The 70,658-nt window shown below is 42.9% G+C and overlaps 3 protein-coding genes and 1 non-coding gene across 6 annotated transcripts in view; 3 read left to right on the top strand and 1 right to left on the bottom strand.

Moving 5' to 3' along the window:
- Positions 1 to 24,638, bottom strand: part of RHPN2 (rhophilin Rho GTPase binding protein 2) — a 29,736-nt gene extending 5,098 nt beyond the window's left edge. The window contains exons 1-11 of the mRNA XM_071567730.1: positions 24,471 to 24,638; positions 14,871 to 14,986; positions 11,479 to 11,607; positions 8,909 to 8,984; positions 7,839 to 7,916; positions 6,719 to 6,843; positions 5,640 to 5,806; positions 3,232 to 3,419; positions 1,809 to 1,965; positions 632 to 751; positions 342 to 536 (exon numbers count right to left, since the gene is read on the bottom strand). Coding sequence (XP_071423831.1) covers positions 342 to 536; positions 632 to 751; positions 1,809 to 1,965; positions 3,232 to 3,419; positions 5,640 to 5,806; positions 6,719 to 6,843; positions 7,839 to 7,916; positions 8,909 to 8,984; positions 11,479 to 11,607; positions 14,871 to 14,986; positions 24,471 to 24,539 — 1,420 coding nt within the window. The 5' untranslated portion in view covers positions 24,540 to 24,638. The remainder of the gene's footprint in view (positions 1 to 341; positions 537 to 631; positions 752 to 1,808; positions 1,966 to 3,231; positions 3,420 to 5,639; positions 5,807 to 6,718; positions 6,844 to 7,838; positions 7,917 to 8,908; positions 8,985 to 11,478; positions 11,608 to 14,870; positions 14,987 to 24,470) is intronic.
- A 7,967-nt stretch (positions 24,639 to 32,605) lies between these two features.
- GPATCH1 (G-patch domain containing 1) lies at positions 32,606 to 48,468 on the top strand. 3 transcript variants are annotated; one of them, XM_071567641.1, is made up of 20 exons: positions 32,606 to 32,694; positions 33,903 to 34,037; positions 34,970 to 35,055; positions 35,466 to 35,626; positions 35,972 to 36,069; positions 36,190 to 36,248; positions 36,575 to 36,820; positions 37,599 to 37,746; positions 38,320 to 38,399; positions 39,397 to 39,601; positions 40,207 to 40,491; positions 42,200 to 42,381; positions 43,201 to 43,328; positions 43,596 to 43,729; positions 44,049 to 44,215; positions 44,868 to 45,075; positions 45,657 to 45,767; positions 46,244 to 46,368; positions 46,862 to 47,007; positions 48,163 to 48,468. In XM_071567641.1, the coding sequence occupies exons 1-20, from the start codon at positions 32,622 to 32,624 to the stop codon at positions 48,182 to 48,184; spliced, it is 2,799 nt and encodes a 932-aa protein (XP_071423742.1). In that variant the 5' UTR covers positions 32,606 to 32,621; the 3' UTR covers positions 48,185 to 48,468. The 3 variants fall into 3 exon arrangements, with proteins under 3 accessions (XP_071423742.1, XP_071423741.1, XP_071423743.1); XM_071567640.1 differs by having other exon boundaries at positions 44,865 to 45,075; XM_071567642.1 differs by lacking the exon at positions 48,163 to 48,468 and having other exon boundaries at positions 44,865 to 45,075; positions 46,862 to 47,011.
- Positions 48,469 to 48,559: 91 nt separating this feature from the next.
- Positions 48,560 to 65,579, top strand: WDR88 (WD repeat domain 88). The gene is given in 8 exon segments (XM_071567871.1): positions 48,560 to 48,908; positions 55,194 to 55,292; positions 55,773 to 55,916; positions 57,281 to 57,367; positions 57,370 to 57,441; positions 62,058 to 62,114; positions 62,762 to 62,864; positions 65,441 to 65,579. Coding segments are annotated over 8 exon segments (873 nt in total). The 5' UTR covers positions 48,560 to 48,736.
- A 2,173-nt stretch (positions 65,580 to 67,752) lies between these two features.
- TRNAT-AGU (transfer RNA threonine (anticodon AGU)) lies at positions 67,753 to 67,826 on the top strand. Its single transcript has one exon. It is a non-coding gene; the product is annotated as a tRNA-Thr (tRNA).
- The last annotated feature ends 2,832 nt before the right edge of the window (positions 67,827 to 70,658 follow it).

Genomic DNA, 70,658 nt, shown 5'->3' with positions numbered 1-70,658 from the left:
AAAACAGCTACTAGTTTTCCCCCATATGATTTTAACTTTTAAAGCTCCCCCATTTTTTCTAGTTCTCAGGTCACCAAAAAAAGCTGAATTCAAACTAACCACCACTGTTACCTGCCCCAGAAAACAGTGTTGTCTGAGACAAACACTGCAAAGCAACTGCAACAAAATGCATCTGTGACTGAGGAAACATGTAAAGGATCTGAACTCTACAAAGGTACAGTATATACTTATATGTTATTTATGGATGCATGTTATATCCATATATACACATTGAAGGCATGTCCCATGAAAGCATATCCACGTGTCTCAGATATCCTTTATTTCTGGCTGTGTACACTTACGAAGGACATCTGGAGCCTGGATTAGACTTAAAAAGTCATCTTCTGTCTCTTGCTGGGCATATTTGAGAAGTGACCGCTTATGGGCAGCTGTCAGAACCTCCTGGAGAACATCGATGTTCCGAAGCTTTTTGCAGAGCCCGCAGACCCTCAGAGCCTCCTCGTGGTAAACGATGGCTTTGCGTAAATGTGCCTTCCCTGGAACGTTGGAAACCATTGGCTGTCACCCTCAGACAACAAGTGCAGGGCAATGTTTGAAGGGTGGGGGGTCACTGTGTGAAACTGGCAGTTACCTAATTGTTTCCTCCGAAGTTTGTCCCTTAGAACAGCAAGAGCCATCAGTCCTTCGGGCATGTGGTCATAGAGCCGGGACAAGGCTTTCTCCTGCTGGTCCTCGTCATCCCCGGGCTGCACTGCAACAGAGGGGACAGAACATCAACTACTGCACATCTCTTGGGCCCCTGTTCCTTCAGCTGTACTGTTGTGGAGTTACTGCTACATTCTCTCCAAATGCAATAAAATACTTGTGTACATATTGAGAGGAATTTTAGGAACTTTATCAGTTTCATCATGTGCAATATGTAAATAGAATCATAGAATTGATTGGGTTGGAAAAGACCTCCAAGATCATCCAGTCCAATCCTTGGTCCATCTCCAGTCCCTTTACCAGATCATGGCACTCAGTGACACATCCAATCTCAGTTTAAAAACATCCAGGGATGGGGAATCCACCCCCTCTCTGGGCAGCCCATTCCAATGCCTGAGCACTCTCGATGCAAAAAATTTTTTTATGATCAACTTCAATTTCCCCTGGCAGAGCTTGAGCCCATCATGCCCCCTTGTCCTATTGCTGAGTGCCTGGGAGAAGAGACCAACCCCCACCTGGCCAGAACTTCCCTTCAGGCAGTTCCAGACAGTGCTGAGGTCACCTCTGAGCCTCCTCTTCTCCAGGCTGAACACCCCCAGCTCCCTCAGCCTCTCCCCACAGCACTTGTGCTCCAGTCCCTTCTCCAGCCTCGTTGCTCTTCTCTGGCCCCGCTCCAGCCCCTCAATCTCTTTCCTGACCTGAGGGGCCCAGAACTGAACACAACACTCAAGGTGTGGCCTCACCAATGCAGAGTCCAGGGGAAGGATCACTGCCCTGGGCCTGCTGGCCACGCTAGTTTTGGTACATATAGTCCTTATATGCCAGAATGTGGATAAAAAATGAACTATTTAGTAGCATATAATGGTTGTAATTTTTCTTTTGTTTCTGCAAAAGTTGGTTTATTGAAGTTTCTCCTTGTTCTGTAAAAGACAAATGCACGGCCTCATATTTGAGTGGGAAAATTTAACATATGTACACAATTTAACATATGTTGAAACACCAAAGTTGCTGGCTCCTTGTCTTATTCACAAAACCAAACTAAATCTGTTGGGGTGAGTATTATGGCTACTTATATGAACATATAAATAAAATATGATTCTTACATTCATGGTCACACAGAATGGTGGCAATGAAGTAATGTGCCAGAGCCTTGTAATGGTCTGACTTTATTTGTGCCAGCTTAGACCAGGAGTAGGGAATGTTCTCTTTCACTGGTTCCTGATTCATTGCAGTGTTAACCAGCGTGTAAACCTCTCCCACCTGAAATAAAGCACAGGATGAAGTATGAGAATTTAACATTAGCTTTAGGTGCACAAGTAAGAGGTATCATATTCAGCCTTAAGATAATTTCATGTACAATCACATCATGAGGGGAAAAATTGGGTTGGAAAGGATTAGAAATAAATTTTGAAAAAATACGAAATTTCATCTCTGATTTTTCCCTTACAAGAAGGTAAATGTCTTTTGTACACAAACAGATGGACTGAGTTAGTAAACTTATATGGGTTCAGAGTTAAATAAAACCACCATATAATAAACAGGTTTTAATTTATAAATATATCTGATTGAGTTAATTCAGTTGAGGAAAAGGATGAAGCATATTACTTATACAGTAGGTTTGTGCTTCACTTTAAAACTGTAGAGTCATACCCAGCCTTAAGTTTGTGTGGTCCAGTTAAAACTGGGATACTATACTTTATACAGAGGAAATAAAGTAGTTTTTCAAGCAGTGAATAGATCAAACTACTTCAACTGACAGAATCAAAACACCTTTTCCCTGCAGCTGATGAATCCTACAGGTTAGTCAGGGTGGCTTTCCAGGGTTGGTATGAAAGGCTTTGCCCATTTATCTGGTATGGAACCAGTTATGTATCTGCTGCTCTGAAATGACTTAGAAAGCACAGGAATATCTTGGTGGCATACACATTTTTGGCATGAACCTCAGCCAAGTATGAACAGCTGCATTCTTGGGACACGACCTGCCTCCCCATTTTCTGGCAGTCCCAAGACAGCTCTGCGGGTACCAATCTGACTCTGTTCATCCTGGTCCTTCCCTCAGTTACAATTTAGTTATTCTTTTGGACTTGAGCTTTTTAGGTTTGCACACCCTCCAGCTGCAGGGAAACAAGACAGGCTGTGTTCGATATTTAACAGGGGACCACATGGACAATGCTGGTGGATGAAATTGGTACTGTCTGAAAGGGCAACATCAACAGCTTGTAAAAAAACCTTCAGCAAGTGTACAGCCTGAGTGTTTCAGCACGTTTCTGTTAAACTCTAAAAACTATGAATTAAAAATCAGTAACAGTTCTAAAACAATATTTAGATTGCAGCTCCTCATGTTTTAATCTTCTGAAAGGTTGTGGTTCTCACCGTGGCTTTGCAAGCTGTCCCTTGTTACTTTTGTTTTTCAATAATGATTGTTAACATTTAAATTTAATAAATTGTGTTAATATTACTAGAAGCTGTATCTAGTAACACAGCACTGTAAACAGTTATTTTTAGGACTAAAGCTCCATATTTTACCTTGGCAACTTCCTGTGTCATTTTTACTAGAGTGAAAAACTCGTTGCGTATTCCAGAAAGACCAATCTGCTCAAAAACACACTCTCGAGCCTGTGCAAGCATCATTTTCACCAGCACATTCAGCATAGCTGGGCTCATGTCATAACTTGGTGTGTGAGTAAAAGTCTCCTTTAAGTAGCTTAAGACTCCTGAAAGTACAAAATGGTTTTATTAGCATTACAAAGAGAGAACAAGGGAACTTAATTCTAGCATGTACCATAATAATTAGGATTGAAAGCGTATTTTCTAGTACTGCATTACAGCAGTCTGAAGGGATTCTTGGTATAGATGAAATTAAACTGACCCACAGGTTCTGCTTTGCATTTCCATCAATTATCTCCAGGCACAGTTCTCACAATTCAGAGAAGCAACAGAAACTGGAAGTTTTGGGGCACTGCCCTCAGATTTGCTTGAAACAATTCTTGTGATGGACTGTAAAACTGTGCTGAAGTGAATGGGACTTGTATATGGGAGTGGCAGGCTAGGGCTTGTACAGGGGACAGGAAAGAATTCTGCATAGCTGTTATAAAGAGGTGACAGCAGAACCTCTGGCTGGAAGGAAAAAACACAAATAAAAAAAGTATATATACAAATATAAAAATCTCCTTTTCAGAGGCTGCTAAGTGCATTGTGTGTCCAACTGAAAGCTCCAGTCCATGCCTGCAAGTAAACTAGAACTTTTATTTATTTATATTCAGTAGACTGAAAATAAGATTCTTCTCTAGACATTTGGTTCCACCAAAAGATTAGTAATATCTATCATTTATCAAATTAAAAACAAACACTAACTGTAGTGCAAATATTGAGTAACAGTTTCACAGATGGAAGCATAACCTTCAGTGTGCATGTCATCCAACTGGTTTTGTGAGTTCTATTGCCTTGCTAATTGCTGATAATTCTGCAAAAGTCTAACAATAAGACCTCTGCCTTTTAAGTGTCCCAGTTTCTGTAACTTTACTTCTTGCCACTACACTCAGTTCTGGCTGTGTTGTGTTGTATTTTCCTACTAACAGTTTTTGTGATTTTTAATTTTCCATGTTACAGTTTAGCTTAATTTTTAATAAGCCCTTACACAAATTTGAATTATGGCCATCTCTGCCTTTTTACACTGAAAAAACTAAGCCCAAACTTGCCAGGTGCATGCCAAGTACTGATGGAGTGCCCTACTGAAAGGAACTGAAAATACCAGGGGGGGAAAATATACAAGCTTTTTGTTCTCAACATCCTTCTGCTTATGCAGAGAGCTTTGCTGAGGACAAACTCTGTGCAATGTGTTCCACTGGGACACAGTTAATCCATGCCCTGAATTGTGTCTCTGCCAACAGCCCCAAGTGTCACAGAGCCATGCACAGGTACAGTGAACATGTTGCTCTGGGGCCCTGCAAAGGTGCTGGGGGAGCAAACAAGGCCTTTCCAGTTTGAAATTCGTTCTGTTCTGCAAACATCTTGAAGTGAAAAGCAGTGGGGTGGGGCTTAATATTTGCAGAATGGAAGGAACAGCAGTAAAATTGAGAAAATTCTCAGTTACTGAAATTTCTTTTAGATGAAATACAAAGGTTGAAAAAGAATTTATTTAAAATATGCATGAAGAAATACTGCACATTTTTTTGATAACGGTGTATTCAAAAGAGGGGGTTCATGATAACTCAATTCTGTGGTGCACAGTTGGTAGGTGATAAAGCCACCCATAGCCACACTGTTAGTGCAGAAATAAATCCTACAGTACTTACATAGGACACATCTAACCATTATGTGTAGCACAAATGATACTTAAAAAATAAATTAGAAAATCTATCAAAAAACCTGCAACAACCAAAAGTTTGTATAACATGCTAGTTCAAGGGATATGATTCCCTTTTTTAGAATTTCTATTTTTCTTTGTTTGGGACACAGATTGATTACTTTGATCCTGTTTGCCTTTAGAATCTATGGAAAACAGGTAGCCAACTTTCAGAGAACTGCAACTTCCACCAGAGAACACAGCAAGATTGGTTTTTAAGACCCCCATATGGAAAACTAGGTTTTAAGGATTTTTATGAAACCTTTAAACTGTCTCTTGTACAGATTCAACACCAACGTGCTGGTGAAACAAGGAAGAGTGAAGCAGTTAATGCCAGTGCTGTAGCTGGACCTTTGAACTGCAGTTCACTAATCACTAACCAGCATTCACCATTTTATCTACATGTTCAGGCTGCAACTACAGGTTGTGAGTTAAAGCTTGACCTGAGCTCCTCACTAGGCTTCTTGAATTTCTCTATTCCTCCTTTTTTGAGTAATGAAGCCAGTAGGAAATGCAGCAATCTGCAGGACATCAGAATGAGATCAGGAACACTGGCATAAAGACCTTCCCAGTATTTCAAAGTGTGTACCTGCAGCTTTCTGAAAAGCATCAACGGCATTTTCAAGTCCAGCCTGTGTCTGACGATTGCATCTCGTTCCAATCTGGGTGTAGAGAGCTCCAATGTTGAATAAAATACTGGCTTTTTCAAGCAACAGATTTTGCTGACACACTGGGACACCCGTGAAGGAATCATACCTTGGGAGACAAATATTAGAAGTGTTAAGATTAGCAGAGTCCATTGAAACAACAGATATTTTCACTCTGTTTTTCTGAGCAAGCAGTGGAATTCTTAGGAACTGTTCTGCTACAGTGAAAACGAACAGAAACACCATTGTGTACTGTGAGAACAATCCACATGCTGCAAGCCAGAGAAGAGCTGTGTTTGAGACTGTCTTCAGCAGGTTTACCTCCATAAGGTTGTTTTATAGGCACTTCTAAGTTAGATGTCACATCACAGAGGCCCAGAGTACATGGAGGAAGCACCCACATGTGCTGCTTTGTTCTCCTACTCAGATGTTGCCAAAGATCAACTATTGGCAGGGGCAGATTCTCCACTGCTTGTGTTTAAGGTTTCTATTTGCAGTTATGACTAGAAATCTAACAGTTCCTCTTGCCTACATGGTAGTCATCTTTTTTTCCATCATAAACATTTTGATTTCAGAGTAAAATTTTGCTCACAGATGTAGTAAATAATTCCCTGTAACAAATTAAGTTACTCCTCTCTCTCTTCTGGCCCAAATGGTCATCTTAACAAATGGAAGGAGGAGAATTAAGGTCTGACTCATTCCTCATCTTTCTGTGTGAGAAAGTTCAGGAAATATCTGTAGCTGTCCAAAGTTATTATTTTCTGTCTTTTTCCCTTGTGATAACTGGTAGCCCAAATCATAATCTAGTCAATGGTTTCACTCTAAGCATGAAAGGGATGTTTTATATTCAGGTTTACTCTTAATTCTTAAAAAAACCAAACCTGACAACACACAGATCAGGGAGTCGGGGGAGAGACACACTGATGTGCTTCAAATTAAACAAAAGACAGTTAATGATTAACAGTGTCATGAGAAAAAAAAATAAAAAAGGACTAAAGAGAAACATGAAGTCCACACTTACCATGTAAATAAAACTCCCATGTGCCTGGTGGGTGGGAAGAATCTGTTTTCTACATAACCAAGTTGCAGGAAATAACTTATCAACATCTCAATGCCAGCTTCGTCTCGGCTGGGAGTGCGACAGGCCTGGGAACACAAGGGATTAAAATTCAGGATGTGCTGTTGAGCCACAGGAGGAACACTGAAACACCAAGGAGAAAGCGCAGCTTCCTCTGGACTTCTGCACATCATAGACTTGATTGGGTTGGAAAAGACCTCCGAGATCATCAAGTCCAACCCTTGGTCCAACTCCAGTCCCTTTACCAGATCATGGCACTCAGTGCCACGGCTAATCTGCATTTAAAAACCTCCAGGGATGGGGAATCCATGCCCTCTCTGGGCAGCCCATTCCAATGCCTGAGCACTCTCTCTGCAAAGAAGTTTTTTCTGCTCTCCAACTTCAATTTCCCCTGGCAGAGCTTGAGCCCATCGTGCCCCCTTGTCCTATTGCTGAGTGCCTGGGAGAAGAGACCAACCCCCACTTGGCCAGAACTTCCCTTCAGAAATGTGTGGAATCTGAGAACAATAAGCTTAGGGCCATATGGATGCATTCCAAATATGAGGTTTTCGGCTGCAGAGAAGTAGCACATAACCTTTAAGAAAGCAAACAGGATCTGTTTGGCAAGTGTCAGAGTTAATTAAATAAAGATTGTGGGTATTTTATGAAAGCTACAGAGAGCACCTATGTTTTTAGCATAATACAGGAAACAATCAATAGTTAGAACTACCCACCATTCTACTACAATATTTTGCCAGATTAATTCACTTCAACACTCTTCCTGCTAAATTTAAAATACTTTAAAGTAACAAAAAGTAGGTAAGACAAATCTTCTATTTACAAGATTTAACAAGTTTCGTCAGTAGCTCAATCACTCTGCATAGCTTCATTATTTTCTGCACTTTTTCTTTACTCAGGCTGTAAAGCTCTTGGCCAATGGAGATTTGTGCCCCATGTCTCAGAAATGAAGTCAGTAAGAATATGATAATCTCTAAGTAACAGTGGCATATTCTGTTTTCATACAAATGTTATTATTTGCCACTGTAGATTAAAAGACTTCACAGTGTGCCATACGTGAACTTACCTGTCTCAGATCCATGAGATCTGCTATTTCATCTTCATACTCAGAGCTGTCTTCACTATAATGTTCCAGAATAAAGTCCTAAAAAAAAAAAAAGTAAAAAATTGGAATATCTAAAATTAACTTGAGCTATTTTTTCTGAAGTTGCAACCAGTACAAAATTGATTCAATTGTGAACAGAGCCTGCTCCCTTCCAGTTCACAGTACAGTAACACAGAGCAACAAGACTCCAAGAAGGCAATAGAATTAATGATTTGATTAGATATCTGAGACAAGAAATTTCACTCTGATGTAAAGAAACAGCTGTTACATCAACTCCAGTAGGTTTTAAACCACCACCACTTTGAAAGGGGCAAACAAAACCTGTTACCTAAAATGACAAGGGAATCAAATAACCATAAAAATTTGTTAACAGAAAGAGACTGTCAAATTCTTGTCAGCTATTTTAGGGCAATTCCATTTAAAGTAACAAAGCTGCAATGGCATGAAGTGGGACCAGAATCTGACCAGATTTTAACCCTCAGAAGTCAAAACAGAGACAAATGTTACAGTGACATCAGATGGTTTACTGGGAGATAAAATCTACATTGCACCATACACAGCAGAGCAGAAAATACAGAACTTGGCTCAAAGAGCCAGCAAAGTATGTCAGCAACAAACAGCAGTGTTAATGCTGCAGCTCTGCTTCCAGCTCAGCCAGCCTGGCTAGTGCAAGTTGGTGTATCACTGCATTATGCTGAGTAAAACCTTTGTTACTACTGCCTTTTGCACTTCAATCAGTAATCAATGCTCTTATTAACACCAAAAACTATAGAAGAAATTTTTATTCTCTTTGGTTTAACTCTACTGTCTCCAAAATAGAATTTCTTATAACATTTTCTGGCTCCTTGTCCTAGTCACAAAGGAGCAATGACTCACATAATTGGTAGTTAATTTTTAACATGTTGTGATCTTGGTTTTAGGGCAAAACAAAAAATAATTTGTACATAAATTAATTCTGGTTCTTTAAAGAAATCTGAAATGGAAGTTATTTCTGTTAGCTATTCATTCTGAAAAGTGTATGTGGAATTTACCTTGAGGGGGAGTGTAAAGTCCACTTCTTTGGTTTCCTTCAAGCCAAGAGGTACCAAGGGAATACTGAAAGTCTCTCTGTGGAAAAAAAAAAGCAAAAACATTCAGAAATATTTGTTGTCTGTTTAAATTAATTTTGTTTTATTTGATGACAGAAGTTTGTACAGTGATGTGTGTTCAGTGAAAAGTACATACTTTATAACAGTTCCTTCCTGCCCAAGAAGATCTGTGACTTCTCCAGAAGAGAGTGAACAAAGCTACTTACCTGCACTTTTTTTTTTTCATTTAAGCCTATTTTTCCTTCAAGGAATGAAAAGGAGACTCTAAAAATCTGGCTTGCTGCAATTTAGCTCCACTGCTGGGAGATCTATCACAGCAAGAGCTCTGGTGATTATCAGTAGATATAATCAGTATTTTACATGCTGCCAATGGTTTCCTATGTCGAAGTGATGCCTGTGCCTAATGCAGGGAAAAACAGGGCCAAAGTATAGCAGCTTTTGCACTGAAAGGTCTGGGAATAAGAAATCTGAGAGCTCCTTAGTTGCCAGACAATGCCAAGTGTTAACCTCTAGAATATCAAAGGGCAATAAGGATGAGAACTGTGACTCAGAGATCAGAACTTCCAGATACATGTTCTTTAAGTAGGTTTAACAGATCTGTATCAAGCAATTATAAGGTTTATCTAATATCTTTGTGTTTCCTGAAAACAATGTTTGACTGTCTAATAATTGTTTAGAGTGTTCCACTACCAACTACAAAATCCCACAGTCATGTATGGCCTTATCAGCTTTTTTACTGGTGAAAATTCCATCTTGGGAAGGTGGGAGTAGGAACGGAGCTTCCTCAGCAGAGGAAGATGCTTCATGATCCAGAAAGTGGCTCTGCTGACTTGAAAAGGATTTCCAGGATACAGAGCCAAACCCCCACTGCAGGTAGTGGAGCTGACCTGAGTTCTGCTGAGGCTTTTACAAGAAACCTCAACACTTTTACCACAGATTATGATAAAACTTTCTCCAAAAGGAACTGAGACATGCCACAGAAATCCTACTTTACTATTTAGTGAATTCTGGTACCACCCACAGTCCCTGCAGACACCAGCATTTGTCATTCAAAGGAAATGAATTTGTATTCTTTTCACAGCTAAGGTGTCACACCCATGGAGAAACGTCATGGAAGCACTGAACAGTCAGGGAGGTGATCCTGGATTTCCAGAACCAAGGAGAAATAGCGTCAGGCTCCTCAGTGCAGCTGTGTGCAAGCCCTGGGAAGGGCAGCCCTGCAAACTGGACTAACACAATGCAGGGTAACCCAGTAACCCGTGGGTGGGACCTCATGGTAACAACCATAAGCACAGTGGAGTCAGGGAGCAACTATTAATAACTGTTTGCTCTTAAAGACTGGAGAACAGATAAGTGAATTATTTTAGCTTTTGAAATAAAAAGCATTTTGAGCTTAGAGTGAACAGAAGCAGAGAGGTAAAATACCTTCAAAACAGACTGGGGAAGCAGGATCAGGAGAGAATAGCAAGCATATTGCTGTCCAGCCTCAAGGCTCCTGCCTGCCTTGGGGCCTGACCTGCTGCTCACCCTCCACTGAGAATCCAAGTATTTTTAATATTCCTTAGCTAGAAGAAGAAATAGTACTTGTGGAGTCCTGCTCTCATTTCCACAGCCATAACTGTCATAGTGCTCTGTGTGCTCAGACGTATCTATGAAGACCAGTAAAATCTTGAACCAAAAAAAAAAATCTCAAAAAAAAACCCCAAACCAAAATATTTTTGCAACCAGCAGTTGTCAAAGTTCTCCATAGGTGTAGAGATCCTTTTTGAGAAAAATTAAACATAGATATTTTGTACAAAGTCAGCATTCAGTTGAAAGTTACCCCACTGGAAATGTGCTTAGTCCCTCAACATTAAGAATTCCTTGTAGTCCACCTGGAATTTATTGCCTGAGAACAGTGACAAGAGAGACCCAGACCCACAGCCTGCAGGCAATGAATACTCTGACTTTGAAGTTTTACCTTTGAGGAATCCATTGCAATTTAAAAATTAGTGGAATCTTGGAAAAATCCAACTTCATCCACTTAAAATTTCTCTGCTTTAGCTGCCCAATTTGGGAATTTCTGTCCCTGGAGGGCACACCTTAACGATTGCCTGGTCTGCTCTGAACAACAAATCAGTGTTGTGCTTCTGTTCTCCTGCTAAAGAGAGGACTGCTGTATGCACCACGTTTGAGAAGAGATGTTATTATAGCACTGGGTTGGTTCCCTCCAGAATGTCCTGAGCCAATTAGCCATTCCAGTCCTGGGAATTCTGCCAAGTGCCACGTGTCCCCAGTGCAGCCCCCAGAGCCTTCAATTCTTGCAATACCTTCCTTGGCAAAGGAACTCCATATGCAAGGGTTAGTGGCACACACCTTTCCCAAGTGAAAGGCAAATATGCAGACCAACCCTTAGTCAACAAATCTACCATCAAATATGTTCTCCTCCTATCAAGCTGTCCAACATTCACCTAGAAACAATTTTGTTTCCAAGGGAAAACAGAAGACCTGTTAATAATTGGCTTTATACTTACTCTGCATTTTGATAAACTTCTACTGAGATATTAAGTCCTTCCAATTCCTCCTTTAAGATCTGCAGGTCTGAGTTTACAAAGCTCAGTTCCAGTAGTACCTGCTCTCGTACTTTGTTGTTGGTGGTTGCTCTGCAGAAAGAGACACATAATTCTTTTCATTGCAGGGAAAAAGGTTTTCTACAAGCTTGGTTGACCCCTTGCCAGCATTCTCAACATTTCTAAGATTTTTCTATCTCTTTAAGAGATGATACAAGACCTCACATTTCAGAATTTATTAGTATTTTCTGTCAAGGGAGTGCCTGGGATAGTTTCCAGATAACAGCACACGGCCACGGAAGGTTTGCTAATGCTCCATTTTTTGTGTGTGATTCAGGGTCAGGCTTATTTTCAGATAAATTAATGAAGAAAACTAAAGCATCTTAAACAGAATCACAGTCCTATTTTCAGATTATGTGACTTTTATTCCTAGGAGGGTGGTGGCGGGAAGAGTCAGGAGGCACTTTTTTAAAAGATAATTCCCCCGCTTTATAAATTGAATCAAGATCTGTTGAGATTTCTGATCTTAAGAATAAAAGAAAGCAACTTTCCTATGAAACAGTTACTACAGAAAGATCTACTGGCAGAAAGATATTTCTTTTTATTTTCAGACAACTTCTTCTATAATTTGATTTTGTTGGATGTAAATATGATTTTGTTTCTTGTTTCTTTTGTCATTTATGTATTTAAATGACAACATTTTTAGCTGTAGCAGAGTGGATGTTAATATGTAGCCCCCCTGAGCACTTCTGTGTGATTTTTTGTGCATTCATATCAATTTCTAATCTGATCCTTCATACAAGGAATTTATTAGAATATTACTCTTTCCAAGAGACTTAAACCATCTGCATCTGTATCTATAACCACAGAGTTTGAGATTAAGTCTCTTTCCAAGAGACTTAAACAATCTGCATCTGTATCTATAACCACAGGTTTGAGATTAAGTCTCTTTCCAAGAGACTTAAACCATCTGCATCTGTATCTATAACCACAGGTTTGAGATTAAGTCTCTTTCCAAGAGACTTAAACCATCTGCATCTGTATCTATAACCACAGAGTTTGAGATTAAAAGTCTTGATCTGTATCCACGCTCAAGATGTTATACCCTTAGAGTCCAAATCTTGGACTGTAACAAACCTATTTTAAATTTGCAGCATTCCGCATTTATCTGTATTCAAGACAAAAGTCACCTTCATAAATATTTATGAACAACCATCTGATGGATCTAGACTCTACTTGGAACAGTCCTCCAGTTTGATGGAGCACCTTGGTGAAGAACCAGTTATTCCAAGGCTAAACGTTTCTATTTCATATTATACAGGAGTTATCTGTGAATTTTCTATGCTGTACTTCACTGAATACCTTGGATTGCTTCAATTAAACAATGTTAACATTTGTTGCTGCCATAAGCCAAACTTGGCACAAACATAGGGTGGAGTGGACCTTCCTTGATGAAGGCACCACCAGAGATAAATGGGCAAGCCTTGATGCTCCAGGCACAGTAATTGTGGCATATTAATGCTCTGCTCTGGCTTACCATTCTCCCCAGGAGGGATTCTAATATCTTTTTCAGAAAGCTCAATGGTCTACCCAGGTCAGCTCTGCTGGTTCTCTTACTGGGAACATCCATGTCAATTTAGAGTTAATTCAGTTACCTTTTCATGCTTTTTGCACTGCAGACAAACTTTGTAATGACACCCACCAAAGACAGCTACAGGGGCATTGTGGTGTCGTTGAGATCCACATAACTCTACTCTGAATTCAATTTTAACCCAGAGGGTGACTTTCAGAAATTCTAAACACTAAAGTCTTTGTACTATTTGGATCACTTGCTTCAATTCTAACATTTATTTTCAGCAAAGAGTAAAGAAACCTGCATTTCCAGCTTCTTCTCAAGTCCTGCTGCAGAAGGCTCCCCGTGGACAGCAATTGGGTTTTGTTTCTTTTAGAACTTGAAGAAACTCAAGCAGAATCTGAAAACTGTTTATGTTTTTCCTTAGCAGACTGTAAATACTATCTGGTGGTCAGGTTACTTCTGAAATTCCTTCTTTCAAAGAACTAGCGAGTCCAACAAGTGTAAATTCATTTTAAATTTCTAAAAACTTAAGAAATAAGTCTGATCCTCTTTTCTTAAGCAGGCTTAGTTCCCTCTCTTGTAAAGAGTAACTTCAATATTTCAGCAATTAATATTGGCATCAGAAGCTGAACTTTAGGACATCTTTATGTTGAATGTCACCAATACCACATTAGATATTACTCATCTCTTTAGCCCTTACAAAACACTCCTCTCCTGAGCTGACAAAAACATCTACTGAGAGAACAGGGTTGCCTTTCAAAAGCAGGGATAATAATTTTGCTAAGCACACAAAAGGTGGCAAAAGACTCTTAAGTCTTACCCCTGAAGTCAATTACCAGAAAACAAAGCAAAATTAAGTCAGTCACAGAGGATAAAACTACCGAAATTTTCAACCTGTCACCTTTCTTACAAGAGGAGACATAAAGGCAGGTGACAGGCAAAGGACAAGTTTAAGAAAACTGAATTTATCCAAACACTTTCACTTCTTTAAGTACACTTACTAGATTTTGTTCTTGAAACCCCATTGGTTCTCCAGTTGCAGAAAAACAGACACTACAGGAGATTCTTGCAGATGAGAACTGGGAAAATGCTCAGTTCTGTGTAACAGAGGGATGGACTGACTGTTGCAAAGCTACAGGACTGTTTGCTAAGCCTTAGGGCAGGGTCAACATAAAGCTATTCCTGTGGGGACAGCCACTTAAGAAAACATGTCCTTAAAAAATAAAATTGGTGGACAAAATATAATAGATGAAGAGCAAAATCTCTTCCAGTTACCCCAAACTTCAGGAGAATTTGGTGGCAACTGTAACCCAGCTCAAATCATGTGTGTGCTACCCTGCTACTCCTGCATCAGTGGGCAACTGATGGTCCTTTCCACTGCAGAGCAAAGAGCGAGAGAATCTTGGAAAAAGCAACAGCATAGTGGCAATTCCTTTGTTTGATCCGAGCTGTAAAAGGACTCATTCCAATATTCAGCACGGTTCACTTGCCATCATCACTAGCAATAAAGCTGAACAAAGAGAATGACCTGAGACAGTCTAACATGCAGCTGTTTGCAACAACAAAGCAGCCCTGAAAGTGAATTTGAGAGCAGGTAATGACTCTGTAGAGCTCCGGCTGGAAAAAACCTCAGGGACATTCACAAAGCATCCAACACTAATTGATGCAGCACTTTAGGCAGACTGGGGAAAAGCAACAGCTAAGAGAGTTAAACAAAATTAATTAAAAGAAAATTTAAAAATTGTTCCTTGGAGGAGAATTAGGAAGCCACGACACGTACCTTAGAAGATTTTCAGCGCCAGCTCTCATTCTCACTGCTCTTAAGATCTGTTGGTTTAGGACAGCTCTTTGATTTTGCAGTTTGCTTCGTCCAGTCTCGGCAAGGGGATTGCATCCCTAGAATTAAGAAAACAAGTTGTTTGTTTCTGTTGGAAGGCACTTAAGAGAGAGTAACAGTGAATTTAAAGGAATGTTAATGGCAGGCTCTGTATGAATACAAATTAACTACATTTACATCAATGAGGAATGACTGACAGTGCTTCTTATCTCAAACTTGGTCATTAAAAGCAAAAGAGACACCATGATCACAGTATTTAACATTAAAACCCAGACAGAAAGTATTTGTTTAAAGCTTAAGTACACGTGTGTGACAGTCTGTTCTCCCCTGAAAATATTTTCAAGGTATTTTGCAAATACAACGCAATTTGAAAGAATGTTATTAAGTTTCTACAGATTTCATAAAAACAGTATCTGGCAACGCAGCAACTCCCACCAAAACTTCTGCTTAACCCTTGCAAAACATCAGAGTTCCACACTGGGGTATGTGCAGCCCTGAAACACAACTCTGCCGAAGCCAGGCTTTGGTGGCATCACTGCTCACAGCTTCCAGAACCTCTCAAAGCATCTCTGCTCCTTCCTTCTGGTGCTCAGACCTTGGGTACCTCTCCTTCCCTACGTTCCTCCCTTTACATCTCAAACTTTTAAAAGTACAGCTTGACAGGATAAGATGATGATTTTACCTTCAGACACTCATCAGATCAAGCCCTTGAAAAGTAAAGTGTGAAATCCCCAATATGTGCATCCCCTCCCCAAGCACAAGACTCTGTTGGAGCAGGGCTGAGCCATTGTGTTCTGGTGAGCACTGATAAGGTAAAACTGTTACAGATGAATAGGACTGCACGGTTGGCTTGTCTATTTTTCTTTAAGGGGAACACAATTTTTATACCTTTTAAAATAGCCTGGAAGTTTCTTTTCCACGCTTTTATTCTTTGCCCCTGCCACCTCTTTTTTAAAAAAAGTATCAAATACCTTTGAATATTAATACTCAGAGCCAGCCAGAACATCCCTGCAGCCTTAACTGCTAATTCTGAAGCAAATAAAACCACTCTGTTTTAAAGGTTTACCCTTAAATAAAGAATGTCCTTCTGAGTGGCCTCACTGGGTATCATTACAGAGCTTATCAGAGTCCTACTGGATTGCAGGATCAGGTCTTTCCAATACACGTTTTCTCTCAACAGCTCCAGGCATTAAATTATGCATTATTTTGAACATCTCCCTCTTAGTTTTGACTAGAAAAAATTGACTTTGATACAAGAGCATTTCAAAATATCTCAACAAGCTCTAATTACGAATGGTCAAGCAATCACGTACCAGCACAACAAAAGCAAGTATTTAAACAGAACATGAAGTTCTAATCATCTGCTTGAAGTTCAGTTCTTATTTGGGTTATCAAGTGAAAGTGACTTGACAATAGAGAAATGAGCTGATCAAGTGAGATTACACTGGCTTGATTGAGAAAGCACACAGCCCAGTAGTGTTCATTTTAAGTGTCTAGTTTGACAATTCTGTAACAAATAGATAAAATGACAGGAAGCTTGTGCAAACATCTTCAAAAGCACCATTTGCCAGACAACTTGGAAAAACACACCACATCCAACTACTCCTTGCAGAAATGTTTCTGCACTGAAACTCCACTTACAGCAGGAGCCCAAAGCTTGGGTGTGCAGGGGATACTCTCCTTGTTGAGAAACCACTCACAGCAAGCACAACACACAGAAGATGAACTTTCTACTGCCAGGGACACACACATGGAGCAAACTCATTCATCTCAGACAAAAGCAGTCCCTTAACTACCAAATACTTTATGCTGCTTTACATACCTTTATACACAGAGACACAAGCAAGGCACGCTTTGGTGCACAACATGGTCTGGTAGACACCAGTTGCTTTCTGCTCTTAGTCTGTTTCTTTTTCTGGGATGCAGCCATTTTTCCTACTTTGTTTTTCTTCATTTTGTGTTGTGTAATCTTTTCTGCTACTGGTATTCAAAGCCTTATCTCCTGCCATTCTACCATTGTTCATTTGACCCTCACCAATTACTTCCTCTTGCTCTTTGCTTTCATTTTAAATACTGGATTCTCATCTCAGGCCTGTCACCTCCATATCCCTGACCAGGTATTTTCTTCCAATCTCTTTCTTGACCATTTAATCCAAGCATCCTTCCTTAATGTATCCTTGCCTTGCCCTTTTCTTCACATTTTTTCTGGAAGGCTGCAGCTTCCTTCCAGAACTCCCTGCCCTTCCTGTGTGCCAAACACGTTTGATGACATCATTCAAATACTTTTTTACAGCTCTACTTCTGGGAAATTTTTCAGGAAGATAACTGCCTGATTCCCAAGCCCATGAAGCTCCTGGAAGTGATCTGTTATTTCAGTGACCCTCCGATCAAGCTTCAGCCCAGAAATCAAACAAGCTCCTACTGAGCAAGGAGTGCAAACCAGCAATAATCTTGAACTCTATGCAAAGAGAAAAAGTGTCAGAAACGTGTCCTTGCATTTCAGGTCCAGGCACTAATCTCTGTATGAAGCTTTAATGCAAAGAGAGCAAGGCACTGGCAGACTGAGGTATCTGTATCCCCCCCAGGGTGCCTGGAAGTGCTGCAGTTTTGATGAAAGGCTTCTTGTGGATAGAGGAGTCTGTTTTCAGGACACTCTCACCTGTTTGCAAGGATATGCCTCCCATTAACTTTGCAAGACCTATAAGGAATTAATATTTTACTCTTTGGGAAATGTTGCTTTTTACACTTTCTACACAGAGGACGAGGACACTCAGTTTGTGTTCCTTTGCAGGCTTAAACTCTTTATTGTAATCAGGCTGCCAAAATGATGGGTACAGGACAGTGAAATAACCAATAACTACCAAAAAACCCACCAAAAACAAAAAAAAACCCAAACAAACAAAAAAAAAAAAAAAAAAAAAAAACAACCAAAACCTACAATCTGCAAAGTACAAATTCTTAAAAAATTATTTAACATACAGGTTCAAGCAAGTGCTTAATTTTGTTTTCCTCCATGCAGAAGATCCCCTTCCCAGACAGTATTTCTACCTGGTTCACATACAGACAATCCCAAGAATGTTAACATTCAGTTCATTACAATATATAGAAGCCAAACATCCAGTGGTTTCCACACCTGCTATTTCATTTCTTGTCAACAGGATGCCAGATGCTTCATTTAATTACTGTTTATTTCTTTGCCAAGCCAAGCAAACCTGGAGAGTAAACTGGATTTTGCCCTGGCTTATACACTATCAGTAAAATTATTAATTAAATAGCAACAAAAGAACGGTTATTGCTAAAGAAGTTGTAAAAAATGACCAAGAATAAAGAAGGTTTAAGCTTTCATTGCATGCATTTTTGGGTGGAAAAAACCTAAGTTGAGTAACATTATCTTGCCTGTGGAGAGGCACCTGAGGGAGCCTTAAAATCCCAAGTCTAAGGGGTTTAGGCAGTACCTTTGTGGTTTTCCCAGTGTAGGCTTCAGGCCTTAAGAAATTACCTCCCACTGAGGGAAGAGTGTACAGGTCTGTGAAACATATGGGTCCTGAATAAAGGAGCAGCTGTATTTAATTTGGAAGTCAGGAAGTTCCTTCTTCAATAAAATGTCAGAAATCCAGCCGTGATGGACACAAAAATCACGACTCCGACAAACAATGAGTAACAGCAATGAGTATTTAAAATTAGCATAAATATTATTTACAAAGTAGTGGTCTGAACTTTTAAGATGAGTCACACTGTCTGAAGGTGACACAGAGTTGAAACTGGGTGTGCTTCCCTACTGAAGAGAAAACATTCCTTTCCAGCCAGTGCAACCTGTGCTGCTCGTCAAGCTCCAAAACGTATGCAAATGGCCCTATCTCCCAGATATTTGAACATGTAGGTATGTAACTTATGCACAGAATTTCTCTGCTGTAACAGCAGTTGTAGCAAACAATGATTCACTCCAGTATTTCTAGGACTGATCCCAAGTCCTGCTAAAGTGTTATTTCCTTACCTTCTTCCACTACTATAATTACGTTTCTTTTTACATATTTCTACCAGGTCAGTTGTGAAAATTTAACTATTTACTGTGAGTCTTTCAGAAGTACAAGGTTTATTTGAGGGGTTTGTTGTGAGGTGGGTTTTTGGTGGTGGGTTTTTGGTGGTGGGTTTTTGGTGGTGGGTTTTTGGTGGTGGGTTTTTGGTGTTTTTTTTTGTTTTGTTTTGTTTTTAAAGAAGGGTAAGATTGGGTCTTCCAAAGCCTACCCACTTGTTCCATGAACAAGTATTTTATAGTTCTAAATGCCTGGCCCCAAAGATTAATATAAAGAACTAATTATTGTATTAAATTCCAAAGATGTATTTCCTCCACAGTACTTCACCTTGTCACACCACTCACAAAACAAAATTCAAATTAATATCTCATCAGGGATGTCTGCCTCTTGACTAACCAAGTTTCAAATGATTTTTCATTTCACATGAAGGCCAACTTTCTGGTTTAGGTTTTATGAGTTTGTATGGAATGAGTGGATAAGGGATGACAAGGGTTATGAATCATTGCAATATTGTTTCTGTCCAGCCAGACAAGTGGAAAGAGAACAAATAGGCAAATAAATATTCCTGTGTCAATGCTAATGCTGATGGTTGCCTGGCTACTAATGACTCAAAAAGAAGCCCATGAGCTAAACCAGTGGAAGGGCAGGTGTAGCAGGTTGGTAAACTGATACATTAACCACAGGTGGGGGAAGCCCTGCAGAAGAAACCCCGAAAGTTAACAGAGTTAATTAGAGAAGTGCCGATTCACAAGCTGGTTACCATACCCATCATCTCTTTCAGCTGGGTGCTTCATTTATGGAGCTGCCTGCTTTCTGATTTTAGCTTCCCCCTGACATGGGGGACTAATACATAATCTTCCTTTCTGAATTATCATACAGATATATGGTAAATATCTAGGCTCACAGATGGAACCAAAGAAAGAGAAAATATGCATCTTCATTCCAGTGATCAAAGGTTCATTAAGCTGGCTGTCCTACTGCTCTGCCTCTGTGGAGCACAGAGCACTGCTACCCAAAACAACCCAAGTGGAGCCAGAATGCTTCGTGTTGAGCCAGCAGATGCTTGGAGAACTGCAGGAAAAGTAACCTTGGAAAATGAGCTGTGGTTTTTTTCTTACCATTTATTGCAACTTCCTGACTGATGAGGGAAATTTATAGTTTGGTCGGTGCAAGGTGTTACAAAGCAGTAAGCCAAGGTGGGGAAAATATAGTACTAAGAACTTGCTAGATGTCTCTTCCTTGCTCTGCTCCTACCCACCCAAAAAAACCCAACTGAAAAACCAGTCAAGTATAGCCCTACTAATAGATCACCATGTGACTGGATGAGTGTTATAAATATCATGAGTTCTGTACGTTGATGCATTTCAGGGATATTTACTTTGTGAAACTTCCTGGTCAAGCAGGGTGGTGTGCTGTAATGAAAAAGAAAACAGAAAGGGGGAGCAGCCTGAAAGAGAAAGCTGTTACCCTCAGGAGAATTCAAAGGGAACTAAAGGAACCAAAGGTAACTGGGAAGAGGTCTGAGGGGCCAAGCCATGCACAGAATCATGGCAGACTTAAAGAATAATTTCCCTTCAGGTGGGAGAAGCATCTTGTGTAAGCAAAGTGGCAGCAAGGACAGACCTGCTTTAATCACTGTTGGTCTGCTGAAAAAAATCCTTCCTGTCTAAATGCCTTGCTCTACTTTTAAAACAAATTGCTCTGTGCTCTTATCATTAGTTTCGTCATTATTTTCATAGGCAAAAGAAGCCTGGGGGCAGAATGTGGCTGGATGTGCGGGATATGCATGGCTGATCCACAGGCTGCTCCCGGGAATGGGGAAGGAATGTGGAACTCCACACACAGCAGGTCAAGGTACGAGCCTGCCGCTCCAAGAGCACTCTCAGCACCCAGGAGCACAGGCACAGTTTGCCCTGGCAATGTACACTGAATTCCAGCTGTCCACATGGCCAAGGTAAACGGAACAGCAGCACAACCAGTTTCCTGGTGCTTTATCTCCACAGAAATTAAAAAGTGCCAGGTAGAAGCTTCACCTTTTTTTTGATGGAAAATAAGGTGCTTTTTCCACTTTGCCATTTCCTCTTCAGGACACCAGCAAGGATATGTTTTGTTGCTGTCTGTTTTGGTTTTAAAAGTCAAATCCTTCTCACAGGTTGGGTTGCAGCTAATCAAATTGTTAAAAAGGGTTGTTTCTGAGGGAGATATAAGAGGAAGGGAACAGGAGCAAGAGTGACAGAGATATATACACCCTGTGTGGATGCACAGGTAATCATCTTAAAATTAGATGATTAAAAAAAAAACCAAAACAAAAATAAATCACCACCAAAACCAACACGAGCATCTGAGACAGCTCACAGTATGTATAGTTGCAAAGAAAATTTAGTTTTGCCTATATAAATGATAGGCCTTTGCCATGCAGATAATGGAGAGAGATGGGTAAGGGAAAGGGGAAGATGATCCTCCAAGCAGCTCTGACATCACTGGAAGGGTAAGTCTGAGAAAGGGTGCAAGTGGACAGCATTATAGCTACTGTTCATCACCTCAGACTCACCTGGCACAGTCACTTCCTAGTGATAAACCAGGAAACAGGATTGTGCATCTGTTTCCCCATTTCTGGCTCTTCACATAGAGCCAGTCATAGTTTTACATGGCCTGTTCCCTACATTAAAAAAAAAAGGCACCACACAAGAATGAAGTAAATAAGTTGTTTTACATACTGCATCTTGGGGACATTGAGCTTTGCCTTCTGGTATGTTGTATTTAAAACTTCAAAAAGCATAATACACACAAAGGCATTACAGAGAATTTGGGCATACTTCCCATAGTAACCCATTCATCAAAAGAAAATATGAAGTCTAAACCAAATGGATACTGTATGAACAGTCCAATTTTTCTCAATTGTGAAATTTCATTGTGCACAATATTCTTAGAAAGTATGGAAGGCAACCTCATTGTGTAAATAGTGCTTGGAAGCCCTTCTGTGAGCAGGGCTGATGCAAGGCAAGGGTTTTCACTTTGCTCCATTGCTTACAGAATAAAAAGTCAGTTATCTAAATGTATTTTGATCTAAAAATACTAGGACTAACCCTGGAAATTGATGTGGTTCCACACCAACAAAAGTAGGAAACCAACCCTGAAACCCTTTCAGGAAAACAAAAAGTAGTGTGACTTAAAAAGGGAGGGGAAGGCAATACCCAGGTGACTCAGAGGGGAGGGGGAAGAGCCAGGGACACCCATTAACAGCTCCATCACCAGTTTCAGTTACACGAAATCACCGACCACACCATTCACAGGGACATTAAGGCCTAAAGATATTTTGTCCTTGGGTTTGCAGCTTGTATCGTTTCAAGATCCCACGAGAGGTGTTGTTTTATGTTGGGTTGAGGTTCTTTGTTTGGTTGGGTTTGGGTTTTTTTGTATTTGGTTTGTTGTTGTTTGGTGGGGTTTTCTTCTCCCCTTCACCAAGAACTGCCGAGTTAAAATGAAAGCTCTAACCTTTGACACCATTCAGCTAATGCATAACAAGGACTATGGGTTTCCTGCTTACTTTTAGGGACAGAAAGCTTGGAGCATGTAGCCTAACCTGAAGTTTATAACTTTAGGAAAGACACTTATGAGGCTGTTGAACCTGAGGGAAGAATGTTTCACTGCAACACTGGCTCCCTCAGATTTTATCAGATTCCTATTCATTTTCTACTGCTTTAAGATATAAGTAATGTAAAGTGGGAAAGATGCTCATGATTAGGCATAAAATTGATTTTACAGTATTTTCATGTATGAGAAAAACTTCATTCCTGTTCACACTGATCTAATGCTGCTTCAATGACCTTAACTATAAAATGTAACAATTTAATTTAAACTCAGTCCTTTGGCAAGTCTGAGTGTGGAAGACACACTCCTCTAATGACCTGAGGCACAACTTGGCTACTAAACTTCAGTTCGTCCTTATCAGTAAAAACAAATAGGTGGAAGAGTTGATTTATCTAATTTAAGTTCACAAAAAGTTAACTTTTTTACTAACATGCCTCAAGGCAGCGTATAAAGCTTCCCATCGGGTAGAAAACATAGCTATGAAAACTAAGTAATTACAGCTTTGCCACACTTAGTGATTTCCTGCTCTGGAATACTCAGAAGTGATTTAGTCACCAAGTGTCACAGTGGAATTACACAAATGAAGAAGGCAAACTTGGTCAGTGTTGTTTCAGTCTGTCTAATTATCTACCAGGTGGTACCGATTCCTTGCAGCCTGGCTGGCACGGGTAAAACTTGCCTCTTTTCGGTTGCAAACAGTTCCTCTGCTAAAGGGCAATAATGTTACTTAAACTCTTGCGGGCTTGTGAATTTGGTAAATAGTGAGGGGCGTGCAAGAAAAGCAAACAGCCGGCAAAGAGGGCACCAAAGCAAAGCATATGGGCCTTCCCACCATGTAACCAGGTGGTTGCTACAGTGCGTCGTGGGGATATTTTTATGCAAAGTGACCAGCAACAAACTAATGTACACAGCTCGTTTTTTCTGCTTCCCTCCACAGAATAGGCAGTTCATGGTCTCGGATCCAGAATCTACACCAAAATCCCCGTTTTCCTACACTCCGACTTGAAATGTACCAACAAAAGTTATAGGCACTGAGAACTTTAAAACAGCGACGGGAGGCCGAATGAAAGCTCTCCGAAAACGGCTCTTACTGCCCTTTACCTCCGGTGAAGTTTACAGGAGCCCACGGGGCTGCACTACAGGCGATACTTGGCTGTAATTACTGTTGTGCAGAAAGAACTCGGGTGCGGGTTATGGCAGAAGCCGCCCACTCAGTCTGAAGAGTAATTAGGGCAGATGTTCATTAAGAACTTCCTAACGAGCCTGTTAACTTTGTTGTTAACTCCAGTACTTACTTACTCCAGTAAACTTTCTTACAGGGACGTAAGGCAGTTTACTACAGAGAGAGCGAGGAGACGCGGCGAGAAGTGAACAGGGAAGAGCGCAGAGGCAATAAATAAATAAATAAAAATAAAGGCGACAAAAAGAAAACCGACAACTGGAACTTTACTCATTTGGTAAAGTTACGAGTGCTTCTGTTCTTCAGAAGCAGTGGAGGGCCGCCCGGGACCCTGCGGAGCGCCCCGCCAGCTCCAGGCGTGCCCCCTGTGCCCAAGCTCAGCTCCGGACACTCCCGGCTCCGGACCGTCCCTGCCCCGGCTCCCGGCTCCGGACCGTCCCTGCCCCTGCCCCAGCTCCCGGCTCCGGACCGTCCCTGCCCCTGCCCCAGCTCCCGGCTCCGGACAGTCCCTGCCCCCGGCCCGGCAGCCGCGCTCAGCCGGGGCGATGTCCCCATCTCGCCTCGCTGCTCCGTTGCCCCCAAGGCTGTCTCTGCCGCCGGAGGTCAAAGCCCAAGATGCTTCGCAGGGACAAAGCAGACCGTGAGAGGCGGCGAGGGGACGGCCAGCCCTGGAGCGCCGCCGGGGGAGCTGTCGCGGGCACAGAGCCCCTGGGGCACGCAGCCCACCGCGCTCCTCACCTTCCGAAAGTAGCCGTCCTCGGCGGGCTCCGCCGCCCGGCAGCCGCGGGGCGGGAGCGCATCTGTCATCTCCGGGCTGGCCAGCTGTGCCTCCGTCGCCGCTGCCACACGAGCGATACTGCGCGGAGCCGCCACCGCGGAAATGCCGCGGCTGCCCCGCAGCCCCGCCCGGCCCCACCGCGACGGGAGGAGCCGCCCCGCCCTCCCCAGCCCGCCCTCCCCGCAGTGCGGGGCGGCCCCGCCACCGCCCCCGAGGGACTTGCGGCGATTCCCGGGAGCCCCGGCGGGGTGGCGGCGGTGCTGCCCGTGCAGGGATGGGCTGTGGCCGCGACTGGCGGAGTGTGGAGCTCGGCGGTGATGCAGCCGGCTCCTGCCCGCACAGTGCCGCCATCCCCCCCGTAGCATCCCCGGGGGCTGCCTCGGGCACGGGGGGGCCCGCGGGGGCTGCCCCGCAGCGCGGGCGCTCCCAGAGGCGGGGGTGTCCCCCGTCACCGTAGTGTCACATCTTCCTCCCAGGGCCGGGAGTGCCCCGGGTCTCACTGCGGTGTCACATCTCCCTCCCAGGGCCGGGAGTGCCCCGACTCTCACTGCTGTGTCACATCGCGCTCCCAGGGCTGACAGTGCCCCTGGTCTCACCGCGGAGCCACATCGCGCTCGGGGCCGGGCTCTGGGGCCGTGCGGACCCGCCGGGGCGGCTCGCAGGGCTGTCCGTGCCCCGGCCCCCGACCATGGGCCATCCTGGCGCCCGGGGAGCTGCGGCTGCTCCGGGCCGGGCCGCTGGCAAGCACAGCGGTGACTCGGGGAAGGGCAGGGCTGGCCCCTCTCCGGAGTGGGATCGACCTCAGCATTGCAAAAATCAGCGGTTCGCGCTGGAGAGAGACCTGCCTGAAACGCTCCCTTGTGTAACCGGTTTCGCAAATGTTATCGGACACATGTGAGGAATTTGCCAATATTGGTTCCTAGCCCTAGCCATGTCTAACCTGCAGAGCTACATGGGCATTTAGCGTTCAAAGATGCAAGACTTACATCGGTATTACTAAACTTGGCTTCTTCCCCATCCCACCCCCCGCCTTTTTTATCTTTTTTTATCTTTCTTAGAATTATAGTGTAGTTGTGTCAGCCAAAAAATCCGCAGAGACAACATTTCTTTATCAAACGAAAAAATATCATTGGAATTATATCTCTAGAAACCTTTGAAAAGGTCGGTATGTCCAGAGGTATGTGCAGAGCAGGCCGATGAAAATGTGTCCACTGCGTGTCTTTAAGGAAGGAGAGTAGAGTCAGCAACTCAGGAATTGGGATCCAGAGATTTGCTGTCTTGAAATCAGCTGAATTTTGTTCCTTGCCATTTTCCTCACTCTCAAGTCAGTGCTTTTGTTCCAATAATTCTAAAGATACTCGGATGAATGTATGAAAATACATATTCGATAAAAATAAGTAAAAGTCAGAAAGTAGTTTAACTTGCTCCAATTTCTGATTTGAGGGTGTAAAAATGTTTTCTACTATTTTTATGCTATTAGCAAATGTACTTACCTGCCAAAAGGATTTTAAAGTTTAAATCTTGCAAACCAGTATAAAACTCCAATGCAATACTTAGGAATTAGTTTAAGATAAATGAGTAATTTGCCATTGTAGGCTGTGCTGATACAATCTTGCAATTAAAACAGTATTAAGGCGACCACTTTGTGAGCTTGCACTGCTGTTATTTGTTTTATTAAAAACCACGTCATCGAAAGGCTACAGCTATTACGCCAAGTAAAGCCCTAGGAGCCCGTTGTCAAGTCAAAGGCTCAATTAACAACTGTTATGCTTAAAACACAAATTTTCACAGAGCAAGTTTCTACAGCAAGTTCATGAGAGTCCCGGATAACCCTTGCAGGCTCCCTCCCCCATCCGCAGTGCCCAGCACTGCCACAACTGCCCCATCAGACTGTGCCTTCCCCTCTCAAGGATAAAGAACCATGACTGCTCTAGGACTGACACCGTATTCCTTAAGTAAGTCACTGTAAGTTTTGCCTGCATAGGGCGAACATGCATTTTTGCAAAAGGCTCACATTAGCTGTATGGTCTCAGCAGGGCTGAGCTGTGTAATGACCGGGTAGGAGTGCTCTCTGACCCTGGAATGTAAATTGCAGCTTAGAACATTCCAAAACCTGATTTGCCCTCAAAAATCCCATGTCTCTGCTCGTCTCACCATTTTGTCTCCAGTAGCTTTTTTTTCTGTTAGAATTCCTAAATCGAGTTGAATTTATACCACCAATTTTCTGTTTTTCATGATTACATGAGTCAAAGGTTTAGTTTCAGCATTGTAAAGATCGAGGAATACAGCCTAGAAATGCAGGCTAATACTATCAGAAAATGGTGTATATATATACAGATATTTGGTTGATATTTAATGTTAGAAGAGTGAATTCAGTTATCTGCTTCGCTAGACACAGCACTATCTCTAAAAAAAGCCTCAAATGCATGAGAATTTGCATCCAAAGAGTATCGGTACGTTGTGCCTGAAGTGTTGAATTTGAAAGCAGTGAATCTTATCTCTGCACCAGATCTCTCTCCTAGGTTTGTAGTACTGGGTGCCGTCTGGCTTTGTGCAGTTTCCCAGATAAACCAGCCAGGTGATCCGGACAATGACCACGCTGGGAACAGGCACAAAAAGGCAGGGTTTGAGTTGTCCCAGATTTTGTCCCACAACTGTAAAGTAAGCGGGACTAGAACGGGGACCAGAATCTGGACAGCCTTTCTGCAGACACGCTATAGTATATATGATAAATAGTTGCATGTTTCGAATAAGTTTGTATCGCTCCACTTGTTCTTCTCTATCTTGAAAAAACATATGTGACTATGTGAAATCCTATCAACAGCCTTCTCTTCGGCCACTAGGAAATAGTCTCAGTTTGGGAAATTAATTTCCTATTGGGATACCTGTTGATGCTCTGTTACATACTCAAGATAGGAGTCTGTCTGCTCTCTGCAAAGAGAATGATTCTTTTCTGTGTTTTTACAGACCCGGTGGCTGTAGGGTGGTAGCAGGTGCCTCCAAACCAGCTTTTGTCACAGAGAGCGCCAGGGGTTTACCGGCAAAAGCACCTGAGAATGGAACTGTGTGAAAGGAGAAGTGTACATCAACTCCTGCTCTTTCTCAAGGTAGGTTTTTGTTCTTCTGACACATGGTTATACATTTCTGCTCCTGTTGCTGGTGGCTTTGAACATTAAACTTATTTTCTGATTGGAAAGACAGACAGGTTTTGTCAGCAACCCTGACTGCCTGTAGCTTTATGTCAATGAATTCCACTGCAGTCACTTAGCTGAGTTAGTGTCATCCTTCATTTCTGAAGATTCCAGTTCTCAATGAGCAAATGTCTGCCTGCTGTAGGGAAATATCAGGTGAGGAGAGAGGAAAAGGGATCACAGGTCGATTTTTTCCTCCACACTAATCTCATTTGTAGGGAGAGAAAAAATATTGCAAATGGCAAAAAGAGGGCACAGAGTAGATTTCCTTACCGGGCAATCTACTGAGCAATAGCAAAGTGGTGTAAGAATGGTATAAAAACTCAGTATCGAGGGCTTTGGATGACACAGTAGGATTTGCTACAGGTGCAGCACTTCACTGCTGCTTCTTCACCTTAGCGATGCGAGGCACATATTAACTGCAGCTTTATCTTCATGAAAAAATCCCATTGGCTGTCGAATAGCTGGTATGCTTTGCCTATTTCACTGTGAAATCACATTGGAAAAAAAGACAATGCAGTTTCAGTGGGAATTAAGAATGTGAGACCAAAGACCGGCAAAATCATCACTAGCTAATGCCTGGCCTTTAGCTGAGATCCACAGATAAAAATCTGTGTACTTAAGGACAATGTGTGTTACCTCTTTTATTTGTGTGTGTGTGTGTTTTATTGTATTTTGGTGTATTTTCTATGTACTTTTGGTTTATCTTTTGGTGTATTTTAGTGTATTTTATTGGCTTTTGTGTTCACTGCTTTAAAAAAACTGAAATTAGCACTTTGTAGAAGCTACAGCAAGGCCTCAGGGTCTGTACTTCAGGTGACTGTTTTGTCAACTGATACAGCAGCCCAGGACAAATATTCAGGAGAACATTCCCACTTGAGTGCAAGAGAAGGTAGAGGTAAAGTCAAGCTCTTTGCCTCTTCTTGTTCTTTTTGGAAAACCGAAAATGTGGTATTTTTATACTTCCTTTCGATTTTTTCTTTAATGTCATTTAAAAACTCTGTAAATTAATCAAATTTTTGTTTCCTTCTTTTATATATCGATTATACCAATTTTAGTTTGAAGTTCCAGTGACTTGCATCTCTTTAATCAACAAGAGATTACGTATTTGAAGAAATGGTTTTAAAGAATATAACAAAAGGCATGGGAAGACACTTCTATGGCTGACTTTCTCCATGAACCAATACGGAACCAAATGCTGAAAATGTATTGGAAAACTAAAATCTGAAGTCCACCTGAGGCTTAAGGGCTCGATGTCAGCCTTACACGAACTGGCAAATAGGTGAACTTGAATTAAAAAATGCTGTGGTTTGGTTTTTTTCAGCAAATTCCTATTAAAAGAGTATTTTAAATATAAGCCAATCAGCCCTACTAATATTTTAGTTTCATTAGAATTAAAAATAAAAATAATGGGGTTATTGTCCTATTCAACAGCTACAAATAGCAGTTGTCACTTCGTTTAATTGTAAACAAGAGAGTTTACCACGGAGAAGGAAATGCCAAAGTAATTCTAACCTGATAAAAGCCTTAAAGGGGGAAAAAGAGCTTCAATATTTGATTACGTCAATTGTTCCAACCTATCAGACAAGACACTCAACATATTTCCTGTCAACATTGTGCAAAAAAGGTTTAAACCTGTGTGTTAAGTCAAAGTCACATAGAATTGGGTATTCTGAAACAGTTATTTCCTAAACGAAGAGAAACAGCAACTGTGTTAACAGCTCATTTTGCCACTGTGTGTTCTAGCTAAGTGCTTACTAATTAGTAACGACGAGAAAAGATAATGCGTGTAAAGATGTGTCTGTGGAATCTGCTATATTGTTTCTAAGTGAATTAGAGACCCAAATGAAACAGAGGACTCCCTATTTACATGGAACCGTGTAAATATTTCCTGTGGAAACCTGAAACCACATGAAACTCTGGTAGTTTCACTCTGAAAGAAACCAGCCCCATTATACAAATAAACAGAAATACTGAGCTAGGAAATACTCAGCCAAACTTGCAGAAGTCTTATCTGTTAAGGGCAGGAGTATCTCAAGACTGTGTTTTGATTTATTTTCAAGGATTTAAAAGAAACTGGTGATATTTGCCTACACAAGTTGTGGATTGATAGTTTCCTCGGCACAAATTGAAGAGGTTGTGGTTTTTTTTTTTTTTTTGGGGGGGGGGCATTGCAATGGTTTGGGGGTTCGATTGTTTGGTCTTTTTTTAATTGATCATGCGTTTAATTAGTCTGAATATTAAGGTCAAATGTAAGCTTGAGAAATCAAATTAATAAAAATCGATATACGAGTTCTTCATGGTTAATACTGGAAATTCAAATCCAGGTTTTGAACACTTGTGTCCTACCGGCGAATACTGGTATTTGTACAGAATATACTCAGTAAAAGTTACTCCCAAGTAAAAGTTTTCCCCAAGATGCTGCAGAGACACCTGAAAGCGTTCGGGGAGAGATTTTGAACGCTGAGACTTCTGCCCTGATTTCTGTGCACATTCTTCTCGAATAGCTCGTGAAACAACGTGCTTAGGCAAATTTTGCCCCGTATCTGCCGAAGATCATAATTCAGTGAAATCCGCTGATTTTGGTTCAGAGTGGGGTTCGCTTTGCTCCTTGATTCAGATAAAATCTTTTTTCCCAGAGTCGCTGCTGCCCTTTTCCTATCGCCGGGTCACGAGGGGCAGTCGACGACTGGGGGAGTCACCGCAGGGCTGGTGACACCCAGTTGGACATTTTGTGGCGCCGGTGATTTTAAAGCCTCCCGTGCCCGCCGTGCCGTGGGGCACTGAGGGGGCACTGAGGGCGCCCGGGGACGGGCAGTCCCGGGGATGGGCTGTCCCGGGGATGGGCTGTCCCGGGGATGGGCAGTCCCGGGGATGGGCAGTCCCGGGGACGGGCAGTCCCGGGGATGGGCAGTGCTAAGGATGGCTGTCCCAGGGATGGGCTGTCCCGGGGATGGGCAGTCCCGGGGATGGGCTGTCCCAGGGATGGGCAGTGCTAAGGATGGCTGTCCCAGGGATGGGCAGTCCGGGGATGGGCAGTCCCGGGGATGGGCAGTCCCGGGGATGGGCAGTGCTAAGGATGGCTGTCCCAGGGATGGGCTGTCCCGGGGATGGGCAGTCCCGGGGATGGGCTGTCCCAGGGATGGGCAGTGCTAAGGATGGCTGTCCCAGGGATGGGCAGTCCGGGGATGGGCAGTCCCGGGGATGGGCAGTCCCGGGGATGGGCAGTGCTAAGGATGGCTGTCCCAGGGATGGGCTGTCCCGGGGATGGGCAGTCCCGGGGATGGGCTGTCCCAGGGATGGGCAGTGCTAAGGATGGCTGTCCCAGGGATGGGCAGTCCGGGGATGGGCAGTCCCGGGGATGGGCAGTCCCGGGGATGGGCAGTGCTAAGGATGGCTGTCCCAGGGATGGGCTGTCCCGGGGACGGGCAGTCCCGGGGATGGGCAGTGCTAAGGATGGCTGTCCCAGGGATGGGCTGTCCCGGGGATGGGCAGTCCCGGGGATGGGCTGTCCCAGGGATGGGCAGTGCTAAGGATGGCTGTCCCAGGGATGGGCAGTCCGGGGATGGGCAGTCCCGGGGATGGGCAGTCCCGGGGATGGGCAGTGCTAAGGATGGCTGTCCCAGGGATGGGCTGTCCCGGGGATGGGCAGTCCCGGGGATGGGCTGTCCCAGGGATGGGCAGTGCTAAGGATGGCTGTCCCAGGGATGGGCAGTCCGGGCATGGGCAGTCCCGGGGATGGGCAGTCCCGGGGATGGGCTGTCCCAGGGATGGGCAGTGCTAAGGATGGCTGTCCCAGGGATGGGCAGTCCGGGGATGGGCAGTCCCGGGGATGGGCAGTCCCGGGGATGGGCTGTCCCAGGGATGGGCAGTCCGGGGATGGGCAGTCCCAGGGATGGGCAGTCCCGGGGATGGGCGGTCACGGGGATGGGTAGTCCCGGGGATGGGCTGTCCCGGGGATGGGCAGTCCCGGGGATGGGCTGTCCCGGGGATGGGCAGTCCCGGGGATGGGCTGTCCCGGGGATGGCTGTCCCGGGATGGCAGTGCCGGGATGTCTGTCCCAGGGATGGCTGTCCCAGAATGTCTGTCCCAGGGATGGGCAGTCCCAGAGATGGCTGTCCCAGGAATGACAGTACCGGGGATGTCTGTCCCGGGTACATCTGTCCCGGCGATGTCTGTCCCGGGGATGGTTGTACCGGGGAAGGGCAGTACCGGGGATGGCTGTCCCGGGATGGCTGTCCCGGGGATGAACAAACCCGGGGATGGCGGTCCCGGGAATGGGAGTCCCCGGGGATGTCTGTCTGTCCCGGGGATGGCAGTGCCGGGGATGGTTGTCACGGGGATGGGCAGTCCCAGAGATGGCTCTCTCAGGGGTGTCTGTCCCGGGGATGTCTGTCTGTCCCGAGGATGGTTGTTCCGGGGATGTCTGTCTATCCCGGGAATACCTGTCTGTCCCGGGATGTCTGTCTGTCCCGGGGATGTCTGTCTGTCCCGGGAATACCTGTCTGTCCCGGGATGTCTGTCTGTCCCGGGATGTCTGTCTGTCTCGGGGATGTCTGTCTCTCCCGGGAATACCTGTCTGTCCCGGGATGTTTGTCTGTCCCGGGGATGTCTGTCTGTCCCGGGAATACCTGTCTGTCCCGGGATGTCTGTCTGTCCCGGGAATACCTGTCTGTCCCGGGAATACCTGTCTGTCCCGGGATGTCTGTCTGTCCCGGGATGTCTGTCTGTCCCGGGATGTCTGTCTGTCCCGGGATGTTTGTCTGTCCCGGGGATGTCTGTCTGTCCCGGGATGTCTGTCTATCCCGGAATGTCCATCCCAGGGATGGCGGTCCCGGCTGTCCCGGCCGTGGGCGGGGCCTGTCCCGGAGGCTCCGCCCCCTCGCTCCCACGGGCCCCGCGCGGCCTCCGTCGGCCAAGATGGCGGAGAGCGGCGACAGCGACGAGGAGGACCTGGCGGGCTATGGCACTGCCCTGCAGCCGCTGCTCGAGGGTGAGCGACCGCGGGGGCTGCGCTGCGGCTCCCCCGCACCCCCGTCAGGCGCGGGACCCAGCGCTGGGGGCGGCCCGCGGGGTCCCGGAGGGGCCGGCCCGATCCGCAGCCGGAGCTCCTGCGGCCTCGGCTGTGGGGGCTGTGGCGTGTGGGACCGGCACGGACCTGCCCCTTGTCCAGCGGGCGGACTGGCCCGCGGAGGGGCCTGGCCTGGCCCTGGGGAGCCCCAGGGAGCGTAGCGGGGCCGGGATGGGCCCTGTGGGCTGTGTGGGCTGGACGCCGTGGGCTATGCGGGATGGACTGTGCGGGATGGGCTTCGTGGGTTGTGCGGGATGGGCTGTGCGGGTTGGGCCCCGTGGGCTGTGCGGGATGGGCCCCGTGGGCTGTGCGGGATGGGCCCCGCGGATTGTGCGGGATGGGCTGTGCGGGATGGGCTGTGCGGGTGGGCTGTGCGGGTTGGGCCCCATGGGCTGTGCGGGTTGGGCCCCATGGGCTGTGCGGGATGGGCCCCGTGGGCTGTGCGGGATGGACTGTGCGGGATGGGCCCCGTGGGCTGTGCGGGATGGGCTGTGCGGGATGGGCCCCGCGGATTGTGCGGAACGGCACCGGCCGGCCCTGCCCTACCCTGAGCTGGGAACAACCTGTCCGGCTGAACCTTCCCCAAGCCTCAAAAAGAAACAGAGTTCTAATGTACGCCGTTCAGTGTACGCAGCTTTGCCAGTGTGGTCCCCTATCCTTATATCCATAAGATGGACTGGCCATCGTCCAAGGACTAACCTGCACCTGTGGCTCCCAAGCCTGTGCCACTTCATTCAGGAAATGCTGTTTAATACGTGTAAATGTTCATGTCAAAGTCTGTGTTTTATTTCAGTTTTGGCCACTTCTGATGTGTAATTTCTCACATAGTTACTGAGGTGGTGCAGTCCTGTCAGGGGTCTTGCATGCTTCAAAACTAAAAGTGCCCTTTCCCAGGACAAGAATGGTGTTCCAGAACTCAGTAGGCTGAAAGATTCGATGTGAGCACAGTGCTTTTCCTTTAGCAGTGTGCATAAGTGTGCAAATAGGTAAAGTGATGCTTTCCACTTCAGGGTGGCCACTATTTGATCTGGTTCTCACTTGTAAGGAAGAAACTGCTCCTGGAGGAATTGGGGAGTCCCTTCTTCACGCCACGTTGTGTCTTATTTTCTGATTTATTTACTTGACTGTAGGTGAACGAATTAAAAAGCCAGTTCCTCTTCAAGAACAGACTGTTAAGGATGCAAAGGGACGATACCAGCGTTTCCATGGAGCATTCACGGGTGGCTTTTCTGCTGGTTACTTTAACACCGTTGGCACCAAGGAAGGTTGGGTATTTTTCTGTCTTCTGGGAAGCATTAAATGGAGTACCACAGTTTGATGTCAGAGAAAACAAATTAACTGTCATTAAGCATTTTTTCCTCTGCTGTTCCTTACACTATAAATAGTTGGAGTAGTGTTGCTGAAGTTATTTTCCCTTGAGTTTTTGGACTTCAGTTTTACAAATGTTCCCTTGATGTATCCTTAAGATGTAAGGTTGGCATAGAGTCATAGAATGGATTGGGTTGGGAAAGACCTCCGAGATCATCAAGTCCAACCCTTGGGCCAGCTCCAGTCCCTTTACCAGATCATGGCACTCAGTGCCACGGCCAAGCTCAGCTGAAAAACCTCCAGGGATGGGGAATCCACCCCCTCTCTGGGCAGCCCATTCCAATGCCTGAGCACTCTCTCTGCAAAGAATTTTTTTCTGCTCTCCAGCTTCAATTTCCCCTGGCAGAGCTTGAGCCCATCGTGCCCCCTTGTCCTATTGCTGAGTGCCTGGGAGAAGAGACCAACCCCCACCTGGCTATAACTTCCCTTCAGGGAGTTCCAGACAGTGCTGAGGTCACCTCTGAGCCTCCTCTTCTCCAGGCTAAACACCCCCAGCTCCCTCAGCCTCTCCCCACAGCACTTGTGCTCCAGTCCCTTCTCCAGCCTCGTTGCTCTTCTCTGGCCCCGCTCCAGCCCCTCAATCTCTTTCCTCAGCTGAGGGGCCCAGAACTGAACACAACACTCAAGGTGTGGCCTCCCCAAGGCAGAGTCCAGGGGAAGGGTCACTGCCCTGGGCCTGCTGGCCACGCTAGTTTGGATCCAGGCCAGGATCCCATTGGCCTTCTTGGCCACCTGGGCACACTGGTGGCTCATGTTGAGCCATGTTTGAATTTTTTTCAAATATTGTGTTGCCTTAAGTACCTTATTTAAACATTTACCTTCTTTAAAGGATGGACACCTTCAGCTTTTGTGTCCTCACGGCAGAAGAGAGCAGACAGAACCACTCTTGGACCAGAGGATTTCATGGATGAAGAGGTACATTGAGAAAGGAATAGAAAACTTTTGTGGATGGTTTGCACAACAGCTTTTATCAGGCAGTAAAATTTTCTGAGGAGCTTAAATGGCAAAAATTGAAGTAAAATTCCTTCCTGTATGTAGTGTTACACTGCTGGGTCATACAGACTGTTTCATAGGTTCACTTAAGAAGCTCCTGTAATGTCAGTATTAAAAAATAAACCCAGAACTTTCACTGTATCAGAAAAGGCAAACACTTCTGAAGGTGTTTCAAATATGTCCATTCAAGTGATTGAGAAAACAACTTTATAAATGGCTTGAGATGGTCAGCCTGGTTGAAGGTCATTCTCCTCTTCTTTCCTTAGTATGACAGTAAGTAAGAATTTGAGGGGTGTTTAATCTAAGTTTTTTTCACTTTGTTTGTGTTCCAGGACCTTAGTGAATTTGGGATAGCACCAAAAGATATTACAACAACAGATGATTTTGCCTCCAAAGCTAAAGACAGAATAAAAGAGAAGGCCAGACAGATTGCAGGAGTAGTTGCTGCCATCCCAGGAACCACTGCCTTTGATGATTTAATAGGACCCTCTAAGTAAGTAAATTTACTTAAAAATTAACCAAAAAATTCCTTTTACTTAGAAGTGTTGTATAGGTTAGAAAAGTAACTTTTGGCCACAGAATCTGTGAAGGAAACTGGAAGATCTGCAGTGTTACCCCTTGCCAAGTGGCCTCAGAATGATTTCTGTTTGGAATGTGCAGACCTTTACCATTAGACATTTACAACTGGCATGGAGAGTGTAGGCAAATGTTGGTACATTCAGATTTTATTTTAGCTGGGTATAGAAACAGAAGGTCAAATGTTGTATATGATTTATCAATAAATAGTAAAAGTGTTGTTTGAAGTAATTTTGGTTTTTGTTTCCTTTTGTTTTCTTAGAATAACAGTTGGGGTTGAACTGTTACGAAAAATGGGCTGGAAAGAAGGACAAGGAATTGGCCCACGAGTCAAAAGAAAGCCACGCAGGCAGAAACCAGGTGAGTTCAGAGAAGTTCCTGGGCTCCTTAGCAGAAAGTTAACATTCATAGGCTGATTAGAAAGTTAATTTAAAAATCTCCTTTTATTAATTTATTGTGGTGCTCTGATGTCTCTTACAGATCCTACAGTGAAAATATACGGCTGTGCGTTACCTCCTGGACTGTCTGAGGGCTCTGAGGTATTAACAGGCAAAAGTTGTTTGATGGCTTGTGTAAGAATGTGTGTCAGCCTGTTGAAAAACCCTCGAAACTTCTTTAATGTCTTTGAACAGTATTTTAAAATGTAGTTTCAAGTCTTCTTAAAAGCATTCATACTTACCATATTTAATGTGAGGAAAGGTTGTAGTGTAACTGAATTTCTTCTTTGGCTGCCTAAGCAGGTGTAGTTCACACCCAACTTAGGAAATGCAAACTGACCCAGGCTCTTGTTATCTGAGTGTTGTAAAAGCTCAACATACAAAACTTTTAATCATATTTGCTCTTACAAACTCTGCTTTTGTACAAGGATGAAGAGGATGAATACCAGCCAGAGAACGTGACGTTTGCACCAAAAGATGTAATGCCTGTGGATTTGACTCCAAAAGAGAATGTCCATGGACTTGGCTATAAGGGCTTGGACCCCTCACAGGCTTTGTTTGGTGTGTCTGGGAGAGAACACCTCAATCTTTTCACAGGTGGTTCTGAAGAAACAAGCAATTTACTTGGTGATCTGAGACACAGTAAAGGAAGAAAACTGGGTATTACAGGTCAGGTAAGGACATTTTTAATGCATTTTATTGTTAGTGCAATAAAAGATAAAGAAATTTTGGTTTTTTCTTAAGTGAAAAGCTCCTAGCCATTGTAGGGTTATTTCAAGAAATCTTAAGTATGGGTTGATTTTTTTAAAACTTGTTTTGAAGATGTGGAAAAATCCTCAGAACTGTCAAATGGCTTCACTGGTCAGTATTATTAAAGACAACTATAAAAATACCCAATTCTGAGTAGCTGGATGGAGAAAAGTCTTGTGTTACTTTGATTAGAGAAAGTTTTTACTTCAGTGTGTTTTCAGTTTACATTTTTTTGTCTGTGTGACTTTCAGTGATGCTGTTTCTGTCAGCTGGAGAGGGTTTGTGTTGCTCTGTGGTATTTGTAGTTCTTATCTAGAACTCTGGCAGTTCATATTTCTGGGAATTCTACTTGCTTCATTTCCATGCCAACTGACATTTCTTTTCCTTTTGAATATTTAACCTGGTCTTAGATTGCAAATGTTACTTTGTGGAATTAGTTTGCTGTCTGCATCCTGTACAGGTCAAACTCTCTGCCCCTCCTTGCCAGGGGCATGGACCGTGTTTGCTTTTGTGTTCAGTGAAGGGAGAGGGTTTTTCCACCTCACTTCTTGTGGTGAACATGTACATTTTCCCCAATGTGTGTATATGTATACTCAACATCTTGTATAGATGGATAGACACACATATGGGTGTGTTCTGATATGTGACTTCAAAGTATTGTTACACTTCTGAGTTTTCATTTTTATTGAAAATCTATTTTAGGCTTTTGGCGTAGGAGCTTTAGAGGAAGAAGATGATGATATTTATGCAACTGACACACTGTCAAAATATGATACAGTTCTAAAGGATGAGGAGCCTGGAGATGGCTTGTATGGCTGGACAGCACCAAAGCAGTATAAATCCAAAAAAAGTAAGAACTGTGGTTCTGTCTAAACAGTTTGTGTCATTTGGAGAAAAATAACATAATGGAGGCTCTATTTGCCAAGTATTTCAGTTTTCAGCCTTGATATCTGAAACTTCAACTAATCTTCTTTCTATATTCTAGTGCCCAAATACAGAAATAATTTCCAAAGTCCTCCACTAAACCCAATGTAGATTAACCCCCCAGACTATATTTTCAAAATATCTGCTCCTTTCTGAGGTAAAACATTCAGTTCCATGTGGGGAAACAAGTGATTGTGAATCATGTTTACCAAATATCACCCAATACTTTTTTGCATATACTTTTGCATTTCAAATAATTTCTGTAAATTTTATTTTGCTGCCACTTTATTTTTGCTGCAATTTTTTAAGTGCTTGAAATCCTGTAGTGATCATTAATCCAGAATCAGAACCCTGAATTTTAAATGAAAGGCAGTGAAAACAAAGATCTGCAATTATGACCTGTAGCAGATAGTGACAAATGCAAAATATTCAGGAAAAAAATCCTTTTTGTGTAATGTACATGTTTTAAACATTGACCATCTCTGTGGTCATTTTGTAGGGCCTGAAAGAGAATTTAAATACATAGGCAAAATCTTGGATGGTTTTTCCTTGGCATCAAAATCATCAACTCCAGTCAAGGTAAGTAGATATTTTTTGTGTTAAGAATACCATCAACAAATTATTCTGTGAGCTGTATGGCCTTTACTGCTGCTCTGAGTTTTTTCTGTTCTTAACCATAAGTGTTGTGGTCAGCAGGAAAGGTTGCTGAATGAGCAAAGTTACAGCATTGGAGGCTCTTCAACAGAAAACTGAAATTTGCCAGACTTCTTAAGGAATTTAAACTTTGCCTGTGATACTGGCTTTGAACAAATGCCTTCCACACTGTCTGCTGTTATCTGCCATAAAGTTGGGGGAATGGTTAATTGAACTTCAAAATTAAAAAATTTGCATCTTTGCTTGTAGGTCTTTCAAATGAATTATTCAGTTTTCTGTAAAAATTAGACCTCCTGCTTTGTCCACTTTGCTGTTTTGGTGACAAGTTTATTTGTTAGTCTGTTCTCAGGTTTGCATCATTTATGCCATACATGTTTGCACAAATTAGAATGGCAGACAGAATTATTGACATGGTCCTGTGTCTAAGGAAGAATATTTGTGTGGTATATAAAACTGCATCATACAGGGGGCACAGGGATAACCTTTGAAGTAACAGCTTGAATGAAGAATATGGGTAAAAGCACTTGGAAAGGCTTTAAATACACAAGTACTCAGGAGTGCAATTAATTGATTAAATCATGTTTTAAAAAAACTAGTTACTAGGCAATACCAAGAGCATTTTCTCAAAGAAAAGCTGTGCAAATTAAGACTCCTGTTAATTTTTTTTAGCTTGATGTACATGTTTTCCTGTTTTTTCATAGCCTTTACATATTGTCAGTGTGTTTGTTGCTTGTATTCCAGTGCCACTTTACTGACTAGGTCTAAAAGAATCAGTGTCTTGTAGTATCTGCCTCTACTACTGAGATGTAAACAGGAGTTTTTAGGTTGAGCTGACTTTCCCTGAAACACATTTGTAAGTGTCACACTCAGAGTTGCCTCTCTCTCAGTGGATTCTTTTGTTTTGTTGCCCCTGGCCCCAAAGATTTACCCACCACCAAACCTGCCACGGAATTACAGACCAGTCCATTATTTCCGCCCTGTGGTGGCAGCTGGGGGTGAAAACTCCCGCGTGCAGAAGGCACTGGAGGAATCCACAGGGAGGCTCCAGAGTGATCCAGCCCAGCCGAGCAGGCACGCTTTGGATGCAGCTCAGAGGAGGGAGCGGCTGGGAGAGACTGCTCTGAAAGGTACTGAGATGTGGCCACACCTTTGCTTGTGTTTCAGGCCCCCTGTTTGTTTGTAGAACAGTAAAAACTTGGTCTGGCCTTGAACACTTACTGTGCAAAATAAACATACCAACTCTAGTTACCATAGCTGGAATGCCATTCCCTTGTTCAGCTCCAGCTCAACAGTGGAATTGTTGGCATAGCTGTGTGTATTTTCATTTACTTAAGTATTTCAAAGGCAAAAGGTATGTGTGGGATTGTGTTTTGTTGGGTTTGCTTGGGTTTTCTTTTGGCCCTTTATGAATGTTGTACTGGGGAATTTTTCTGTAAAATGGGGTTTCACTGACATACATTTGAATATGTTAAGAAGGTAATTTGTACCTGTGGTTCACATTTGTATCTACAACATATTTATATATAAATACGTTGTAAATAACATAAAAGATGTAATAGTGGCCAAATTTTTACCTGCCATTTCTGCAATTTTATTTTGTATTTCTGCTTGAGATCATTTTCTCTGAATATATACACATGGTGGTAGTGCTTTTTCCTCCACTAAGGTGCAAGAAACAGTTCCAGTAATTTTTCATTTCTGTTTACATTTTCTGGGGTTTTTTCTGCTTTAGGTCCAGCTCCTTCTGTTTTGGAATATCTGTCTGAGAAAGACAGAGAAAGACTCAAAGAAGTAAAACAAGCATCTGAACAACAAATGAAAGCAAAAGTAGTGGCTCAGCAGTCACAAAATAGATTCCAGCCAGCCCCCCCAGAAGATGATTCTCACAAATGGCAAATGCTGCTGGGGGGGCAGTTGGCAAATGCTGGTTCCAGTGACTTCAAACCATTTGCAAAAAATCCAGAAAAACAAAAAAGATACGAAAATTTTGTGAAAAGTCTTAAACAAGGAGAAAAAGGTAAAATATTTCTTGATCAATTTTTTTTTGTTTTCCCCCCCACTTTTTTGTTCCGATGCATTTTGTGTTCACTGTGAGTTCTCTTCCTGAATTCCACAGCATTTCTCCCTCTGCTTCTTTTCAGGGCCAATGTTAAAAGAATTTTTTACTGATGTTTAGTCATTTTGATCTCAGGAAAACTGCTCAGTAATTAATTGTCAACAAGTCTTGATTTTAGGCATTGCTGTAGCAGAAGTCAAGTTCTGCTTAATGTCCTGGATTTCCCCGGTTTCATTTGCCAAGACAGACTTCAGCTTTGGTCAGTAGAATAAACACTTTCATTTAGTTTGTTCCTCTTTGGGGAGTAAAACTGACAGATCCTATAAAGGCAGAAACAAGGCTGGGTCACAGTAGAATCCAAAGAACCCCCATCCCAGCACACCTGGAGGAGATAAGGACCTCAAAGGGAATGAAGCATTTCACACTTGTTAGAGCCTTGTATTGTTTGTCCTTCTGATTCAAACTGCCATTTATGTTCTCAGCAAGACCTAGGCCTGTGAAATCATGACATACATGCAGGGCTCTTGGTCAACCCCAACAAAATCCAACCCCCTTCATTGTCTCTTTTCAAGCTCTTTCAGTCTCCTTCCATTTTGTTTGGATTTTTGCTATCAAATGATGCTGTGGTGTACCTTAAATTAAACTTAAACCTTGTGGTGAGTTCTCCAGTATTGTGTTTTTTCTGAAAGGCATGAAAGGTTGAAATTGATGTAGAGAGTTCAGCAGCAGCCTGTGAATCTGCATTGCTTTAAAACAGGGGCTGGTTTGTTTCTCAAATTTTTAAGTACAAAAGGGCTGTTGGTGAAGAGGAAAATGGGCACTAGCAAAATTTCATGGAGGAAAGCATATAGTGACAGATAGAAAACCTGGTTTTGTTATTTTAGTTGTGATTTGGTTTTTGGGTTTTGGCTTTTTTTTTAAATAGTCCTTTCATTATATCAAAACACCCTATTTCATGGTCAGTAGCCTCCTCTGGTTACCACACTGGGACAGATGACTCGAGCTTTGAAGCCACAATTCCTCTGTTCAGAACTGGAATTTTCCCTGTGTAAAATTGAGTATCCTCAATTATGACTGTAAATGCCTCCTTAGTCATAAAGATGAAAATGCAGGAATATTTAACTGAAATTATTAAAGTTCTATTTGACTCTAGGAGTGTTTGCTTGGCTGGTGTTATTGCCTTTTCCTTCTGCAAAAACCTGTTGCTGTAAACAGGGTCTATACAGTTTATAAAAACCTGTGTCCAAACTCTGTATTTATCAGTGGGCACTTTCTATACCAGAAAGCCCCTTAAAGTTACCAAAGCACAGCCAGGCTTACTATTTGGTTAACTCTTCTATTCTGTGTTTTAGTTATTTGATCAATCTTGGCATTATACTTTTTGTTTTAAACAAAAATCCCTCAAGTGTCCTGAACATTCCTTAGAGGGCAGTGATTAAGGAGTCAGGTTTACAAGTAAAATAATTTAAAATACCTATTTTGCATTGGGCAAATGCTGTCATTCTTGCTGTCTTGAAAACCTACCTCCTTTTATCATGGATTAACACACTTGAGACTGATGCTGTCCTTAAGCTAAATACTCATTAAATACTTGCAAGGATGTTGGTTATGGTCTCATTTTATTGTTTCAATGTAATCTCTGCTAAACTATTCTCTTCTTATCTTACAGTGGATACACTGGAGCGTTTTTTAGACCCAAACATGACCGAATGGGAGCGGGGAAGGGAACAGGAGGAGTTCGTGCGTGCAGCCGCGTTCTACAGATCCTCCAGTTCCACACTCTCCTCCAGGTTCACACGCGCCAAGTACGAAGATGACGTTGACAAAGTCGAAGTTCCTCGAGACCAAGAGGTACCTGCTGTTGGAGCTGCAGTTTCTGCCCTAACCCTGACTTTCTTCTCCCTTAAAAGTCATAAAATCATGGAATCAGCTGGGTTGGAAAAGACCTCTGAGATCATCAAGTCCAACCCTTGATCCAACACCACGATGGTTACCAGCCCATGGCACTCAGTGCCACATCCAGCCTCGTCTTAAAACCTCCAGGGATAGAGAAGCCACCACTTCCCTGGGCAGGCCATTCCAATGTCTGATCACCCTCTATGGAAAGAATTTTTTCCTGTTATCCAGCCTAAACCTCCCCTGACAGAGCTTAAGGCCATGCCCTCTTATCATACTGTTGGTTGCCTGAGAGAAGAGACCAACCCCCACCTGGCTACAACATCTTTCAGGGAGTTTTAGAGGGTGGTGAGGTCTCCCCTGAGCCTCCTCCTCTCCAGGCTGAACACCCCCAGCTCCCTCAGCCTCTCCCCACAGCACTTGTGCTCCAGTCCCTTCACCAGCCTCGTTGCTCTTCTCTGAACTTGCTCCAGCCCCTCGGCATCCTCCCTGAACTGAGGGGCCCAGAACTGGACACAGCACTCAGGATGTGGCAGGAGAGGGATCACTGCCCTCATCCTGCTGCCACTCTGGTCCTGATAGTCCTTTGCAGACATGTCACTGTTGTGTTGCCCTTCTGTTCAGCAGCTTTTGAAAACACTCACTGTGTACAGAGTAGTGATTTGTTCAGCAGCATTTAAATATTATGTTTCTGTCTTGGTTTTAAGTCTTAGAACAGTAATAGTTCAGTAAATTGTTACTTATTTGGCAGCTATAAATGTTTGACTTTTTCAGAATGATCTTGATGATAAGGAAACTGCTGTGAAGATGAAGATGTTTGGCAAACTCACAAGAGACAAGTTTGAATGGCATCCTGATAAGCTGCTGTGTAAAAGATTTAATGTTCGTGATCCATATCCTGAGTAAGATAATTAATATTTATATTTTTAACACTTTTTGAAAATTCTGAGGTTTTCATTTGCTTGTGGAAAATCTGGCTTGGTGTTTTCTTCTTGTGTTTTAATGTAATACAGAACTACAAATATTTTTGTTTGCATCATGAAACATGGTGACCTCTGACAAAATAACATGCATTTGAAGGACTACTATAGAGGTTTCAGCTTGTAGATAATTTGAGGCCATTTCTCTGTTGAAAACAATAACCAACAAACATTTTTATTTCCCTCTAGTTCCTGCATAGTTGGTTTACCGAAAGTGAAAAGAGACAAGTATTCTGTGTTTAATTTCTTAACTGTCCCTGAGCCCACCACATCTGTAACTCCAGCAACAGACAAAAAAATCCAAGAGAGTAACAGTCTCAACAGTAAGTTTGTTGTTAATTTATTAATTTAGCTATAAACAAGATAATAGTACAGAAAAAGCATCTTTTTCATGGAGAGCTTAACCACATAACCTTTTGTAATTAAAAAACCCTAAGCAAGTTAAAAAACTCAGTGACATAAAAGCTGAAATTAGTGATACATTGCTAATTTCTTTTACCCGGCAGACCTTTATAGGTCAAATATTCATCAGAAAGATATAAAAAGTGTCAAACAAAGAAGCAGAGTAAATTAAATCAAATAGGCTGTGAAATGCAGAATAATTTGGCCTGCAACTGATTTGAATGTTTTGGATGTTTTCAGAAGCAAAGAAACCTTCCAGGTGGGATGTGTCAGATAAAGAGAAGGAGAAGAAAGATTCCATCAGTGAATTCATCAGCCTTGCCAGATCAAAGGCTGATGCTCAGCAGCCACCAGTGCCAGCAACAGAGGAACGTGGAACTGGGCCAGGTGAAACTCCTCCCACTGAGGTGAGTTCACAACGAGGTTTGAACCTCAAGGGAATGGCTGTAACCCTTGACAATCCAGAAATAAGGTTGGATAATACATGAATTGATTTAATACAGACCAGTTTGCACAAGAGCCAACTCAGGATGAGCAGAGGCACTTTGCAGGATTTTGAGGTTGTAACTCTGAGATATAAAATGTTTGCAAGGACAGGAGGTTTGACTATACTTGTGGCAGCTTAAGAAAAGTTGTAGCTCAGCAGACAGGGAATTAAATTCAGTCACCCCCACTCTGCTCACAGGCATAGAATATATTTTTTTCTCCTTTGAATGGAGGATGCATTTTCTGAGGAGAAAGGTGGTGTTTCCCTTTTGCCTAAATTTATATAATTGAAGTTTGAATTAATGAATTAGATCCCCAGATATGATAAATTCTGTTTTTAACTGTGTAGCACAAACTGCACTGCTGTTTACAGGACATTGGTTGAGTTTAGCAGCATTTCACATCTTTACTCTTTTGGACTAATCAGTTCCTAAGACTGAATATTTGACAGCTATTGTGGTACCTGAATGTTTTGTAAACACCTGTCAGCACATTTGAAGTTATTCCTTATCAGAGAGAGATTGTTTGTTTCTTTAGTGTTTAAATGCAGTTTGTTATGATGGTATTTAGCAGGTAGCAAATGAAGATAAGGAACAGGAAGAAGAAAACAGACGACCACCCATGGATTTATTTAAGGCCATCTTTGTGAGTTCCTCAGATGAAAAATCATCTTCCTCTGAAGAAGAGAGTGATGAGGAAGAGCAACCAACTACTTCAGTAACAGAGTCAGAAACCACCAAGCAAGCTGACATACCAGACAGTTCTTCCTCTAATGTACAAGGTAGTACCTAATGGATGTTCATTTTTATGCAACATAAAATAAATGCCTTGTAAAAGCTTAATTTATGAATCACATACTTCAGGACTGCTGGGGCAATGCTGTTCTCCTGTGCAGATGTGGGTGGGGCTGGGCATGTAGAAAAAGTGAGAAATGCAACACTGAATAAGGCTTTGCAGTGTTATCTCTGTGGCCATGTGTGTGGTGTAGATTCACTTACTGTCACAGTTTGTTCTATTAACATTTAACTTCTACTGTTTATTAACTTTATACATCTGGTGGACTTTTTTATTCATTCTAAGTAATGGAAAATTAGTAGTATGTTACAAAATGGAAGCAAACAAATGCACTGATGCTAATTAATAATTTTGTAGTGCAAAAAGTAAATTTTGATTTAAAGGGATAAAAACCCCCACAGTATGTTGACATGTTTCAGAATTTCAGCTAATTGGCCAAAGCAGTTCACAGAGATACAGGATGCTGATCAGTTTGCTCTCTTAAAGGTTTTTAGAAAGCCACACTTGCTGAAAAAAGTGTTTCCTTATTTTCCTTTCAAATACAGAACTTTTTGTCTTTTTTCCCAGAGAGTGTTGCTGCTACGACTGACCCTGGCGTTTCTTCGTTGTCTACTTCAAAGCAGGAACTGGAGGCAGCAGAGGAGTTTGGACCAAAGTTGCCTCCAGCTTTTAATTCTGGTAAGTTCTGGAAGCTTCTGCAGTGCAAATTCTGCACACTGAACTTGTCTGTAAAATGTATGATACTGCTCTTGTAAAAAACATTTGTCAATAGACACTCTGGCTCTGAAATGTGTGTTCTGTCAAACAGACCTCAGCAAGGGCTTTGTTTCCATGCTGTGACCCCCTGGCAGGACTGGCTTTGCCTGGGTACCAGTTTTGTTTTGAGTTTTAAAGCCAATGATAAAAAATTGCTGTGAAAATACAGGACCAGCCTTGCAATTTCATTTTGTAACAGATGGCAAAGTGATTTAATTACAACAGGGATGTTGCAGGTAGGATTTTTAGACATTTCATTTCCATTTTAAGGATTAGGGGTTTTGTTTGTTTTTCACTATCCTATTAGTTTGTATTTCACTATCCTAATACAGAACAAAATAATCAAATTACTTTTTTATCCTTTTTTTTACTGTGTATGCATTTGCTTTTTATTTTAGGTGCCACTTGGCAACAGCAAGCAGTGGTGCCAACAAGCTTTCCTGAGCCCAGGAGGAAAGAAAAGCATAGGAAAACAAGAGAGAAACACAAGACTAAGAAAGAACATAAACGCAAAAAAGAAAAGGTATTTAGTTTAAATAAACAGTTTGTTTATTCTTTGACTTTCCAGTCATTTTGTTTTATTATTTATGCCAAGCTCTAGGAAATATTTATATATACTGGGACTAGAATTGAAGCAACAGAATTTTTTGGATGTTCTGAAACCAGGATGTCATCCCACTATGATGCTGCTTTATCTGTGACTGCAGACACAGTACTGTGGGTGGTTTAATGTTGTATGCTGAGGATTCTGGGAACTGCATTATAATTCTTGGTTTATATACAAATCATAGTAATGAAACTTATATTTTAGAGGGAGTTGAGTGCTTAGATGAGACGAGGGATTTTGGTTTGTATTTTTTAGCTCAGTCTGAGTAGTGGACAAGAGTCATTGGTAAGTTTTCTGTTTCAGTTAAGTTTGGAGTCCACACTGAAATCAACTTTTTTCTTTTGTCAACATTCCGAAACATCCAAGTCTTTCACAAGGAAATAAGGGATTATTTCTCTTCTTTTTACAGAAAAAAAAACATAAGAAGCAGAAAAACAAAGGAAAACACAAGAATAAAAAGTCAGAAAAAGAGAGCAGCTCAGACAGTACAGACAGCAGTGACAGCATTAGTGATATGGATACCACAGGCTTGTCACCCAAAGAGCTTCTCAGAAGGTAAACAGAAAAGTTACCTAAACACTTGCAAACTTTGCAGTAACTAATCAGTTTATGAGTTGTCATTCTGGTGAACCTGTTGGCAGAAAATGTGAATCAACCAGTCTCTTTGCAAGTATAAAATACTGCCCACTTTGGTGAGGAAAGGTTACAGACATTAGACATCCTCATCTAGAGGGGAATTAATTTTAGGAACAACACCTCTTAAGGTAAAGGGCACTAAATAAGAACCCTGTTAGTTAATGGACATTATAATTAAAGATTACTGGTATTCTTGAAAGGTATTTTGTATTGGAATTAAAAATTGAACAAGTGCAGGTGAAGATTGATGTTTTCATAATTTTACCTACTTTTCTTGGAAACATTGGGAGCAACATTGTGTGCTGAGATTCAATTCAGACAGATCCATTGTGTGGCACGGATGATGCCTAAGACAGTCAGCAAGGAGCAGTGATGCAAGCAGAACAATGCTTGAGTCATACACATGTCTTCTAAATTTAGACCACTGTCACATTTTTATGAGCCAGAGACTTGAAGGTGGTGCTAACACAAATGTGGAAATTGAAAAAGCACACTTTGCAATATCTTGCTCACATGCTTGCCATAAAGTGGGAACAAACCCAGCTGTCTCTAATTCAGATCATAACCAGCTTCAAACATGTCCCATGTGGCACAGTCACTGCATTGGCTTCTGTTCAGTGTCTCTTATTAGCTGAAGGAGTTGTCTCAAGGTATTTATTGAATAGCACATCCATCTGGCCTAATGGCAGAGTGGCTGGGGTCAAGGGGTGTAGTGGAATGGACATGTACCAATGGGAAGACTGGCATTTGAATGGACTCTGCCTCCCATCCCTTTGGAACTGAGACTCAGTTATGTATTGATGTTTTCTTACTAAAAACCAAACTATTTCTTGAATTTCTGAATAGCCAAAATACATTTTTATGCATTTTGCACAAAATAGGCTTCTTTTTACAAGCAGTTTTCTTGGAAATCTTTGCATTTCCATGTCTCACATCACTGAGAAAATACTTTTATTTCATATCACTTAGATCTCTCTCTTAAATTAAGGTTTAAGAAATTGCACAAGTAATGAAATGTTCTTAATGTTGCATCATGTTGCTGTTCAGAGTGACCTTTTTCTTTCTCCCTTTCAGATTAAAGCAGCTTCAGTATTGAAGAGGTGGCTTCTTTTCTTCAGTACTGTGTGACTTGGTCTCAAATTTGTGATCTCCTCCATGATGGTAGATCAGTGGTGTATAATGTGAAGCACTACAGATACAGTATTCATATTGAATTTCTTTGAAAGTAAATGTGCTTATGTTTATTTTGTGATGTTTTATGTTTTCAAAATGTATGGATTCTAAAATACTGAAAAGACCCCTTTCTGGGCATCATAATCTGAAATATTGCAGACTCTGTTTGAATTAATTCATTTTAATAAATTTTAATTTCACAAATAAGTTTGGTATGGTAATGATCTTGCATTACATTGTATTACTTTCCTTGAGAGAAAGAAGAATTGGGAAAACAAACCAAAACAAACCTCCAGAAAAATAAAAATACAATCCATATCCATCAACATTTTTTTTCTCAACCAGATTTGGTAAATCCACTCCAGGGTAGTACCAAGGAAAGGATGTGAACTTTGCTCAGGCAAGTGGAACTTAAGATTTATTCTCCTCTGGTTCCTACTTTCATACTCCCCCTCATGGACTAAACTCAAAAATAATGCCAGGGAAAACTATTCCTAAATGTTACTTTGTTCCTTTACAGATGCCATTTAAAATTCTGAGAGGACACAGTGGTACTGGGAGCTCCTGCTGGTTTTGCCTTGAAGACACAAAAATGCTTTCATGCTCTTCTGCAGTGAAACTCTGCATGTTTTACAAATGCAGCAACAGCAAATTATAGAAAGGATCTTAAAGCTGAGATCAAACAAGGAGTGTTGTACAGGCACGAAGATTGACTGAATCACAGAGAGCCCTCTAAAGACACTTTACTGAAGTTTCAAAATAACTGCTGTAAATGTTTTTGCACTCACAGATAAATAGAACTATTTCAAACTGCAAACACGTTTTCTGACATTAAAGTGTGACTCTGGTAAGCATGTGTAGCATACATGGAATCAGAGCTCTAGTTCATTAATATTTTAAATCTGAAATCGATACACAAACTTACTCTTTCTCAGAGTTCCTTTTTCTGACTTATGTGTGTGATTCTTTGTGAAGAAGGGTAAGTCAGGGGTCTGACAGTTGTTGCCAGCATGACCATGGTGTTTTCCTACTTGTCACTGGCTTTTTCCTGTTATTTCAATCTCAGTTGACACTCTTGCTCTGCTAAGTTTTGTGTCATTAGCTGGGGTTTCCCCAAAATTCCAGCCACTCTTGGCAAAGCAGTGGCAAGAGCTGAATAGGGGAAGTGGACAGATTCCAAGTGATCAAATCTAAATCAAATCTTAAATATGGCTTGGAGACACACAGTTATGTGTTGTGCAAGCAAATGACAATGTGTGTGGGCTAAAGAGATCACAGGTTTGGGGATCTGATGCACATCAAGCACTCATGACTTCATCTAGGAATTGGTAATGAGTTACAGTAATGCTTTATTGTCATATGAATTCAAATGAAATAATTTTATGAAGTATCTGAAATCTTCACTTTGGCTTCTACCATAATCCAACCCTTTTTCCAGGCATAATGAAAAAGCCCCAAAAGTGTGAAAAGTCCAGGCAGTGTTCAGGTTAGCAGCATTATGTTATCCAAGAGCTGTGGATTGCAAGCTCAGAGAAACCAGGAAGTTTAGAATGAAAAAGGTACCAACTTTTAATAATGAGTTCCAAAGTAAAAAATGTGGCAATCTTACGCAAACATTGTAGATAGGAGTTATAAAAATAAGTGTCTCATTATGTTAGTCATGACATTTAAATAACTGTCAGATTGACAGTCAAACTGCTTTTTCCTGAAAGCCAGTGGATGTGATCTTTTTGGATTTCAGTAAAGCTTTCAATCCTGTCTCTCCAGGATCCTTCTGGACAAACTACCCAGCCACAGCTGCATAAACACATCATGTGAGGGGGGAGCAATTGGCTGACAGGTCGGGCACAGAGGGTGACAGTGACTGTGGTGACATCAGACTGGTGACCTGTCACTAGTGGGTTCCACAGGGCACCATCTCCTGTGCTCTTGAACAGCTTCATCAATGCCTTGGGTGCAGGACTGGAAGGGACACGGAGCAAGCTTGCAGGTGACCCAAAACTGAGAGGAGCTGTTGAGTCCCTCAAAGGAAGGGAGGCCTTGGAGAGAGACCTGGACACATCAAGAGTGCTGGGAATCACCAACCATGGGGAGTTCACCTGCAATGGGGGGCAGTTTGGGGGGACACAATGGAAGGGAGAGATTGAGCCAAAGGAGTGACACAGAGATGGGGAAGGGCCTGGAGGGGCAGCGTGTGAGGGCACTGAGGGCACTTGGTGTGTTCAGCTGCAGAAGAGGAGACTGAGGGGAGACCTCAGTGCAGGTACTGAAGGGCAGAGGAGGGGCAGGCACTGATCTCTGCTCTGTGGGACCAGGGACAGCACCCAGGGAATGGCTGGAGCTGTGTCAGGGCAGGGACAGCACCCAGGGAATGGCTGGAGCTGTGCCAGGGCAAGGACAGCACCCAGGGAATGGCTGGAGCTGTGTCAGGGCAGGGTCAGGTTGGATCTCAGCAAAAGGCTCTTCCCCCAGAGGGTGGTGGGCACTGACCAGGCTCCCCAGGGCAGTGGGCACAGCCCCAAGGCTGCCAGAGCTGCAGGAGTGTTTGGTTGATGCTCTGGGGCACAGGGTGTGACTCAGGGATGGGCCTGGACAGGGCCAGGAGTTGGACTTTATCATCCTTGTGGGCCCTTCCAGCTCAGGACATTCCATGATTCTACGAGCTCAGAACCAGGACTTTTCTGTCTTCAGCAAAATGCTATTCAGCTGCCTTGCATGTAAGTAAACTGAAATCAAGACCTGAAAATAGAAAGACAATCCATTAATTTTTTTGAAGTACAGTAAATCCGTGAATGTTCTTTTTGCTGGAAAGGCTAAAATGTGCCACTTTCCTGAACTGTCTAATTTCTATTTAAGCAATTTTCATAATTTTTTTCTAAGAAAGGTTTACTTAACACTTGTTTAGCTGTACTTATTTTTCAGAATCCATCTGAAAGTATTTGCCAGAGTATCGGGGACTCTGATAGCAATGTATAGGCAAGGCTGTGTAAGATATATTAAGACAAGCCTAATTTCCTCCCCTGCAGAAACAGTTGAAGCAATTAGAGTTCAGGAGAGGATGATAGACTTGATCAGGGGTGTCTAGGCCAGCCCTGACAACCCCACTGTGGGGTTCTCTTCCCTTTGAAAGACTGGATATCAAATGACTGAGTGTACTGAGAAAGCGTTTGAAGCTCCTCTTGCCAACAAACAGCATCTCTGTGGACTGAGAGTCCACATATCTTTTGGAAAACAAAGATTAATAGCACACGCAGCAGACAAAGACTGGCTAAGTCTAGAAGGGCAGTTCTGACTGCAAGACTTTTTTGGCTCATAAAATATAGAACAAGAACACACAGTAGCTTTAATCTGCTTTTCTTTCATCTTACGGACATTCCCAATGATTTGGGTGTCAGTACATTGGCACACACAGAGAAAATAAATGAAAAAGTGAAAAATAAATCTACTTTCAAGTTTTGTCTGTTACTAGGAGCTGTCCAGTTAGCAGGATAGCTCCTTCCAGTTAAAGTCCTTGTGAGGAAGCAACTCTAGATCTGAGACTTGGTGTTGAAAAGGGCAGTAGTAGTCAGAAGGACAGGATTTTATTCTCACATTGAAGAGATGTGAAAGAACACATCATGAAGGGAGTTTATGCTGCCTGCTTTCAGACAGATTCTGGAACCTCTCAGTACTTAGGCAAACAGAAATCTGACTGAGATAATTAGGTTGATCATGGAAATAGAAGATGCTTTACCTAGAAGAAGGTATGATGTCTGATGCTGATACTTTGAACTGTGAGTTCCTCTGCCTGTCAGCCTGTCCTCTTGGGTCCTTGTGTTTGATACTGATGCCGTGAATGACCCTTCCCCCCAAAAACAGGACTCTGAGCCACATTAGTGTAGGGTAAGATAAAGGTCCTTTAATATCACAGGCCTACAGCCCCCAGGAATACAGGATGACATCCATGTGTCCCAGTTCTTGTTTCCATGGCTTTTATAATAAGATCCCTCCAATCATTGCTTTACACATTTCCCAGTCCAGCCCCAGTCCCACCCCTGGACCAACCCCCTGGATTTGGGTCTGGGGTCGTCAAGACCCTCTGTCTTCATCAGCTCTTCTTCCTCAGGCACACAAAGGTCTCTTGGAGCTCATCCAGTTCTGGCTTTTGGGTCACTCTGACCTGTGTTTATGTTTCATTCTGTGGGCCTTCTGATATCTTTCAGCTCTACCTTGGAAAGGAGTCTAAACAAGATTAATTAACTAAAGGAAATTGAGCTCCCTGTTCTGGGACAGGGGTAGTGATAGAAAGGCATTGAACTTAAACCGTTAGAAATATTAACCCTCTAAAAATCCACAACTACTGTGTTTCTAAAATCTACAGAATGTGAAAATCAGAACAAAAACCCCTTTGGCATCAATACTCACAGGCAGGCAGTGTGATCCGTTTGTAACACTTGAGTCATATTTTTATTTATATTACTAAAGAACCTCATAAAATCATAGGCCTGTTTGGGTTGGAAGGGACCTTAAAGATCATCTAGTTCCAGCCCCCTGCCATGGGCAGGGACACTTTTCACTGGACCAGATTGCTCAGAGCTCCATCCACAGCTTCTGTGGCAACCTGTGCCAGCGCCTCACCTCACCACACTCAGAGCAAACTTTCTCCCAGTATCCCTTCTAACCCTGCCCTCTGTCAGAGTGAAGCCATTCTCCTTCTCCTGTCCCTCCAGGCCCTTGTCAATGGTCTCTCTCCATCTTTCTTGCAGCTCCTTCAGGCACTGCAAGGCCACAATGAGGTCACCCCAAAGCTTCTCTTCTCCAGGCTGAACAATCCCAACTCTCCCAGCCTTTCCTCCCAGCAGAGCTGCTCCATCCTCTGACCATCCTGGTGCCTCCTCTGGACTCCCTCCAGCAGCTCCATGTCCTCCTTGTGCTGAGGACCCCAGAGCTGGAGGCAGCTCTGCAGGTGGGGTCTCACCTGAGCAGAGAGGCAGCATCACATCCCGTAACATACTGGCTGTGCTTTTTTGATGCTTTACTTCAAAGCCTTACTCATGGGTTAGGACCACACTGTGCTTTGAACATTGTACAGACACAAGAAGATAGTCCCTTCCTGAAATCACTGAAAACTGTGTGTAATGGTGTAAAGTAGATAAAAGATGGTGGAGAAATAAAGTGGCTTCATGTTTCACCATGGGAGGCTTAATTTGGAATATTTGAAAAAACTCTTCACAGAAAGGGTTGTCAAGCACTGTAACAGGCTGTCCAGGGCAATGGTGCAGTTACAGCCCCAGAGGGAATTAAAGACATGCAGATGCAGCACTAAGGACATGGGGCAGGGGGGCACCTGGCAGTGCTGGGCCAGTAGCTGAACATCTTGGAGGTCTTTCCTAACCAAAATGATTCCATGATAAATGAGCCCATAATGCAGGTTGGGTGATCACCTCAGCACTTCAGCAATCTGATTGCTGCTCCATCAACAGAAAACAGGCATTTAACTGGGATTTTGTATTATGAGAGAGATGTGCAGCTATTTATAGGTGACTGCTTCAAAACATGAAGGACAGCAAAGGGAAACACATTTTGAAAATGTAGCAACTGATTGATGAATGTTGGCATGAGGGAGATGAATCTTTTTTGGGATAAATCACAGAGAGCTTTGTATTTGAAGACAAGGGGCTTATATTTGTGACTGACAATGAGGAATCAATGGAGGAACCCAGGGGGAATGATGTAAAACAGACACTAAAGGGGCATCTCTGAGAGAGCTTTGCCAAAGTTCAGAGGTTCATTTGTCAGAGAGGTTTGTACCTTCAGAAAAGTCCTGTTCTGTCTGGATTGTTTTTCTGTATTCTGTGGCCTTTCCACTGAGCCTGTCTGAGCAATTAAAGAAGAAATGCATCCTGATCCCATGTCAATCTGTGGACATGATAATTAAAATAACTGCAGTGTATATTAACATTCAGTTAAGTAGGTCATGCAGAACCTCCAGGGATACTATTTCTGCTGTATTTTATCACTAAGCCAGAGATAAAACCAATTTTTATCAGGTTGTAGTAAGTGATTAGTTTTTTGGTCACTTTGGTGCCCATTGCAATTGTGTCTATTTTTTAAAATTGTTGAATAGCAAAGTAAAATCCCGTTGGGTACAGCCCTGGAAACAACCTACCCATCAAAAATGCTGCCAGTTCATAAACTTCCTGTGATCTTCTGCTTCTTTTGTTTCTCTTCAGAAGCAGAGATTGTGTTGGTTGCAGGAATTACACCCATATGGAGAAAATAAAAAGTTTATAGCAATATAGTTGTATTTTTAGTTGTTAGAGCACTAGTGCATAAAGTTTCTCAGATGAAATATATAAAAGTGACAGTTTATGAACTTCCAAATAAGAAGCCAAAATGGTACTAAATTGTTTCTCACATCTGGTGACTTTCAACATAAATATTATTTTAGATATTTTTGGGAATATTTTAATAAATCCATATGAGGGAAATATTTTGGAGCCCCCATTTAGTGGAAACCTGCCAGTTTTAGTAAACTTTATTGAACAGCTTTGAGGTCTGATGGAGCTTTGTGTCTGTGCAGAGCAGGGTTTGTGGCTGAGGGTTACCCAGCAACATAACCACTGAAAATCAAAAAGAACCTACTGACAAGAACCCTTCCCATGCATTAAAGAAAAGACATCATAAAGACTTTGGATTTATTCTAATGTTAGAAGTAATTAAATGTATTGTAATGATGTAATGAAATTGAATTGATTGCTTGCACTGGAAGTTCTGTACATGACATTTTTATTATTACTTTCTATCTGAAATATAAATAATCCTTTTTCAACTAAGATATGCAATAATTTTTGCTGTAGCTCTTAAGAATCTGTTCTAAATTAGTGGGTGTAAGAATGTCAAATCATTGTCAGAGTTACATGTTGTAATTTATTCTTTAAATACCTTCTAAGTGACAACATCAATTGTGGCTTTCATTACTATAATTTTTAGAGTGGTAAAATCAACTTAGGATGACACTGTCAAGTCTTGGGATAGGAGAACAGGAAAAATCCTTGTAAGTGTCCTTTTGGATGCCTCTTGCAGAAGGTACAGCTAAAACATTCTTATTTCTTGCTTTGGTACTGATAAATAAGAAAACACACCATTCTTTGTTAGCACAGTAAAACATAGTTAGGGTCAGGAGACTTGATTTTAGTCCTAGTTTTGGTGCTGCTAATTGATGATCTCAGCTAAGTCTGAACATGAACGTGTCCACCTTTTCAGATACAAATGGGTATGGTAATAATAACCTGTCTCAAAAGGTACACTTAAAATTGATTAAATTAACATTGTAAGAATTTAACAGTGTGGCTTTGTTTAATTCTATGTTTATTACTAATGCCAAAATAGGAAAATTGTGTACCAAGACATCTATCAGCTTTTACCAAAGTACTAAGGCCTTCCTTCTGAATCTGCTTACAGGTTCCAGAAATTCTGCTGTCAAAGTCTCTCAAACTCTCGAACATGATTCTAAAACCTTTTATTTTCCCTTTTGTGGGCAGTAGAACATGAAGGCTTTGTGACTTCTTGTAATATTTCTTGTGCTGGGAGGTCTGGTCTGTCTGGTTCAGATAAAGACAATGCCATGGATGTTTTTGATGCAGTGTGTGCAACAGCAGTGGCACATCTCCAAAGTAAGACTTAGGATCTTTACATCTTGTTTATGCAGCTCTTGATTTTTTTAATTATTTCTTACAAAATAATTGGGAAAATTAATTAATTCAGTTCAGTTCAAATACCATTACTTGAGAGCAGCAAAAGAGACCCACATGTAAGACATTAAACCCATTGTCCATCAGCATAGGCCTACAAAACAGAGACAGGAGGCCAAAATTACACCAGTACTGATGGAGTTTTTAACAATAATTTTCCTGTGAAGGTAATTTTGCTCCTGAGACCTCAGTTTTGCGAAGCTTTCACTCAGGTCAGGGAGTTTGGCATTCCTTAAGAACTGCCTTCCAAATATATGAGCAGTCTTATAAATGTGAAGTTAGTTCAGTGAATCAGAGCCTGATGGCAAACTCCTTTAGACTTGAAAATAAAAAGTGCAACAAATGGATTGTAATAATTAGAACTGTCTCTGTCAGGTGACACAATCAGGAGAGCAGAGACTGTTTTTCCTCACCTGGCCTTGCTCAGTGTGATGTCCTGAGCCCTCACCTGACAAACTCCCCCTGAAGGCAGGAACACAGGACAAGCCTTGTGTTAGTGTAGGGTGTTGTTACCATTTGCAGAAGGAAGGATGAGACAACAGAGGTGTCTAATCAACCATTAAAAAATCAACCAATTGAGCTTTGCATTCTTAAAGCAATAGTCAGAGAGAGCCTGCCTTTAGATACTGTAATGAAATTGTCTTTGAGGAATTAGGAATTACTTGGGATGGGAAATTCAATCTGCAACATTGTAATGTTTCTTTTAAATTGCAGTGACTTCAGCACTGTTTCCTGTAAGAGATGCTCAGAATCCTTTCCCCCTCTAGATTTCAGGAAGCCTTGGAGTCCTCACCCAGTCCTGAAACATTCAGATTTCTTTTCTGAATGCTTCCAACATTAGACTCTGGTCTAGAATTGTTTAAACTTTTTCCTCTGAATGTTTGAGTTGAAATTTATGCATAGAGATGGATGCTCTTTATTTAATGAGAAATGGCTGGTTTGGTGGTTGTTTTTGGTTTGGGGGGGTGGGGTGTTGTGTAATTTATTAAAATGCAAGTGCAGTGCAACTGCTGAACAATTTCTTGTTTAAGCAACATCCAACCAAAAACCCACCTGACCATTTGTCCTGCAAGAGCTGGGGCTCAGTCATCAACACGGGATTGAAGCCCATGCTGGCTGTGAGGTTGTGAGCAGCTCCAGAGAGTTCACAGAATCATCAATGTGGTTAAAATTCAGAACATGCTTATGATGCTTTGCTGGCTGCAGACAGGGATCTCCAAGTTGCAGGAGGCTTTTTGACCATTAGCTTACAAAAGCTCACCCTGTGTTCTTCATCTGAGCTTCAGGGGGCAGCAATGGTATCTCAGAGTGCTGCTTTGCTGCTGATGGTCATTACTTGTGCACAGCATCCTGGGACAAAGGCTCAAAAATGTGGGAGAATTTCAATGTCATAAACCTGTTTCCTTGAACAAAGGACATCAGGATTCTGTTAGTTCCTATCTTTTTAGTCAATAAAATGAGTTATCTTCAACTAGTGGGTCTCAATATCTGTGTATAGGACATCTCATAAACCACAAGTGACCACTCTAATCATGTAGGTAACTAATTCATCTTTTGCAGATTAACATGTCTAATTATGAGACAGTGATGTCCCTGTAAATAAGTAGATTGAAGATGATGGTCTGGGTTCTGTCTTAATCAGGCAACTGGAACAGTTGCTTAATTGATATATCCATTAAGAAGCATAATAAAAATATCATAATGGAGTAAAAAGCACAGCACTGTGTTAGAAGATTAACTTAGAACTTGTGGATATTCTCCTAACATAAGTTAGTTTAAAAAACTCATTCAGGAAGTGCTGTACTGATCTGTAATAATTAGGAAAATGTGAATGTTTTTGGTGGTACCCACAGCCCAGACAACACATGGTAGTAATACACTTCTGGAAAACTTCATGGATGTTCTCAGCTACTGTGATGGAGAACATGAACCACCACCTTCGAAGCAGATAAGACTTGTAATTCTATAGCAAGACAATCTGGGATCTGCACTTCATGTCTCTGATGCTTGGATGAATAGGAGGAATGATGAGACTCCCCAGGTTGCCTGTGTCTGGGGGGACTGGTGGGGAGCTGTTCCTCACTGCCCTGGTTTCATTCCTGGATCAGAGACAACTCCTGGTCCCTCCACACCATGAAATCAGCATTACTTCCAATGTCTTCTGCTCTGGAACAGCTCCTCTCTCTCCACTGCAAGGGGTCACTGGGATTTCTACATTATGGTCTGGTTGGGCATTTTCTTTTGCAGCTTCAGATCCAAGTGCTGTGGTGAAGGGGACTCCTGCACTGCTGCCAGCAGGTTCTTCTGGGGTCAAACCCCATCGGTGCCTGCTCAGTCAGGGAGCTCAGGTAACTAAACAGCACCCCGGGGGGGAAAAGGTCCCTGTGGCTTGGGGACAGGGCTGGGAGTATTGAATCTGCTAGTGTGCTTCCCACACTGAACTGCTGTTTGTCTTTATTGAATAACAGTTCTGAAGGGATTATCTATTTTTTGAACAAGATATCTCCTTGATTTTCTAAGTCAATAAAATTTTAATGTGTTTTTTCTCCATTTAGTTGTGTGTCTGCTAAATTTATGTGTTACTATTTACAAAACTAAGAATGTTAACAAGTAGCCAAAAGGAACTTCTACTGTCTTAATAGGGCATGACTAATAGCTCATTATTTAATTTTCTTTTATCAAGTCTTGACTTACTGTTAGAAGGATGGTTTTTTTATTAGTCTGCATGACAAAGCAAAGCTAAAACACAGTGTTCAGATTTTACATTTCAGCATCACTTGTATGTGGTATATATGATATGGAATACAGATGCAGGGTGTAAAAAGCTAAACTTAAAGGTGTTGAGCTCTTGTTTGATGACAAGTTTGATGAGGAGGTGTAAAATAGATTGCTAGTTTAAAAGCATTTCATTATCTGACAAATACCCTTGCCCATCCTTTTTAGGTACAGGCAGGAATATATGCTGGATCTGTGTGAGGAACAGGATATTCTTATACAGTTAGCTACAAAGATATTACAATTGTCCAGTTAGTAAGCTGTTAGTAAGCTGTTACATTTCTCTTATGAAGAACAAGCTCATTTAAGGATTACATTAAATGGAGTTGTACCTATGTTTTAGGAGAGAGTTTCTTCTAACAAGAGTCTGGACAGCATGTACATTCATTTGGAAATGCCAAATTCTTGTATATCAGTATCTTTACATGCCAAATTCTTGTATATCTGTATGTTTACACACTTGCCTCTGCCCACAGAAAGCAGAACATTAAAGAGTAAATATTGGTGTTGAGGATGCCAAGCTCAGCTCAGTTCAGTGGGTCACATTAGTGCTTAGAGGGATGGGGATGTGGCCCAACGAGTCACAGCACCTTTTTGGGTGGGCAGTTCTGTAAATGAGGTACCTATTCCATGTTTAGTCACCCCTGTTTAGAGCCAGGCCTCTTTTTAGTTCTATATCTGTGGCAATACTGCCCAGAATCTGAGGTGGTAATACCTGCATTAAGGCAAAAGTACAATTCTCATTAGCATTTTTTGTGCCATGGTGACTTTATATTTTTGCAAATAATTCCTATTGTATTATGATACCTTAAATTAATTTCTTATGTTAGTGGAAATAACCTGAAAGACTTGAGCTGATGATCAGACATGGGCCAAAGAAAAGGATTAATAGTATTTATGAAGTTTCTCCACATATCTTGCAAATATTAATTTCAGAGAATTCAAGCAATGTCAGAGTTCAGATTTTGGACCTTGAGTCAGTCCTATCTTATGAAAATAAAGGTTTAGTTGTTAAGGAAACTTTTCAGTTTCCTTTCACAAGACACTGTCACAGTCCCACCCCCAGACTGGCACTGCTGGCACTGGGGCCCCTTCCCAGCGGCTCCAGGTCCCGCCGGGTCCTGCCTGGCTCCCACACCCACTCACAGCCAGCCCGGGTTTGCTCCCAGCTCAGCCCCAGCTTTCCCTCAGCAGAGCCTCAGATTCTCGTTCCATGAAGCCATTTATTCAGGGCGCAGTCACACAGAAACCTCTGGAGCCGCAGCCCCAGGGAGGGACCCGAAGGCCCCCTGGGCTTTTATGCCCCCAGTCCAGCCATGCTGAAGTCTCAGCTCTTCCTCCTGGGCTCCCGCAGTGCCTCTGGGGTTCCCTCACCCGCTTGTGCCACCCTCTTCGTGCCCTTTGTTATGCCAAGGGACAGCCGTTCACGCCTCTTGTCTCTCGGGGTCCCACCAGAGCCCAACCTGCCTCATCTCCCTCCCACCCGGTGTGTCCCTCGGCATGGACGGATCCTTTTGTACTTAGGGCTTAAACACTCATGGCCATACCCACCTGGAAGATCTCAGAAAAGACCACTTTCCTGAAAACCAGCTTTGAACTGCTGTGCCCTTGAAAATCACATCTGTACTCGGGAGAGCTCACGAGTCTGTGCCCCACACCCGTTCCTTCCATGGGAGCCAACCTGCCCTCCAGGCTGGAACTGGGCAGGTTCAACCTTGGGAGCAGAAACAGCACATTCTCCACCACCATCATTGCTCTGTCTGACACCACTACTACAACTTTCCCAATCACTGGAGCTAACTCAGGGTGCCATAAAAAAGAAGGCATCTGTTTAAATGTTAGTATCTTTGTAACTATGGAGAATTCCAGTTTAGTAGCTGTGCTTTGGTATAATTATATTCTGGGCTCCTAACTACATTTCAAAGATTCTGCTACAAACCCCATGCCTTGTGTATGTGTGTTTGACTACTTTGTGCTGGAAAAATATATGTTCATCTTTTTATTGTATTTCTCAGGTGTGGCATTTGCCTGTCAAAATGACACTTTGCTTCCCAAACCATAGGAATTTTATCTGCTAATACTATTCATGTTTGGATTGCCTCCCAACTGGAGTAAATAATTCATTTTATAGTTTAACTTGTTTCTATTCTTACCCCAACTGAATGCTGTTAACCTCATGTGCTGGTTTAAAGGTGAACCAGCAGGGGAAATGAACTCACCATGAGAGAGATTATAAGTCACACCTAAAATTTAATAATAATATTACAATAGCAACACTGACACACAAGGGAAATTGCTTTCAACTCACAAAACCCCAGCAGTATAACCCAGTGTCCTGGGGCACAAACCCAAGGGGGTTTGTTTGCCCTTGTGCTGAGACCCCTGTGGTTCCCCCAAGTCCAGAGCAAAAGGAAAAGAAAAACCTGTTGGTGCAGGCGAGGGCTGTGGTCTGGGCGAGAGCGGGGATCTCCTCCTGTCAAGGTTCTGCTGCTGCTCTGGATCCGACGAGAGGTTCCCGAGGTCTTCTTACCCACCACTTATGCACCCTCAGGGAGCTCTCAGTCCCTCCCCCTGGGCGGGGACTCACACAGTGGGTGATTAACTCTGGGAGCCAGGGGGTGCTGAGCTGTTGATGGCCCATTAGCAGCTCCGCCCCCCTCAGGCTGGGTGTGAAGTGATAATGGCTCCCTGGGCAGCTGCTGCTAATGGCCCATTGTCCTTGGGGAATGAATAGAGGGGGTAGAATACACAGCTTTGATCACCCCCACACAGGGTTAGCTGGTCCCTCCTGCTGAACTAGGACACCTCAAAGCAGCTGTGCTGCTGCTCCAGAATGAGGATATCCAACACGGCTGCTTGGCTTGGCCTGCTTCCTGCAAGGCTCTTTCCCTCAAAACTGTGGGATGCTGCTGTCTGTTCCCACAGCTCTTCCCTCCATTGTCACACAATTAACAGCCTCAAGATTCTTTAGGTAGTGAGCCAGCTCTCTCTTAACATTTCTTCATTAAAATGTAAAAAAATGAGACAACACCTATGCTTAAATGGAGCGTAACCCAGAGTTTTGTGTCTTTCCTTCTGTGCGCAGCTTCCCAGGGATGGGAACAGCTGATGCTTTCAGGAAGTATGAACTTCATGGCAGCATTTTGCCTTGAGTGGACATGGAGCAGTCAGGTAAGAATTTTCTGACTGCTTTTCAAAATGGATATATGGTACAAAGAGTTGCTTTTGTTGTTAAAAAATACTAAAGCTTTTTCCCTGGTGTTATAGTTAAATTTTGCTTTAGTGTAGGGTCAAAGGGCTGCATGGCAGATGTTGTGATTAGCAGAAACGAGAAATGGAAACTATTTACAAGAGCATGTGGTGACAGGACAAGGGGGAATGGCTTCAAAATGAAAGAGGGGAGTTTAGATCAGATATTATAGGAAGAAAAGCTTTTCCTGTGAGGGTGGGCAGGCCCTGGCACAGGTGCCCAGAGAAGCTGTGGCTGCCCCATCCCTGGGAGTGTCCAAGGCCAGGTTGGACAGGGCTTGGAGCAATCTGGGCTGGTGGGAGGTGTCCCTGCCCATGGCAGGGGGTGGGACTAGATGAGCTTTAAGCTCCCTTCCAACCCATTCTATGATTCTATGATGCTAATAATGAATTCCTTATGTGCTTTCAGGATCCAACTTCTAAACAGATGTGAAAATTTCATCGTTAGTTTTCAGCTTTTCTTTTTTAATGAAGTTGAACAATGGCCAAGTTGCTCATAAAAGTACTAAGTTGTAATCACTATTTAGCCCAAGTAATTACAGAAAAATTTGAAAAATAATCTTATGTTTAATTTTTATTTTAAAACATGTGGGCAGTCTCAGATTGCCAAAGATTGTTTCCAAAGACATGATATGTAATTGTGAGAGAGTTTAGCTCTCATATTGGGAGTGCTCATCTGAGATAAGATTTCATCCTTACGGAAATAATGGAAATCCCTTTTTTGGTAATATGCAACATGGCAACTTTTTCTCAGGATTCTACTTTGAGACTGTGGAATATTGAAAAGATGGATCATATTCCTTCAGAGACAGAAAGCAGAAAAGTAAGAGGCTCAAAAATTGCTCAGTTCTTATCACTTTGTTCAACACACTTTAGGCAGAAAGGGAATTTCAGTGTTAAAGGAAAGCTGTCAGATTTCTAGTCTGAAAACACAGATTGACTGCAAAAATCATCAAATACTTTTTTGGGAGTGGAATGTAGTAATAATAGTACTTCTTAAATAGTGATTTTGGCGAGGACATAAATTTTCATATACACCTGCATTTTTGTTTTTAGAAAGCACAGCCATGTGTGTATTTCTAAAAATACACATATTTTGGTTTCCCACACCTGATGCTCCTGCAGAGTAATAGCCCACTTATAGAGAAGAATTACTAAATCAAGGCAGGTAATAATAATGTTCTCCTGGACATAAATCAGCTGATAAGGATTCTGAGTGTTTTAAAGCTGAGACTATGTATTCTGATTTCTAAAACATGAATAATAAAGAGCTGTTAGGAAGGAAAGAACATTAAGCTTAATGCTGTTGAAACATGCTTTTTATTACAGTCCCTCAATTTGTTTGGACAGATTTGCAAGATCTTGTGTATATTTTTCTCCCTGTCAATAACCATTAAGTGAAACTGCATGGAAAACAACTTTTTCTTGTGTTTCTATACTATTTTTATAGGAGTTTCTTGTTGAATAGCAGGTATTCAAAAGCAACGAGCAGATATTAAGCTTTTAAATAGGTCTTACAAATGTATCAACAGTAAAAATGTGTACATTCCCACAAGTATCAATAAACAGAAATTTGAGAATATGTTTAAAATTGGTACAGGAATTTTTGGGAGCATTTTGGCAATACTTAAAGTATACCAATTAGAAAAATGTCTAATAGTTTTTGTAAATAGTTTCATGAATAGTTAATTAGGAATCGATATACTGACTGAGAGAAGTGGGTTAATATTTAATATTATTGTTATGTACTCATTTTCCCTTTTTTAAAAAAAAATTCTTTCTATTTGTCTCTTTTAGTCAGATTATGGTCAGGTAAAAAAAAGTAAACATAAAAAAGCCCCAGACCACCTAGGATTAATCACCAAGACAGAACAGCTAAAAACTGGATACACATCAAAAAGAAAAGTATGATACTGTATTAGCTGAAAAAACTAAAATCAGAATTCACATAAAATATTGTTTTATTCAGGTAAAACCTGAACCACTGCCTTGGTTTGAGATAAGCAACTGCCAACCCCCCCAAGCACAGAGAGAAAAGCCTCCCTCCTAACACCAGGGAAAGGGAGGAAAAGAGAGGGGAAAGGAAAAAAAACACTTCAAACTGCATTTATACTAAAACTACATATATTTTTACAGAAAGGAAGAGGCACTTAGAAGAGAGTACAAATATACCCTCACACAAGTCTACAACAACAAGTTCCCCACCTCAACTTCTTAACGAACACACAAATTCTACTGTCCTAACTACACATTACTTAAGAACATACTTATTCCCCAGGGAGACAAACTCAAGCAGAAAGGAGAGACCCAGAACAACACATTTTACTTTCCTGAGGTACCCTGTGAGCCAGTGGTGGGCCTGGTCCTCTCCATCCCCCCTGGGGCACCATCGTGAGTCCTCCCAAGAGGAGGCTGAGAAGTGACTGCCTTAACCACTCCCACACTGGTTCCTGCTTCCCTGGAGATGATGTCATAATGTGGTATGGAATACAAAATTACTGGCTAGAAGAGGTCAGCTGTTAGCTCAGCCCAGCTCAAGTCAGCTGACAGCTTCGGCCTAGTCCAAACTTGTCCTAGTTCAGCAGGAGGGACCAGCTAACCCTGTGTGGGGGTGATCAAAGCTGTGTATTCTACCCCCTCTATTCATTCCCCAAGGACAATGGGCCATTGGCAGCAGCTGCCCAGGGAGCCATTATCACTTCACACCCAGCCTGAGGGGGCGGAGCTGCTAATGGGCCATCAACAGTTCAACACCCCCTGGCTCCCAGAGTTAATCACCCATTGTGTGAGTCCCCGCCCAGGGGGAGGGACTGAGAGCTCCCTGAGGGTACATAAGGGGTGGGTAAGAAAACCTCGGGAACCTCTCGTTGGATCCAGAACAGCAGCAGGACCTTGACAGGAGGAGATCACCGCTCTCGCCCAGACCACAGCCCTCGCCTGCACCAACAGGTTTTTTCTTTTTCTTTTGGCTCTGGACTTGGGGGAGCCACAGGGGTCTCAGCACAAGGGCAAACAAACCCCCTTGGGTTTGTGTCCCAGGACACTGGGTTATAATGCTGGGGTTTTGTGAGTTGAAAGCAATTTCCCTTGTGTGTCAGTGTTGCTATTGTAATATTATTATTAAATTTTAGGTCTGACTTATAATCTCTCTCGTGGTGAGTTCATTTCCCCTGCTGGTTCACCTTTAAACCAGCACAAAACTCCAGAGCCCAGATCTAGGCCCACCTAGGGGAACCCATAAGAACCACTCACCACAGGAATTAATTTAGGGAAGCACCATCTGTGTCAGGTTTACCACAACACACGGACTCAGGGATCTCAAAAGTCCGGCCCAGATGTGTGTATGTATAAAGCTGTACCTGCAGGAGTGAGATAATGTACATCTGTTACAAATCATTAACTTCAGTGCCACTCTTTGTTACATGTGACCAATGTAAGAAACATTTCTTATGGCTGCAATGCAGCGACTCTCAAATAGTATCGAAATATGCTTTCTGTCATCTGCCTTCTCCAGGGAGAAAAATGTTGCCATTGCCACCTTCTGTTCCTCCTGGTCTTTGAACTAAAAATCTGACAGTCCTGGGACTGTCCATCTGTATGTAACAGATATACAAAGCTAAGACTTTGCCCTAACCTTGCCCTACCATAGTATTCTAAACAATAAAATACATTGCACTAATCCATTTAATAGCTGTGTAAAATCCCCAGGAGTAGAAATGTTGCTTATGCTACATGGGATTAGAGAATAAAATTGCTTCCCTGTCCTTTGGGAAACTTTAAACAGTTTTAAATGAACACATTTTTTTAACCTTACTCAAGAAAATCCACTTATATTCAAATTACTGTCAGGTTTCAGGACCCACTCTTCTTTACATGATAAACAAGAATCTTTGCTGTCAATGGACACCAGGGAGAGTTTTGTGAGTAAAACCATGAATAAGACCATGAACTTTTGTCTAACTTGTCATACCCCTTACAAAACTTTGTAAAGGAGCTTTCAGGTACTTACTGAGAGTAAGTCCATGTCTGGCATGAAGCAGCACAAATTAATCCTGTGTAATAAAGGCTCCCTCCAACAAGGAGTGGGGACAGATGCCCTTTATTAGGAGCAACCCTGAGAGGATTATATCTATTCAGTATATGTGACAATGCCAATTAATAAAAGATTAAGTGTTTCAAAGTGTTTGGAAGCCTTATTCTTAAAAATAGTGTTTTCAACCTTTTCAACTTTTCTTTCTAAAAGGAACTTAAACTGGGGGAAATATTTGGAACTGGGCATGGGACAGCCTGGAATACAGTTAAGCTGTGGAATACAAAGAAGTCTGAGGAGGCAGACTTTTCCCCCTTATTTAAATTATGTGAAGGCTAAATGAAAATTACTTCCAGGGCATGCTATTTTTGTCTAGATTTATGGCTTTAAATAAGTATTAGGTGGTTTATTTTCCAGCAGTCTTCCCCATCTTTACTCCTTAATTATTATTTTTTAATTATAGAGGCTAAAAGAAAATGATCCTCATGTTTTAAAGAGATCACGTAAAAACACATGTTTTATAGATTAATTAATTTGGCTTTAATGTAGTTAGTAATACAGAAATAACTTCTGTATTTTAGAAAAGATTAGTCCTAGAATAATTAACTAATTAATCTTATATTAGAAATAGAAGTGTCCTCCCTCCCTCTTCCTCCCTCCCTCTTCCTCCCTCCCTCTTCCTCCCTCCCTCTTCCTCCCTCCCTCTTCCTCCCTCCCTCCCTCCCTCCCTCTTCCTCCCTCCCTCCCTCCCTCCCTCTTCCTCCCTCCCTCCCTCCCTCCCTCTTCCTCCCTCCCTCCCTCCCTCCCTCTTCCTCCCTCCCTCCCTCTTCCTCCCTCCCTCCCTCCCTCCCTCTTCCTCCCTCCCTCCCTCCCTCCCTCCCTCCCTCTTCCTCCCTCCCTCCCTCCCTCTTCCTCCCTCCCTCCCTCCCTCTTCCTCCCTCCCTCCCTCCCTCTTCCTCCCTCCCTCCCTCCCTTCTTTCAGATGGAAAGATCAAAGCTCCGATATTTTTCCCACTAAAACAGCGCAAAAAGCAGTAGCTTTGTAGAGGGACACTTCCCACCAGCCCAGGTTGCTCCAAGCCTTGTCCAACCTGGCCTTGGACACTTCCAGGGATGGGGCAGCGACAGCTTCTCTGGGCACCTGTGCCAGGGCCTGCCCACCCCCACAGCCAAGGATTCCTTCCCAGTATCCCATCTCACCCTGCCCTCTGGCAGTGGGAAGCCATTCCCGTTGTCCTGTCCCTCCATGCACTTGCCAATGGTCTCTCTCAAATTCTATTGCAGTTTCCCTTCGGGCGCTGGGAGGCTCCAGGAGTGTTCCTGGCCGGATCCTTTCCCGATGCCCGCGGGCTGGCTCAGGGATGGCTCTCCCCTGGAATCGCTGCCACTGCTTGGCGTGGGGGTCCTGTTTGCAGAGGCCCTGGGGGATGGGGGTCCCTGGGGGCAGCATCCCTTCTGCTCTGACCCCTCTTACCATCCGCCGAAACTTAATTCCGGTTATTCCGCTCTCCCTGCCCCGTGTGCGGGTGAGTCCCAGCGCACCCACACGGCTGCAGCCCGCGCACGCCCTGCTTTCATTTTCGCACCCCAAAGGCTGACACTGATGTTTCCCCTGCGGTCTGTGCGTGTGCCGTGCCCGGACAAAGCCATTCCCGACTGTCCGCAGAGCCGTGTGGGGGCCGCGCCGAGCCCAGAGCAGCGCCCGGCGCCGTGGCTTAGTTGGTTAAAGCGCCTGTCTAGTAAACAGGAGATCCTGGGTTCGAATCCCAGCGGTGCCTGTGCGGGAGGCTTCGCTTTTTTTATATTCTGCCGAAGCTGTTTTGTCGCGGGACGGGACAGCCCGAAGGCTCTGCTGCCACTGAGGTGGGGAACAAATCCATCCACCCATCCATTATATATCTATATATCTATCATCACGGCTCGGCTTCGAGAACGAAGCTTTGGGAAGGGCACTACCCACGCTTGCTGCAAGCTGCTGGTGACTAAAAAGGCCAATACGGGACAGGCAAGTCCCGTCATAAAAAGCACAGCAGAACGTCTCATGACAACTTTAATCCAGCAGCAAACAACGAGCACTCCAACCGTAAAAGAAAATGAAAAGGCAACAATAGTTTGGCCTACCTGAGCAGTTATAGAAGGTGTGGAGAGAAGGGGAAAAGTTAAGTTTGGAGAGGCACTTCACTTCACTTCATGCTCGTTGTCTGCTGCTGAGACTTTTGCTGCCTGAGACCTGCCCTTTTTTTTGCTGCCTGAGACCTGCCCTTTTTTTGCTGCCTGAGACCTGCCCTTTTTTTGCTGCCTGAGACCTGCCCTTTTTTTTGCTGCCTGAGACCTGCCCTTTTTTTTGCTGCCTGAGACCTGCCCTTTTTTTTGCTGCCTGAGACCTGCCCTTTTTTTTGCTGCCTGAGACCTGCCCTTTTTTTGCTGCCTGAGACCTGCCCTTTTTTTGCTGCCTGAGACCTGCCCTTTTTTTGCTGCCTGAGACCTGCCCTTTTTTTGCTGCCTGAGACCTGCCCTTTTTTGCTGCCTGAGACCTGCCCTTTTTTTTGCTGCCTGAGACCTGCCCTTTTTTTTGCTGCCTGAGACCTGCCCTTTTTTGCTGCCTGAGACCTGCCCTTTTTTGCTGCCTGAGACCTGCTTTCGCCTCTTCTTTCCTGCTGCTGTCACATAAACTATGGCTTTTCTGGAAGAAAGTTGTCATGAGCTCTCTGTGCTGCCTTGTCTTTGGTGACACAGCAGAAGGACAAAAGGCTTTCCTAGAAATCCTGAAAAATAAAAGACCAAATCCTGTCCCTTCAAGCTTGGGAATTATGCTTAGAAAAACTATTCTAGATTTGTGTTACTCTGAACAAAGGCAAAATCCATCCCTAAAGATAAAAAGTTTAAAACCAAATAATACAACTTCAAGTCATATCTTCAAGTCTCTTTTTTAGTTTATTTTGGGCTCATCACAGCAGTGATGAGAATAAACAGATTCACAGGCATATTTGGGGGTCAGGTTTTCAGGACTTTATTTGAGTAGCACTTTCTGCAAAAATGTGACCAAGGGAGTATTTGATTTGGCATAAATATAAGGAAACCACAATTTCACACTGCAATATATTATTAAAAAATTAGAAATATCTTGGGATTGGCCAGCCATAGATTGGCAATACCTAAATTAAAACAACAAGAACGAGAGATTAAGACAATTGGAAACTGCAGATTAAGGGAGAGTTGGGAAAAGGAGCTGCAGTGAAAGCAGCCAGCCAAAGAAGATCTGTTCTAGGCTCTTGCACGGAAGAGAGAGATGACTTAGGGATTCTTTATTCTGGATATTTGTACTTGCTGTTACTCTGCTAGTTTCCATCTAGATTCTGTTCTTCAGCTTGTAGATGAGAACAGCCAATGTTACAGAGCTCTAGGTGTTTGTCTCAAAATGCTTGACAGTCTTTTTTGGTGGATGAGCAGGAACAGCAGGATGAGGCAGCCAGGGTGGCACAGGGGTGGGCTTGTCACTTTGTGATCTAACATGGGCACCCCAAAAAAAGCCTCAAAACTCAAACTGCCTTGACCGCCTCGAGGGCAGGGAGACCTGGACAGATCAGAGGGCTGGGAATCACCAACCATGGGAAGTGCAACAGGGGAAGTGCTGAATTCTGCCCCTGGGATGGGGCAGCCCTGGATGGATGGACAGACTGGGAATGGGAGGCTGGAAAGCAGAGCCAGGAAAGGGCCCCAGGGGTCCTGGTCAGGGGCCAGTTGGGCGTGAGCCAGCAGTGCCCTGGAGCCAGGAGGGACACCCCTGTCCTTGGGGGCATCAGGCCCAGCATGGCTGGGGCAGGAGGGGATTGTCCTGCTCTGCTCTGCTCTGGGGCAGCCTCAACTGCAATGGGGGGGCAGTTTGGGGCACTACAATATAAAATAAACATGAAGCTATTGGACAGCATCCAAAGGAGGCCACAAGGATCGTGAAGGATCTGGAGTGGCCATATGAGAAGCAGCTCAGGGTCTTTGGTGTGTTCAGTGTGGAGAAGAGGAGACTGAGGTCAGACCTCATTGGGGTCTTCAACATCCCAAAGGGCAGAGGAGGGGCAGGAACTGTTCTCTGCTTTCTGGGGACCAGTGACAAGACTTGAGGAAATGGCTGGATCTGTGTCAGGGCAGGTTTAGGTTGGACATCAGGAAAAACTTTTCCCCCAGAGGGTGATGGGCACTGAACAGGCTCCTCAGGGCAGTGGGCACAGCCCCAAGTCTCTCTGAGTTCAAGAAGTCTTTGAGCAACTCTCTCAGGCACATGGTGGGATTCTTGAGGTGTCCTGCAAGGGCAGGAGATGAGCTCAGTGATCCTGATGGGTCACTTCCAACTCATATTCTGTGAGTCTATCAAAACCTTTGAGGAAGAAGGGTAAAATCAGAACCTGAATTGGTTCTTGAGCACAGACCTGATCCATCTGGATTTTGCAATTATAACTCAGTGTTTCTATGTATTAGTCACGAATATGGGTTCCCAGCTTCTGTACCAGATTTCTAGGATGATCTGTATACTTACATGGGAAGTGATGCTGTCAGCCAATATTTAAGCAAATTGAGTGAAATGAGGCATATTGTTTTTGCATAGATTTAATGAC

Source organism: Pithys albifrons, chromosome 12 (genome assembly GCF_047495875.1).
Source record: "Pithys albifrons albifrons isolate INPA30051 chromosome 12, PitAlb_v1, whole genome shotgun sequence".
Classification (NCBI taxonomy): domain Eukaryota; kingdom Metazoa; phylum Chordata; class Aves; order Passeriformes; family Thamnophilidae; genus Pithys; species Pithys albifrons.
Note: the sequence above shows the minus strand (reverse complement) of the source record. Positions and strands in the feature narration are given on the sequence as shown.

Coding starts and splice junctions, on each gene's coding strand:
- GPATCH1 (XM_071567640.1), top strand. CDS start 32,622: ATGGCGGAGAGCGGCGACAGCGACGAGGAGGACCTGGCGGGCTATGGC. Junction 35,627..35,971: donor GATTTAATAGGACCCTCTAA/GTAAGTAAATTT, acceptor TTGTTTTCTTAG/AATAACAGTTGGGGTTGAAC. Junction 40,492..42,199: donor TCTTAAACAAGGAGAAAAAG/GTAAAATATTTC, acceptor CTTATCTTACAG/TGGATACACTGGAGCGTTTT.